This window comes from Neophocaena asiaeorientalis, unplaced genomic scaffold (assembly GCF_003031525.2).
Source record: "Neophocaena asiaeorientalis asiaeorientalis breed wild unplaced genomic scaffold, Neophocaena_asiaeorientalis_V1.1 scaffold46, whole genome shotgun sequence".
Classification (NCBI taxonomy): domain Eukaryota; kingdom Metazoa; phylum Chordata; class Mammalia; order Artiodactyla; family Phocoenidae; genus Neophocaena; species Neophocaena asiaeorientalis.
Window position 1 is genome coordinate 7,323,946 of NW_020175393.1, and position 67,916 is coordinate 7,391,861.

A 67,916-nucleotide genomic window follows, 5' to 3' on the forward strand; every position below is an offset into this window, starting at 1 on the left:
GCATATTTTTCTCTGTGGACAGGACAGGGGGCGGATTCTTCCTCCTCGTTTCCATAAAGGGGACTCTCACTTTATTCTCCAAGATGACTGAATGTTGGAATGACTACAGTTGGCCTTTCTTCCCTTCTTCCTGTTTAGTCCCCGCCCCCATGTAGAGGAGCAGCCAATCTGATTGGTGAGCACCAGACGTCCTTTGACCAGAGTCCCAGTGCTGGGTGAGGTCACTGCTCATATGGGGCACATTCTCTTACCCTCTCAGACAAACACACTCTTAAGACTAAAGATACCCTTCTCCTCCTCTTCATGTTCCCGTTTGGTGTCAGCTACCAAAAGGGAGTTTCCAGGTATAACTTTGTGAGGAAGGTTACGAGATTCAGCCCCCTCATCCAACATAACAGTCACTGGAGAGGGAGGGAGGGAGGGAGGGATGGAGAGAGAGAGGGAGAGATAAAGAGGGAGAGAAAAAGTGTGTGTGTGTGTGAATGGACATTTGTTTAGCAGTTAATAAATATAAAAGGTAACCAACAAAATTAAAAAGCGTTCCGTTTTGTCTAGGTTTCAAAACAGCAAACATTGGCTTATTTATTTTTTTTAAAAAATCTCTTCTGCTACAGCAGGAAGAGAACAGTGAGCTGTTCATCTTAACCTTTTGGAGTTTCCATTGAGCTGTTTTTAGTGCTGAAAATAATGCAACTTCAGAAAGAAGCTTAGGAAGCATGACTGCTGCTTTATTTATATCAAGTGATAGATTTTTTAAATTGTGAAATGGATCTTCATACAGAAGAGTATAAAAACATTGTTACTATAATACTATAAACCAACTATACTTCAATAACAAAATAAAATGTCTAAAGAGTATAGTTAAAAAACCACAGTTACAGTTTAAAGAATCATTATGAGGTTATTTAATGTTAAGAAATGGGGACTTCCCCGGTGGCACAGTGCGTAAGAATCTGCCTGCTAATGAAGGGGACATGGGTTCGAGCCCTGGTTCTGGGAAGATCCCACATGCCGCGGAGCAACTAAGCCCGTGCACCACAACTCCTGAGCCTGCGCTCTAGAGACCAAGAGCCACAGCTACTGAAGCCCACTTGCCTAGAGCCTGTGCACCGAAACAAAGAGAAGCCACTGCAATGAGAAGCCCGCGCACTGCAATGAAGAGTAGCCCCCTCTCGCCGCAACTAGAGAAAGCCCGTGTGCAGCAAGGAAGACTCAACGCAGCCAAAGATAAATAAATAAATTTATATATAAAAAAAAAGAAATGCCAATACCTTAGAAGCCCCTGTGAGTTACTCCCCAATTGCATAATCCCTCACCCGCAGAGGTAACCGTTATACTGTTTTGTTTTAATCATTCTTTGTTTTTACTTTTCACCACTCATGCATCTATCCCTAAACTAGTGTCAGGCACAAACCTAGCTATATAAGGACAGGGCAATGTGGCTCCTGTTAGATGAAAGCTCCCAAGGGAAACCAAGCTGAACTGAGTCTTTCCATCAGAGTCTGGGAGCAGTTAACTGGGCACACAGTTAACACAAGCCTAGAGCAGAGGAGAAGCTGGGCCAAACTTGCCGGAAAAATCTCATCTGTAGATTAAAAAAAATAAGGTAGGCAGCTGGGATCCTTACGCATGTCTTCAACATATCATGAGTCACACGTATCTGGAACAAACGCCCCCTACGTCTGTCGTGCAGCTGTCATCACAGGACCTTCATCTATTATATTTGCCTCTGTGATGGGTCCCCTCTTGTATTTCATATCTTCCTCTTTCTGGATCTATTCTCTCATTTTTAGTGAAGCACACCCCAAAGCACATTGTTGAGAAAGGGTGCAAGGGAAGTACATTTTTTGATACTCTATTTGAAAATATCTTATTCTGCCCTTACTCTTGGGTGATAGTTTGGCTGGGTATAGAATTCCACATTGAAGATAATTTCCCTTCCGCATCTTTAAGACCCTGCTTCACTGCCTTTTAGCTTCCAGCTGCTGTTGAGAAGTCAAAAGCCATTGTGATTCCTGAAACTTTATAAGTGATTTGCATTTTCTATGGAAGCTCTTGGAATCTTCTCTTTGCCCCTAGTGTTCTGAAATTTCACAATGATATATTTCACCCTGAGTCTATTTTGAACTATTATGCTAGGCATCTGGTTATTTTTTTTTTTTTCCAATCTGGAAACACAAATCCTTTACCTGATAATTTTGAACTATCAACTGAGAATAAAAATGAAGCTTCTACATACCTAGAAAAAGGCTGACTTTATAAAACCAGTTTAAATCTGTTTGATTAATCAGTGACAAACGGCCTCAGTCTTGTATCAATGATAACTTGCTTCATTGAGCACACCTCTAAAAACCAACCAACCCGTGATAGCCACTGAAGGTTAGTCAATCAGTAGCCAACTTACTGTAGTGAAGTGTTGCCTTAGTAAGCACACTTCCAAGGCTAACATAGCCTAACCCTACCTCTAAAACCATGACAATCCCCACACTATCCCTGACTCCAAAACTTTACATAAATACTGCCGTCTGCTTTGCTTTTTGGTGAGATTGCTCCTAACTAGCATGTCTTTATGTTACTTAAGCTAATAATGAAGCTAAGCCCCTGTGTATAACTCCCTAATCATATATTCGCTCACCCCCATATGTCACTATTACTTTTTGTTTTAATCTTTTTTTTAAACTGTTTACCATCTATGTGTGTACCCCTAAACCGAGTATCTGGCACCAACCTAGCTGTGTAAGGAAAAACTAACACAGCGTCTGTTATATGAAGACTCCCAGAAGTTGAGCTGGGTGGAGTCTCTTGGCCTTAGCTTTCTGTCTCAAATGTTAAGTGGCAGCCTTTTTCTTTTACATAACTATGGGTTTGAAAAACAATGACCAAGTGCTCACTCACACTTAAGATCACTCCACTCTCGCATCAGAAACTGACACGGGCGTGGACGTGTTACTGTTTACAACTTAACGTTGGACATTTCAGGTCCCATTTGTGGTTCTACTCCTCCAGAGTCTCTAGATTGCTTGCCCCAGTCTTGGTTCTCCTCAGCTTAAAACTCCCCTCCAGCACCATGCCAAATCTAATAACGCCTTCTGGAAGACTTCCACCTCTTCATGGGACGAGAACAATCAGTTATCCAAAGAGAAAGAGCGCTGAATGGGTAATCAGGACACTTGGGTTCAAGTCCCAGTTCAGCAAATAATCAGTGAAGTGACCTTAAGCACGTGTCCTCATGTTCCTAACTGTGCTTCCGTTTTCCTGTGAAATAAAGCTTGAACCAAATAGATAGCTCTCCACCTTGGCCTGGGCTTCAGTATTTAAATCTCCCACATGATTCTAATGTACATCCAGGGTTGAGAGCTTCGACCAGATGACTTCTGAGGGACCATTCAGGGCTTATACTTGGAATTCTAGGAAGTACTGTGATACATAACTGAATAGGTCAGAAATTATGTTGGTAGGACTCTGTTTGTTGGGTTTCTAAGAGAATAAGAAGCACGTAAAAGGCACAACACAAGAACATCTATGATGCAGTTTGTCTATCTGACACATATTGATGAGCAGTATGCATAATGGAAGCTTGTAGAAATCAATGAACACAAAGTGCAGACTGTAATCTTTTTTCAACCATGCCTGTAACTGGTGACTGTAGTTGTGATAAACACGGTGGGTAATATCCATTAATCACCCTCTAGCTTACTGAGGCTCTATGTGTTGGGAGAAGGGGTAGCTCCAGCTTGTCAGAACCTCAGTCTAAGCAGCTGAAAGGCACGGTGACCACATCTCCAGGGGCCGGGGTCCCTTCTGAAGCAAAGGCTGCACCCAGACTTGGACATCATTAAAGACATCATCCTTGTAGTCGACACTAATTGAGGTGGCTTCCGAATGCTCCCCAATGTCTGGCTCTGACACCCAAGAGGGGGCAGGCCTCTAGGGGCCATGTCTGAACTCTGTGATTTTGCCCTCCAGGAATCTTTTTTTGCAAAAGTGGTTTCTTGGGAGAAAGTCCACTCCTCCTGTTTCTGAGATCCTTGAAGCGGTTCTGTTATATGCCCATCTTGCACCCAGGTTGTTTGGCTATTCCTTTGATTTTTGTAAGCCATCCCAGTATCCTTCAGACAAAGTTCCTTTTTCATTTAACTTAGTTTCTATTGCTTTCAACCAAAAGAATCTTAACTATCACAGGTCCCATCCTCAAATACTTCCACTTATTGAATATCTGGTATTCACCAGGTACTTAAATATATTATTGCTAATTCTAAAAACAACCATATGTCCCAGGGTTGCCCAAATAAGAAAATTGAGTTTTGAGTAATTTGCTCAAAAACATAAAGCTAGTAAGAAGCAGAGCCAGGATTTGAATTTACTTCTAACTGAAAATGTTATTTTTTCCCGCTATTCCATGCTAAAAAAATTTTTTATTATCTAATGACTAGTCTTTCTACTACCAACTTCTACCCATATCCAAACTCACTCATACTAGTCTCTGAGTAAACCTCACAGAGAGGATGGGGAAGGGCGTGGGAGATTAATCTGTGCCCCACATGCACCTGTCCTTTCTCCTGATGACAGGAGCTTGCTGGGGTCAGAGCCAGGCTCTCAGCACTGAGGGCTTGTGGATGCTTAGCCAATACTAATTAATGGAGATGATAGGAACAAAATTCATGTCCCAAACTTCAGCAAATGAAGAGTTAGCATCAGGAAACTTACAACTTGCATGGACATCCCAGAATAGATGTAGATGAGGATCCTGTGATCGATGAAGAATATTGCTGGAAAGGACCACAGGAGTTGTTTCCTTTTAACTCCTGTTTTTGTTTTTTTTTTTTCCAGTTGGGAGAACTGAGGCCCAGGAAGAGGAGGACTGAGAAGGAAAGGGTAGCCAGGTTGTCCTCAACGTTGTGGCTAAAGCAGCCAAACCTCTACATCTATGGATTTTTCCCACTGGCTTATCCCCCATCGTCTGTCACCTTAATAGCCCTATTTCTGATGGCAGTGCTGCTTTTGAAAGGGAGTCAGATTTAGAAATTGGCCTATCTTTATCCCTCATGACCTGACTGTGTACATTTCTACCAGGTTTTGTCCTCAAGGCACCCTGGCTCTGAGAAGGAAGTCCTCATCTTCTCACATAGAGATCCTGTAATCATCTCTTTCTCTCTGGGGATCCTTATTTTCTTATTAGATTTCTGAAATGCAGGTGTTCAGAAGTGAGAGAAAACTGATGTAGTGGCATCTGAGAGACAAGAAACCCAGAAGGATTTGGATTTCAGATGGATACCCTCAGTGTCACAGATGATGTTCCCCTGATGACTACATGCTGGCAACGCTGCTCGGGGAACCCAGCCCATCAGTCTCTCTGCCTCAGATGTTGGCAGACATGGAAGCTCCATGAGACCTGAGGATGTACAAACTTCTCACTGGTGAAACCACTCACTGCTTCCTTCAAAGGGTCACTGCAGATCGAAGGGGGTCCCCAGACTCGGGAAGATGTGACACACGCCCGCTCACCGTGCCTCACATCACTGATTTCAGCATGTCTGTGGCAGACAGAGTCCTGCCTCAGGGTACAGAGGAAGCCTCTGCTTTTCTGCCTCCGGGCTTTCTCCAGGGCTGCAGGACTTAGTCCACACCTAGGCGCAGCCAGGAAATGCTGGGGAGTTAATAACCGAAAGGGCAACTCCCAACTACTGGGGGACAGAAGCCAGTGGACAAATATGCCAGGCTTCCATCCTTCAAAGGGACAATTCTGAGGTATATTCTATATGGTTCCCTAGGGTGGTCCTTGCATGACTGAATCCCAGTTTCCCACTGTGGTCCCCAGCTCACTCAATAATGCACTTAAAAAAAAATTACAGCAAATTATATATACACACATATATACGTATATATACGTAAAAAGGGTTAAAATGGCATACTCTGTTTATACATGTACATTTATATTATATATTTTAATATTTTATATTGTTAATATATTTCAATGTATGATAAAGTATGCCATTTTAAGTGTACAATTCAGTAGTATTAATTTCATTCACAACGTTGCACCACCATCACCACCACTGATTTCCAAACCGTTTCCATAATAACCCTGTACACCTTAAGCAAGATATCCCTCATCCCCTTCTACCCCCAGCCCCTGGTAACCTCTCATCTACTTTCTGTCACTACGACTTTGCCTTTTTAAGAGATTTCATATAAGTGGATTCACATAATATTTGTCTTTTTGTGTCTGGCTTATTTCACTTAGCATAAGGTTTTCAAGATTCATCCATGTTGTAGCATGGATCAGAACTTCATTCTTTTTATAGCTGAATAATATTCCATTTGTATGTGCAGACCACATTTTGTTTAGCATCTGTTGATAGACACGGTTGTTTCCGCCTTTTCGCTATAGTGAATAATGCTGCTTGAGTCTCTCTTCTTCACTCTTTTAGGTATATATCCAGGAGTGAAATTCCTGGGTCATACAGTAACTCTGTATTTAACTTTCTGAGGAACTGCCAAACTATTTTCCATAGCAGTGAACCATTTTGTATTTCCACCAACAATGTATGAGTTCCAATTTTCCACATTTTTGTATTGTTATTACTGTCATCCTAGTAGGTGAGAAGTGGTATATCATTGCGGTTTTTATTTGTATTTCCCTAATAACTAATGATGTTGAGCATCTCCTCGTTTGCTTATTGGCCATTTGTATATCATCTTTAGAAAAATGTCTAAGTCTTTTGCTCATTTTTGATTGGGTTGTCTTTTTTTGTTGTGTTTAGGAGTTATTTATATATTTTGGATATTAAACATTTATCCAATATATGATTTGCAAATATTTTTTTCTCATTCTGTAAGCTGTGTTTTCACTTTGATAATGTCCTTTGCACAAGTTTTGATGAAGTCCAATTTACATACTTTTTTCCTTTGTTGCTCATGCTTTTGGTATATCTGAGAATCAATTATGAAATCCAGGGTCATGAAGATTCACCCCTTTCTCTAAGAGTTTTATGGTTTTAACTCTTATATTTAGGTTACTGATCCATTTTGAGTTAATTTTTATATAGTGTGAGGTACGAGTCAAACTTCACACTTTGGCATTTGGAAATCCAATTTTCCCAGCACCATTTGTTGAACTGACTATTCTTTCCCCTTGAATGGACTTGGTACCCTTGTTGAAAATCAACTGACTATAGATTTATGGGTTTATTTCTGGACTGACTCTCTATTTCATTGGGAAGTGTGTCTTCCAACTTTGTTCTTTTTTTAAGATTGTTTTGGCTACTCAGGGTCCCTTGCAATTCTATATAAATTTGAGGATCAGCTTTTCTATTTCTGCCGAAAAAGACTTGGAATTCTGATAGTGATTGTGTTGAATCTTTACACTACCGTCTTAACAATACTAAATCTTCCAAGCCCTGAACAAGGATGTCATTCCATTCATTTAGGTCTTAATTTTTTTCAGCAACTTTTTATAGTTTTCAGCATACAAGACTTTCATCTCCTCGGTTAAATTATTCCTTGGTATTTTATTCTTTTAGATACTATTGTAAATGAAATTGCTTTCTTTTCAGATTGTTCATTGCTGGAATATAGAAACACAACTGATTTTGGTGCGTTGATTTTATTTCCTATAAACTTACTGAATTTTTTTATTGCTTCTAATAGCTTTCTTATTGTTTCTTTGGGGTTTTCTAGATATAAGATATGTCATCTGTGAATAGGGATAATTTTACTTCTTCCTTACCAGTTTTGATGCTTTATATTTCTTTTTCTTGTCTAATTACTCCGGCTAGAATTTCCAGTACAATGTTAAATAGCAGTGGTGAAAGCAGGCATTCTTTTCTTCTTCCTGATCTTAGAAAACTTTCAGTCCTTTTACCATTGAGTATGCTGTTAGCTGTGGGTTTTTCATAAATGCTGTTTATCATGTTGAGGAAGCTCCTTTTCATTTCTAGTTTTCTGAATTTTTATCATGAAAGGATATTGGATTTTGTTAAATGTATTTTCTGCATCAATTCAGGTGATCTGGGGTTTCTTCCCCTTCATTCTATTAACATGGTTTATTACCTTGATTATCTTATGTTACACCACCCTTGCATTCCTGGAATAAATCACACTTGCTCATAGTGTATCATCTTTTTAATATGCTGTTGGATTTGGATTGCTAACATTTTGTCGAGGATTCCTGCATCTATAGGCACAGAAGATATTGATCTATAATTTTTGTGTGTGTGATGAATCTTTATGTGGCTCTGTTATCATGGTAGTGCTAGCCTCAAAAATGAATTAGGAAGTGTTCCCTCTTTTTGTATACTTTGGGAGATTTTGAGAAGGATTGGTGTTAATTCTTCTCTAAATGTTTGGTAGAATGCACCACTGTAGCCATCAGGTCCTAGACTAATAAATAGTATATTCTTCTTTACTTTTCCCTTATTCCAGTTTTTCTCTCCCTGTTCCCTCACTTCTTCATCCAGGGATCACCTTCCAAACAAACTCACTGCACCCAAATCTTGCTTCAGCCTCTGCTTTCAGGGGAATCCAAACTAAAAAAATATATAATATAAATGAGAGATTTTATCAATATACGAAAAGGTAAATGTTGTGTGAAAGAACATAACTCATTGGACAATCCAGGGAGATGGAGAGAAGGGGAGAGGGCTTTTCTACCCAACACTGGTGAACTGGGTATCATTATGATGGGCTGGAGATTGGAGATTCAAGAGAGAATGCTGAGACTTCCAGGAAAACTGAATGCAACAAGAAGAGAAATAGCTGGATGTGCTACTTAAGAGTGAAAGGGCTGGAGAAGGGGTCAGAGCCCATTAAAAAGATAAAAAGTAGACCACACAAGAGGAAGAAATTTCGGGGAAATGAAGAACACACTGGTCAAGATGGAAGACTTAGTCTCCAGCCACTGAACAAGGCAAAGGGTAAAGGCTAGTGGAGGAATTTCTATGGAAAGAGAACAGGGTGAGCTGGTAGATATGGTGGGGGGCCGTGACAGCCCTGAGAATATGCCCTGCAGACCTCCAACTGCAGGGAACTTCGTCGTCCAAGGGCCCCCACCGCTGTGCTCTGAAATCCAATACCATGTTTGCACCAGGGCAATGCTGCATGTTTCAACAGGCTGCTCCCAATCCATGACTGAGCAGCAGGGATACTAAGGTAAGCAAGTCCCGAGAGATGCAGACACCTCTGACAGGGGACTTTGGCTTGAGAACAACAGCCTTGCCAAACCCTTTTAGAGTGCGTGGAGGCCTAGGGTGTTTCCAGCCAACCTTCCTTCTCTCTCTCCTTCATTCAGGGCCAGTCTTACTTTGCAGCCTGATAGCTCTTCTGGCCTCTCCTAGCTTCCCTCCTCATCTTCTCCTTTAGTAGGTGCCCCCCCATACTAAAACCCTTGCACATTTAATTCTATCCTAGCATCTGCTTTTTGAAGGACCTGAACTAGACATTGTCTGAGACATGTCCCTTTTGACCCAAAGTTAAGGAGGTGGACCTGGTGTCTAGGCAGAAAGAGGCCTTGGTTCATTAGACATCATGGGGAGCAAGGAGACTCTGCTGGCCTGGGACAAGAGAGGGGTGATCCAGCAAGAGAGGGCAGTGGGAGGACAGTCGCAAGGACAGAGAGACAGAAAGAGCCAGTGACTGGGAGGACTCTGGAAACAGCACAGCTGAGACAAGCCCACTGAATGCATGAACTGGTGCTAAGTCACTTGGGTGAGGTGCTTCATACTCCTTATCTCTGTTTTGCATGGTTGGTGCCCTGAGGTCACCCACACTGTATTAAAAATAGCTGTGTATACTCCAGCGACCGACAACACTCCTGTCCATCTTTCCTTTTCAGGTGGTGGCCACGGGCATTTACAAAGCGCAGAAATGCCAGGCACCCAGCCTAAGGGACACCTCCAAACCCCACCCATCTGCCTCAGGGATGCTTCAGGAACATCTCAGACTTCTTCCCACCTCTTCCCTGAAGCATTTTAGATCAGCCCTGTCTCTCTGTGCCTCTTTCTTTAGGTTGGCGGGAGATCACCCTCCATGGAAGAGTAATTTTTAGATCTCCAAGAAACACAAAGTCGGTGGAAGGATTTTCAAGTGCCCTTGAAGCCATTCCTTTCAACGTCTGAGGGTCAGGCTAGGCTGAGCATCCTTTGGAAAGATGTCTCCACGGGGGAATTGGGCTCCTAACCAGGCAGGGAGGGCTTGGCTTCTGAGGGCTCAGATGGGAGAGCTGGCACCCTGCCGTTTTCCAGGGTTAGAAAGCAGGACGTGGGACTTCCCCTGGGAACTTCCTGCCTCCTCAGAAAGCCTTCTGGATCTCAATATACCCAGAAGGAAAAGGGTTACCTGATTAAGCATCTGAGGCTTTCTCAAGACTGACAAAACCATCCAATATGTCCACGAGACAGAACATTTTTATTTGTGAACAGGTGCAGATAACTTCTTAGAAATCACTGAGCCAAAGTGATAAGTTGAGCAGGTGAGTCTCCAAGACTCAGCCCTGTTGGTGGAGTGAGCATCCTTGTTTGAAACGGAGAGTCCTCAATGGACATGTGTAGAAGGGGGTTGGTGGCTCAGGGGCAGAGGTTGGCGAAGGAACGTGTATCAGCCAGGTTCTGTGCAAGAGATGGAAAGGGATCGAACACGTGGGATTAGGTGCTCAAACATCTCAGGAAGGGCTGGAACCATACGGGCTTCAGTCTGGGTGCAGGACCCTGGAGCTGACCTACCAGTGGAACTGTCCCGAGGCCACCACTGTCGGTCCCAGCTGAGTTCAAGATCACACCCACAGCTGTGATGCAGGGTCCGGGAATCCAGATTAGGGAAGCCAGCCCTGCAGCTGTGCCCGTGTCATGAACCACTGTCGATGCTGGTAATCAGGTCTGAGATGTGCTTTTTCAGCCACTGTGTCCACCACAGCTGCTTCTCAACACCCAAGAACATGAAGAATGGGCATTTGAGTGCTGCCGTAGGGGGAAAAGTCACATATCCACAGCCTCCTTTTCCAGCAGGGAAACAGCTAAAAGCAGCAGCAAGACAGCCTCCACATCACCTTTGTCCTCCAGGTCTTGGGCAAGTACAAGGAATTAGAGAATTTAATTCACATGCAGAATAATAGCTACAGAGAAATCTAAGGAATGCAATTTTTAGCTTTCCAGCCTTTGCAGTGCAGGGAGACACCCTAAGAGTAGGGCTGAATGGAGGGTGGACCAGCTGCTCCACAGCGCCCCCCGACAGGAGGCCTCCTACATTAGGAGGAGCCTGTGGGCATGTGTAAAGCCCCCTTGGGGGCTGCCCATTCTCTCACACCTTCTCCATTCTCCTCTCAGAAGGGCTCATGGAGACCCAATATGGCTGGATCCAGTATGCCTCATGTCATATCAAAACCCACTGGACAATAAATTGTATACAGATTTGATTTAGTAATTTTATGGGGTGTGTGTGTGTGTGAAAGAGAGAGAAGGAGAGAGAAGAGACGCAGACACTGGCATTTTTGTTCTCTGGAGTAATGTTGATATTCAACTGTTTGAATAATTTCATGTCCCCAAGATAACAGAGGTTTTGGATACACACAGACCTGGGTTTAAATCCCAGCTCTGCCACTATGTGACTAGTCGCTTGTCTTTTCTGAGCTCAGTTTTTTCATCTGTAAAGTGGGACTAGTGATATTGCCCTCACAGGGTTATAGCGAGGAATAAAGAGGAAAAACCCTGGAAAGTTCCTGGTGCAGTGCCCGGCACACGTACACAGGGGCTCTAATGGCTATTCTGTTGTCCCAGTTAATACATTTGGCAGGAATTGCCAATGCCTATGCCAGGAAACCGACTGTCCGTCTGATAAATATCAATTGTCTCATGGTGTTTGAGAAGGAGACGTGATGAGATTTCTTCCCTCGTGCTTCAGGGAGCCCTCCACAGACCCGCATCACCTGGTGTTCTAGGTGGCACACCTTTCCAGAGATCACCTCTTCCAAACAGAAGGGGTCACATGTGCAGCACAGTGAGGAGGCAGGGCAGTAAGAGGTTCTCATACAATCATCAGGAGCAGTGTTTGTTTAAACTGCAGGTCAAGACCCGTTAGTGAGGCGCGTTGGTGGTTCAGTGGTAGAATTCTCACCTCTCATTAGTGAGAAGCAAAACCAGTTCAGTGGGTTGTGACCAGTATTTTTCCAAATGGAGGAGGATGGAAGGAAAATAAAAAGAGAAAAGAGGAGGGCTTCCCTGGTGGCGCAGTGGTTGAGAGTCCGCCTGCCGATGCAGGGGACGCGGGTTCAAAGAGGAGATAAGAAAAGAGAATGTGGACGTGCTCGAGCGCCAGGTCACAATGTGAAATATACATTATTTGGATCTGAAGCATGGCTAACAAGGTTGTGAAATAGGAGTCAAGGGAGCCAGCCCCTTACTTTGGAGTGGGGACAACATCGATAACCAACCTGCTATACAACTTGTCACGAAAAGGGATTTGATTGAAAATAACTTTATCGCCCGGGAGATAAGCGTATACCTAGAAGTCTCTCAACAGCCGCACTGCTCACCTCCCAGCTCCTGTGGTCACTGTCCGGTGGCCGCAGGTGACCCAGTGTCAGGTTGCGGATGTGTCTCGTTCAGAGCCGCCACGGTGGCCGCATACCCGCCCCCTGTGCCGCCCCCTCCCTTGCTGCCCTCCTGTCCCAGGTGCTCTGTATCCCGCTCTCCTCCCTGGCTGCTTCCTTCTGCAGCTCCACTCCTGCTGTCTCACCTGCTGTTTCCACTGCTAAACGACTTTCTGCTCTCAGCCAGCAGACAATTCCCCTCGCTCCACAGTCTGCATACAGCCACCACTGCCGATACCGGGCTGGGCCATCTCAGGCTCTCGGGCTCTCTCCTGGCCCCCATGATGGGACATGGGCGGCACCAGGGAGGCCTGCCACTCGGACCTTGACCTCTCTGAGCCGCTGTTTCCCCATCTGCACAATGGGCATGATAGTCACACGTGCCCAGGCTGCTCATCAACACGATGCAAGCGCCACCCAAGACGATAAAGCGACTCTCAAACCAGTGAGGTCCTTCCCAGGAGCTGTGCAGGTTTAAGGTGTTTTGTGCTCGTCATGAACCTCCCTGTCTGACTCCTCTTTGCCCCCCTCCCCCCTCTTCCTTGTGCTGCTTAGAGCAGCCCATCTAAAAACTGTTGATTCCTATGTGCCGTGGTCCTGCATTTAGGAAACTTTTGTCTTAGAAGGAAAGGACCAGCAGGGGACAACCCTCGACCCCTGGACGCCCAACACCACCTCATTTTTCATGCTGTCTGTTATCCTTACTTTGAATCCCCCTGAGTCAAAGGGACCCTCCACTCCCACTTATACTTGGTTGATTGTAAGACAAATGGAAGTGCTTTAAAAATGTAATGGTATGCATATTGGAATATATATGGTTTGACTCCCGGATGGGTAAACAGGATCATTGCTCCCCCCCATCCGGTTTTGGACAATGGCGTGCCACATACTAAGCCTCACCACAGGCAAGGCTCTGAGCTAGGTATTGCAGGTGAACGTTGAGCCTGAAGGACCAGGGAATCTCCTGGGAATCAGACCAGGAATCAGATGCTTAAGACACAGGAAACACCTTAGAACGGCGCTGTCCAACAGAACGTTCTGTGATGATGGGCATGCTCTATTCATGCTGATACAATAGCCACTAGTCACGCGTGGCCACTGAACACGAACATGAGTGCTAGTATGACCAAGGAACTGAATTTTTAATTTTGTTAGATTTTAATTAATTTTCATGTAAGTGTAAATAGCCATGGGTGGCTAGTGGCTATCATACTGCACAGCATAGCCTGACGATCTCCTTCTAGTTCCTCCTCCCTGGCTTCCCCCTGGGAATCTGGCCCGAGTCACTGCTTTCCACGCAGGACACTGAGTCTAAGAAAGGGGAACAGGAAGGTCTCCTTGATCCCCTGGGCCCAGCCTCCTGCAGCCCTCCATCCCCACGACCTCCCCTCCTCCAGCATTCAACAGCCTCTGAATCCAAGATGCAGCTATAATGACAGCAAAGACAACAGCCCAGAGAAGGGGAAAGACAGGAGGGTAAATACACATTAAGGAAACCAACATGAAGATCAAATGATTGAGGGAACAGGGCTCCTGCTGAGACAATCCTGCCTAACGGAGCATCACAGACGTCAATCTTTGGACCACGACACTCTATGCCAGGGCCCAGTTCCCTCCCAGCCAAAGAGCTGCCACTTCTTCACTAGCTACGGGTCACCTGCAGCCAGGGACCCCTTCCCTCCCAATAATCCATCTTCCAAGGTGAGCTGGGAAGGTGCCAACTCATTTTTCCGTGAGCCTTTTCAAAATCAACAGAGGGAATCCAGGCTGCATACAGCCACCCTCAGGGGCACCCAGCCCGAAAGCAAAGTGCCGGCCTGGGAGACAGCGGGAGCCCAGGACAAACCAAGGGGCCCTGGAAGTCAGACCCACCTCTGCTGTGAAATCTCTCCCCCAGGTAAGTCACTCACTAGGATCTAGCTTTCCCATTTGTTATGTGGAAATGATGATTAAACTAACACAGGACAAAGGTCTATCCCTAGCGCTCCACACAATGACTGACACATAGTAGGCACCCAACGCGTGCCCCATACTCATGGCTTCATTGATTAACTCAGCTGTGCAGCTAGTAATTATCAGAAATGGTCAGCACTCCGACCAGACGCTGTATATGGCCCTACAGGGTCCATGCAATAGAGGACCTGTTTCAGGAACTGAAAGGGATGAATTTTCATTTAGGAGTAGAAGGAATCTCATTTTTCCTGCTACCCACTGCAGGGAAGACTGATCTCTCTCGCCTTCCTGCTGGCACACCCTCAAATATTCTGATTTATAGGCACAGTTTCGCTCCCAGCACGCTTGGTAACTTCAGGCCTCAGTTCCTCCCTCTGTAAAATGGCGGTGGATTCCTCTCCAGCTCTGCAGCTCAGAGATCCCACAGCTTCCCTGCAGAGGGAGACATGCGCATGCTTGGGGACTCTGTTTGACAAAGATTTTCCATGTTGTCACATTTCCTCTTCCCTGTCTCTCTATGAAGATTCTGATTAGACTCCAGGGGGACCTCCTCCTCCCTTATTGTTCCTTCCCCCACTCACATCCTCTCTTCCCTGCTGTTTCCAACTAGCCTCTTTCGTTCCTCAGCTCTGAGGGTGAATTTGCATATTAATTTGAAAATGAGATCAGTTATTAGCCATAACCTGTCATGTATCATCCGATGCATCTGGACCTGGATTAGATTTAATATTGCCACAGAATAAAGACGGGGGGGGGCAGGGAAGAAAACTAAATAATTTAAACTCATTAATTTACTAATCCTCCCGCTTGGCTGGGCTCAGGAGGTAATTGAAAACACGGAGATTCGCTGAGAAGGCATTTGAGATGAACAATGCCAAGGCAAGCCGTAGAACTCATGGGACTTCATGGTTTTTCCCTCTCATTTACCCACAGGGAAGGAAAGAGCATGGTGGGGTGAGGTGGGGAGAGACCCCAAGAACACCGGGGAAGAAAGATGGAGTTTGAGGGCATAGGGCCCAATGCCAACGGGGTCAGCGACTTAGTTTCCAGTACAGTGCAGGGGAGTCTCTGCTCCCCCTACAAGGTTCCAGGAAAAGGGAAGAGGGAGGACGCTGTGAGCCCCCCTCCTGCAGACCCTTACCCACCCTGCTCCTTCTGTGCTCTTTCCAGCCTTACACCTAAGAAAGTGCTAAAGTGAGAGTCTGCAAAGGGGCAGCTCGGACTTGTGTTTTGTTTGATCTGATTGGAGTGTCTTTTGTAAAAGATGAGTTTAACGCCAACACCGTCATATCAGGAAATTTCCCGTAGAAATTCAGTTTTCTGCTTCCCTTGACAATGCAAAGCTGGGTCCAGTTTCTTGAAACCGTTGTGGGCGGGAGCTGGTCAAGTTGCCCACTAACTTAAGTGGAGCCTGGGGTCCCTGGAGAACCACCCGGCGGGCTTCGTTCCTTTGTTACGCGCCTCAACCCCGCCCCACACATACGTCTGTGTTTGCAATCCCGCGTTTCAGGGGATAAAGGCCCTTCCCTTGCAGCTCTCAGGAAATGGATCAGTTGCAATGTGGATAATCAGAATCCCAGACTCACCTTCATCCAGGTATCGTAAGGGTCAACCATATAAGGGCAGGGGCAGGGAACTGATGTTTCTAGAGCACATACTCGGCCAGGTGCTGGCCAGGTTAACGAGATGAGACATGGTCCTTAGTGTGGGGAGTCTTGGAGGGGAGATGGGCTGTGTCTGTATAAAGAAAACAAACCAAGAAAGAACTTTCTGACAGGTGTTCTGAGAAAGACTGAGCTGGGATTCCCTGCCCTGGTGGAGCTCCCTAGAGACAGTAGTTCATGCGGCAGAGAGGACCAGACACAGCCCGCTGGGGACAGATGGTGCCCTGACCCGGGTATTCTAGGAGCAGAACCTCTGCAGGGCTGGGGAGAGAGCCCCCGGGGTGGGCAGAAATCACAGTGGTCTGGGCTCCAGGGCGGGCTCTGCCAGCAATTTACTTAGAAGATTGCCCTGGGGCAAACTGCCCAACCGCTCTGAATGCCAACTTCCTCAACCATAAATGGAACTGCTGGTGCTTCTGACCCTCCCTCTTTCCAGGAGCAGAGAGTAAGATGCGGGAGAGCAATTGCCTCCACTGCAGGGAACTTAGAGGGATGGCAGGGCTGCTCTACGGGAGACTGGAGTCCCATCCATTCCACGTGCAACCTCTTTTAAGCTACCCAGCCCCTCCCCTCCAGAGAGTGGGACACCTGGCACCAGCCACAAGGGACCCCATCTCCTGTCACAAACCAAATGCTTGGATGTTAGCTCTGTTTATCACTGCTGTAGGGATTAGCTGCTGCTTAATTAATTCCTTAACGAAGAAAACGTTCCTGCACAGCCAGACACATGGAGCAGACACTGCCCTCCGCCCCCACCCCCGCCCACTCCCTCGGGCCGGCACTATTATTATAAGTTCTCTTTTAAGGCTGCACCATGAACAAGTCAATTGTCCTCTCTGGGCCTCAGTTTGTTCATCTGTACAATAGGGAGTTAGAACATCATTCGCAAGCATATTATTTTCTGTTTCTTGTCCGTGCATCATTCCCCCGCCCCCAACAACTCCATCATCCCCTGAATCTCAAAACAAAAAAGAGAGTGGGCAATAAAAACAACATACTCTGGTTTTTCATCAGTTAAGCCCTCTAATCATTCGAGAATCATTTCATTAATCGTTTCCACCCAACCTAGCCTCAGCTCTGTGAAGGGGGGTAGAGAGTCCCTTGATGGCTCCCTAAGTAACTCAAGGAAATGAAGCCAAGTAAATCCCCAGCTCATATCTCACCACTGCGACTCTGGCAGGCTTGTTAGTGAACTTGGAAAATGACCTGTGGTTGACAAGGTCTCTCTTGGGTTGAGAATGAATCTTACATTTGGGTTCGGTCCCCACACATCACATCCCATGAATCACTGCTGGCTCAGCCCCCAAGGTCCTTTGTACAGCCCTTATCACCAGCATCAGGCTTCTTTGTTTACCAGACTGTCTCCTGGGGTGGAGGGGGAGGGAGCGGCATCCTATTGGTCCCTCCAATGTCTGCCCCAGAGCAGGCCCTCTGAGAATGATTGTGAATAAATAAATGGATGATGTGTAGTATCCTAGAACCATGAATTCACTGAGGATTAGGGCTGGAAGGCTCTGTCCAGTTTATCTTCAGTGTGTTCTGGCTGGGCTGTCCCCCAGGGGCTTCTGCAACACCTGGGGTCCTGGGCCTTCAGGTTAAGCCTTGGTTGCTCCCTTTGCCATGCTCCTCACGCCTAGGCCTGCTGTTCTGCATCGTAAAACGTTGGTGATTAGGGCCAGGATTACAGTGAGGTAAGTGAGACACTTGCTAGGGTGTGAAATTTCAGAGGGACACCAAAAAAAGACCTAGTAACCAAGGATTTTAACACACTATTTCTAAAAAATCAAAACGAATGCAAAAACTATCCACGATGAACAAAACATCAACATTTTAAAGAAAGACAGGATCCAGTCCTACACTTGCAAGACCCTGCCTCATTCACCTCCCCCTGAAAGAGTCTTTCAGGAGATAATGCCTCAAAAATAGCTCAGACTGGGAATCTGGCAGTAACATTTCCATCTATCGGCTATGACATCGGTCTCTTGGTTTCCTGAGAAAGTGTGGCCCAGGGTACTGGTTTTCAAATTGGGGGTGGGGGGTGGGGCGGGATCCCAGTGTGTGACATTAGTGTCACCTCCCCCACCAGCCCAGTTAGAATTTGAACTCCCCAGACTAGACGGCCACTGAAGCCCCTGCCAGCTAGTCCGGAAGACAAGCGTTTTAAAGAAAGCCAATCAGGGCCAGGCTGGCCTTGCAGTGACCCACAGTGCATGTGAGGAGGTAGCCATGTACTACTCCATCGCTTGGAGCCAGGCCCTGCCATAATTCTGCTGCCCTAAAGGCCGTGGGGTGGTGTTTGCTCCATTTGACGGGATATGGGTGCTGAGTAGGCCCTTATGGATCTTCCGAGCTTCGCAGTACAGGTAGAGCCCCTGCCTCCCACCCCCAGGGGCATTTGGCAATGTCTGGAGATAATTTTCATTGTCACAATTGGGGAAGAGGACGCTGTTATCATCTAGAAGATAGAGGCCAGGGATGCTGCTAAACATCCTATAAGACAGCCCCTCAAACAAGGAATTATTCAGTCCCAAATGTGAATGGTGCCAAGGTTAGAAACCCTGAGGTAGAGAAACTAGGAAAAATGGGTTCAAAACCACATGGCGGGTGAGTGCGGGACAATCCCTGCTTCTCTGACTCCTCACTGAAAGGCAGCCACCTCTCAATCTGTCCCCCCGAGTCCTGAAAGCTTTGCGGTCAGTTCCGCTGCCCACACATAAGACCAACCCCAACTCAGGGATTTATGAGAGAGGATTTCATAATTTCCTTAGGTCCTTATAGCTTTCCTTGGCTTTCAGAAAGTCCTTCCTGAGGTCTAGCCTTAATCTCTCCTGCTGCCGTTCAAGAATGTTTGACTTCTCAGTAAGGGTAACCTCAGATGTCTCTCTCCTGCTCCAACCCCTTTTGATCATTTGAAATAACCTACCATAATAGTGCTGATTGAGGTTCCCCAGTCAAAGAAGGGAAAAACAGCTCAGGGATCATGAGAAAACAGCAGCTTCCTTAACACCTTCTACATACTGAGATAAGCGGGCACCATGGCACCTTTCACTTCACCTAGGCAGCCTGTACCGGGTTAATTATGACCCCCGGGGCTCTCAAGCAGCTTGAAGAGAAATCCCTCTTTGGCTCAAAGTGACAAATCCTCAATGCACAGATGCGATCTGAGAAGGAACCCAGGGAGAACCTGTGTCTATAGATTGGATGAAGAGCATCTGCCTGCAGGAGTCATTCCTTCCCTCAGTGAGCACTTCCTGTGTGCCCAGGCAGTGACACTTAACCCTGATACGCCTTAGAATCCTCTGGAGTGCTGGGTCACACACAGATTCCCGGGCTCGCCCCCCTCCCCCGCCAGTGTTGCACTCAGTGGATCAGGGTGGAGCCCAAGAGTCTGCATTTCTAACAAGCTCCCAGGTGATGGTGATGTTGCCGCTGAGACCACACTTGGAGAACCCCGGTGCTCAGCTCTTCTGGAAACCAGGGATAGAGCAGGGAATACTCTACGCAATAAGCCCAATACACAAGTAAACGATGTGGCACGTTAGAGGTGATAAATGCTCCGAAAGAAAAGAAATATAAGAGCAGAATGAGTGGGAATCAGGGATGTGGGGGAAGGAACCGGGAGGGGTTGAAATTTTAAATGGAAGAGGCAGGTCTCATTGAAAGAGGGTGACCAGACATGCCAATCTGCCTGGGTCAGTCCTGGTTTTAGAACGGAAAGTCCCACATTCTGGGGAGACTCTGAGTCCCAGGCAACCCAGGACAGCTGGTCACCCTACCTTGAGATGATACTGGAGGAAGGGAGGGAAAGATTGAAGCAGTCGTCTGTGCAGACGTATGGAGGATGAGCCCGCACAAACCCTGCAGCGAGACTTGCCTGTGTGTTCCTGGATCGGCAGAGAGGCTGGAGTGGCTGGAAGGGGGTAGATAAGAGGGAAAGTGGTCGGGCATGAGGTCAGAGAGTAGTGGGGGGTCAGATCATGCAAGGCCTCCTAGGAGAGGAGCAGCTTTCCCAGTGTGGGTAACTGGCCCTGACTACCGCAAGCGTGCAGGGAGGAGCATGGCTAGACTCCGGGCTTGGAGCAGAAGACTTGTGATCTAACTCATGTAAGGATCAATGGCCCTGGCTTCTCTACGGAGGACAGTGTGTGGAGGGAGTGTCTTAGATTCTGCCTTGTCGGGGGAGAAAAGCATCTAAGACAAAAGCTTGCCCGCAGGAGGTTTATTTGACCTGTGATTCCATGGAGAAGAGTGAAGGACAGAAGAGTGGGAATGGGAAAGGAGGAGAAGCAGGAAGGAGGATACATCAACGAGTTGGCCACCAGCCCAGGGCCGGCGGGGTTTGGTTTTGGCAGGGTCCTGGGAGAAAGACGTCTCAGGACTCTCCTCTCGGAGAGTGCCAGAGGCCGGCACCACCCCACTGCCTTCCTTGCTCTCTTGGTCAAGTGTGGCCTCGCAGCCCTAACTACCACACACTGCTGGGTCGCCCGTGTGTGCCGCCGAGTGGGCTCCTGCCAGCATCCGTGTGCCTCAGGGCCTGAGAAGTCCCAGCACAGGAAGCAAGAGGTCTAGAGCATGATGTACATTATGTAAGGGCCGTTAAATCGCAACCTGCATGAAGCTGGCTGTAGCCTGCACAGGACCGACTGCCACGGCAGTGGCTGGAGTGAGAAGTGGGGATGAGAGGGTGTGAAGTGTCTGGTACAATCCAGCCCTTGAACCACTCAGGCCTTCTTGGGCCTTCTGCTATGTCCAACCCATCATAGGGTTTCCTTCATGGTGGTGGCTGCCTACAATCTCTGCCAAAACTCAACACAGGAAGGTAAGTGGAATTCGCTACAGTCCCTGTGGTTGCAGCTGGTCCTGAGACCAAAACTGATACTCATCACCTCCCTCCTCCAACACACATCCTCAGCTTCCCTCTCCCTTGGCCAGCTGGTCTGGGCTGCTTGCCTGTGAGATACTGCTGCACCTTATCTCAAGGGGTCTGAGCTCTCAGCTGCTTTGCCCTTGTCAGGCTGCGATTGCTGCAGTGGTCTTTACCGTGACCAGGCACAGAAGCCCAAGAGACAGCTCAGTGAATTCTTGAGCTCTAGACAAGCTCTTCCCTGCCCTCAGTGGGTAACAGCAACCCTAGCTCCCCGTGGGGGTCAGGGCCGATTACTTCCACGTACAGAGTCACTCCTTTCTCTGCTTGCTGGTCCACTGGCAGGAGGAGCCCAGAGTGACCATGCTGTGGTCATAGCTTAAGTGCAGCATCCCCTGGTGGAAGCGTGTTCCCTCCCTGGGAATCTGACAGAGCTCAAGGTTATGAGAACAGGGAGCAAAAGTTCCCTAAGTGGTTCATTAAGAGTGGTGGTGAGAGGAGCGCCATTTGTCGGCCATTGCTTCAGTTTGTATCCTAGTGGATGGCACCCCAGATCTGGAGGGTATGTCAACTTAGCTTTTCCTTCCCGTTTACCTCTACACATGCTCATGCGTGTGTACACAGGCCCAGATACATGTTCACATGTACACACACAGACACACATAAGACCACGGACAGAGGCCTTTCCCAACTCTGACATTCCATTCCATTCCATTTCCATGTCCCCACTTACGCCCCAGTTCTTTCCATCCTCTGGTCCTCTCTCAGAGCTACTCTCCTCCAGCCTGTGGGCAAACTCCTAAGAGCACACAGCTGTTCTTGGTGGCACAACTACTACTGCCCTTGCCCCTCCCTGAGGATAACGTTCCACCCAACCCAAGACTAGGACTCATCTTCCAACCCAAGGCTCTCTCTGCTTCATCGGCCAGTCCTGACTCCTTGTATTTTCTCAGACACACTCACACACACACAAAGATACGATAGCCTTCTAGGACACACCTAATGGACACAGAAGCTAGGCCTCCGATAAAGCATGTTCATTTAAACCGTATGTTATATAATAAAGAATTTGGCAGGTCTTCGTTCCTGGGTCCTTGGAATTTCCCATGCTATTCATAGTGGGCCCTTAGACAACACCTGAGTTCATGCTCACAAGATGAATCAGGATGGGGGCTGGTCACTCCAGAAAGATGAAATATGTAATTAGATGGGTGGGGCTTTGAGCCACATTTCAGCCCAACCTCCTAGAAGGGGCGGAGTACTAGAGATTGAGTTCAATCACATGGCCACTGTTTTAATCGTGCCCAGGTAATGAAATCCCAATAAAATCCTCGACACTATGGTTCAGGTGGTCTTCTCGGGTTCGTAACACTCAACATGGGCTGCAAGAGTGTTGCACCTTGAGGACACAGAAGCTTCACATTTGGGACCCTCCCAGACTTCTTGTGTCTCTTTTTTCGGCTGGTCCTGGTCTGTATCCTTTGTAATAAAACTGTAGTTATAAGTAGAGTGCTTTTCTTAGTTCTGAGTCATTCCAGTGAACTATCAAACTTGAGGAGGTAGTGGTACCCCTGAGTTTGTGGCCAGTTGGTCAGAAATATCAGTGGCTCTGAGGACCCTTCAAAACTGGGGCTAGTGTCTGACGTGAGGGCGGCCTTGTTGGGCGACTCTGCCCTTGACTTATAGAGTTTGACCTAACTCTGAATGGTTAACATCAAAATTGCATTGGACCAAAGCTGGGTGAACTGGGGTGGAGATGAAAAACAGGTTATGGACAGTCTAAGAAGAATTAGGTGAGAGGGAAAGAACAGAAATGAATGACCCAGAAAAGGCAGATTAGAACCCACTCTCTCCCCAGCTGTTCAGAGCACGTAGAAGCAGACTTGATGGTCAGTCCTCTGCACTGTTGAGATATTAAAATGCTTTCATCCCCACCAGCACCCCGCCCTGACTCTCTTCCAGGATACCCCCAACACCGACTACCCTAAGATCCAGAAACTAAAGAGTTAACATTGCTGGGGAGGGGGAGGGGGGAGGAGGCGGGGAGCAGGCCACACCCCCTCTGGCTGGTCAGTGCCCGAGCCCTCCATCGCCTTAAATATTTTAAATTTCAGTCCCAAATTCCAGGGGCCTCAGTAGGGGACCTATGAGAACAAACCATATTTTCTGGTCTTAAGCTCTGCAAGGACTTTTTCAAGAAAGACTGGTCTATATCAGGGATTTTAGGCCAGAAAAGACAAAAGCAGTGACTGGAAAGTGAAAATTTCAGTCAGTTTGGTTATTTGGCAGCTTGTACATTTAGAAGCAATCCGCTGGTCGGATTGAATTCAATGTTATTGTGGGTTTTTTCTTTTCCCCTTTCCCTACGTTCAGCCAGAATAAGAGTCAGCAAGTCAGACAGCATCTCAAAGAAGGAACTCTAATTGCTCTGTTCCCTCACGCGGATATTTTGGGCAATTTCAAGACGCATAGGAGAGTGAGATTTATTAATTTAAATGAGTTGATTTGGAGGTCTCTGGGGAAAGCCGCCCGCATTATTCACTTGCTAGTCCCAGGGTATAATTTACAGCGAGTTTTCCCTTTATGTTTTGGACCCCGTTGAAGCTAGGGCATAAATTTCCTCAAGTTATTGTTATTATAATCTATTATTCATTGAATGTTGACTCAGTGTAACATAAGCAGTGGCAGAAAGACAGGATCCTCCCAAAGGGCAGGAAAGCCCTGTCCCCGACAATTCCAGAGGGACGTGTAAAGAGCTTCTGGGATCAGAGGAGGGTCCCTTCTCCCCAGGACTGGGACGCCACCTGGAGCTTTTTGCTGTCCACTAAAGTCTCCCCAGGAGAAAAAGGCTTCCGGCAGGGAGAGTGCACACGCAGGCTCTGTGAGGAATCGGCCACAAATTGGGCTAATTGTTGACCTTAATTCAGACAGAGTCCAATAGGATGGGAAAGGGCCACTGCACAGGACTGGGACAGAAGCGAGACCCTGGGGTGGGGTGAGGCAGGAGACGTTCCCACTTGGGGGCCATTCACTCACTTTTACCTCCTGGTGCTGGGTTAAGAAGCTAAGCGGTTGGGCAGGTGGAAAGCAGCTAGGTGCAGGCATCATCCCCCCACCCCTCCCCCACCCTAGTTCACATCTGCCCCTCCTCCCTCTCCCACCCAGGTTCTCCCGTGGGGAGCAGAAGTAGCTCTCTTCGCTCCTCAATCACTTCAAACAATTGTGCAGCTTGGAGGCGCAGGCCCGGGTGACAGAACGTTTTAGACCTAGCAACAGAAAGCAATTACGTGCTGTTTGGCACGGCCTTTAAGTACAATTGGAATTAGAGGGGAGACAAAAATGATTTCAGAATGCCAAGACTGGGTGACTGGTGACAATGCAATGACAAGCCTCGCTCCCTCCCTCCTTCCCTCATTTCTCGAGCTTCAGTTGTGCGCCAGATTCTGTGCTGTATCTAAGAGGCGTTCGCTATTAGGTGTGGGGTGGAGGCGGGGGAAGGACACACAAATCAGTGTGTTCTGCCAGGAAGAGCTCTGGGGGTGCAGGGAAGTTATTTAACCTCGCTAAGCCTTAGCTGCCCCGTCTGTAAAAGTGGAGGGCCACCCCACCTCACAGGACAGCTGCGAGGGAAACGTGTAGTGGACAGAGCACACGGTCAGCGACGACTAGCTCTCTATTTCTGTCATTACCAGTAAGTGTTACTCTGTTGGTGGGAATGTAAACTGGTGCAGCCACTATGGAAAACAGTACGGAGGGTCCTCAAAAAATTAAAAGCAGAGCTACCATGTGATCCAGCAATACCACTCCCGGGCATATATCCAGACAAAACTATAATTTGAAAAGACGCATGCACCCCTATGTTCATAGCAACACTATTTACAATAGCCAGGACATGGAAGCCCCCTAAATGTCCATCGACAGGTGAATGGATAAAGAAGGTGTGATTATATATACATATATATGTGTGTATGTGTGTGTGTGTGTGTGTGTGTGTGTGTGTGTGTGTGTGTAATGGAATACTGTTCAACCATAAAAAAGAATGAAATACTGCCATTTGGAGCAACATGGATGGACCTGGAGATTATCACACTAAATAAGTCAGACAGAGAAAGACAAACACCAGATAATATCACTTTTATGTGGAATCTAAAATACGACACAAATGAACTTATCTACAAAACAGAAACAGACTCACAGACGTAGAGAACAGACTTTTGGTTGCCAAGGGGGAGTGGGTGGGGGAGAGAAGGATTGGGAGTTTGGAATTAGCAGATGCAAACTATTATGGGATAAACGACAATGTCCTACTGTATAGCACAGGAAAATATATTTAATATCCTGTGATAAACCATAATGGAAAAGAATATGAAAAAGTATATATATGTATAACTGAGTCACTTTGCTGTACAGCAGAAATTAACACAACACCGTAAATCAACTATACGTCAATAAAACTAAAAAAAAGACAAAAAACAAAAACAATAAAGTGTTACTTATAGATGCAGTGTACTGAAAAGCTATGCTTCCACCAAGCAACCGCTTTTATTTGAAATTGTCAGTGAAACATACGTACAAACACACACACATCATAAATGCACAGCTTCATGAATTCTCACAATTCCACACCCAAATCGAGAAATAGGACATTACCAGGGTCCCCAGGACCCTCCCCCTACTATCTTCCTATTCACTGCCCCACTCCCAAAGGTAACAATTATCTTGACTTGGAACTGCATGGATTCGTTTTGCCTGTTTTTGTACTTATTATATAAATGGAATTTCATAGCATGTACTCTCTGTCCTCTGAATTCTTTTCTTAAACCTTCTGTTTGTGCGGGAGGGGGGTCATCCATTCTGCGACTGACTTCCCTTTGTCAGTGAATTTTGCAGCTGATCCTATTTTTATGGAGCTGAAAGCCACAATAACGGCCCACTTCCAGAAACGCTACAGGATCCCCCCCGCCCCGAGTCATTCTGTACACTCATCTTGCCCTCGCTTCCCCACCTTTCCCCATGAACTTTATTCTGTCTCTTTTGGTAAAGTGTAAGAATGTTTATGACTTATCTCACATCCCATTTGGAATAATATATTTGGAAAAATAATAATAATAATAATTGAATGAATCTTAGTTCTTCCTTCCCTAGTCCAAGCTTCCTCTCACTGTACAACTGTCTTAGGAAGATTGATGATGATTGATGTTGATGACAGTGACGATGGAAGAGGCAGAGTATGTGCTCGGCCTTACTGTAGCCTCCTGACCTGTACTGACTCATGAAATCATCACGACACACTTCCATCCCCATTTTCAATGAAAGAAACCAAGGCACAGAAAGGCTAAAGTATCTTGCCCGAGGCCATCCAGCCGGAAGGTGGTAAAGCTTGGATTAGAGCCCAGCCTGAGCGGTCTGGTTTTGGAACCCTGCTCTCAGCCAGCACCCAGGACGGTCATCGAAGGACAAGGATGTCCTCTGAGCCATTCGTAGTGTCATCCCTTTAGAGTCAGTGCTCCTGGTTTGCTCCCCTGATCCTCTGCATCTGTTACCAAAGCACCAATGACAAGCCTCAGTTGCAGTCTTGCACAAGTATATGTGTGTGTGTGCACGCCCACACACACGCAGGCCCACGATGCTTCTGATCTTAATGCAAATGAGCACATACCACACAGCAGAGCAGTCTCCCACCACACTTCCCCCCAATCCCACACCAGGTGTAATTATCACTGCCTTTCAGCAGAGCCGTAGGCAGCCTCCAGTGGCATCAGCAAAGGGAGAATCTCTGCAAATCAAGCTGACCTGCTTACAGAGGAAGAGCCACGGCTGCCTGCGGAGGCTGATCAGAGCTGTTATCCTTGGGAGAATTTACCCAGAGGCCCCACCAGAATCTCCATTCACTGACTCGATCCAGGCTCTTTAGGTACTTATTTCTACACTTCACAGCCATCCCATAAAGCAGGAGTTACCATTTTCACTCTCCAGTTGAGGAAACTGAGGCTCCGATAAGATGTAGTCAATTAATGGAAGACTGAGCAGTCTGCTTTGATTTGCCCTGAAAAAGGAATCCCGGTGCTTGTTAAGGAGAGAAACACACTGATTCTGGGGGTTTTTTTCCCCAACAAAATCAAAGGGACTGGGCCCCCAGAGCAGGAGCAAGGGAGGCCTTAGGTTCAACCCAAGTCACAGTGCAGGTGCAAAGGAAACTCCCTGGCTGTCTTTCCTCTGAGCAGAGCAGGCTCCTCGCCTCCAGGAGCTGCCACTGCAAGTGGGAATAACGGTGAAAATACACGTTGACCTCAGGCTCCCCAGGAAAGCTACTCCCGTTCCGGGTCCTTCCTTGGGCTTTAATCCTTCTTACCACTTAATGTCTCAGTAAATTTTGTTGATAAGTGGTCTGTGCTTTCTCCAAGGGCAGTAAACACCTTGTAATTTATAAATCATTTCATCAACAATTGCTTGCAGAAGAAATGAAGCAACCAAAGGCTGGGCGGCGAGGATGGAGAGGAAAGAAGGACCATCCAGTACAAGGGTGCTGCTTAAAGAAACAGAGACAGGCACCCGGGTGCTTAGAAAGGGCTGTGACTAATTCCTGTTGTCACGCTTAGAGCAAAGGAGTGATGCTGAACGTCCCAGGTGCCTGGCATTTCTCAGTTATTATTTCTAACCCATGTGGCCAACCTGCACAGCCAGCATCATGGTCCCAGCTCTCACACGTATGGTGGCTAAGGCTCACCTTGGGTGAGTAGTCTGTCCAAGGTCAGGCAGCCTGCAGGTGGCAGAGCCAGGATCCAAGCCTAATTCTGGCTGCCTTCAAACCCATGCAGGCTCCCAAGGCCACCTTGGTCTCCAATGGACGATGGTTTTTAAGAGCACTTGACTGCAATCCATGGGAAGATATAGATGTGACATCTCCCTGGGCTGGAAATTGTCCCTTTGCCCCTTGGGATCCCTCTGCCCCAGGAGCTGTAGGGCACTGCGCCCGTGGCTTTCTTGCCCTCTGGCCTCTGGGAGGCTCTGCGAGTGGGTAGCTCCAGCAGGACATGGAAGGATGGAGAGTGAAGCTAGGGGTATTTTCCCTCCTGGCTTCCTTCCTGCTGGGTTGCAGCAGCCTGGCTGTCCCTCCATAAAAGGCTGTGGCTCCTCTCAAAGTGGCCTTTTCTATAGGACTCCCCTGTTGGGTTCTGGAAAGCACTCCCTCCCTACGTTCCTTCTGCCTCAGGGGTGGTAGCAGCCCTACTGCTGCCAGCCCCTGGTCCTGCATCCATGCTTTCCCTATTCTCCACCTTTGTAAACAGTCCGTGAAGCCCGGTGCCAATTATTCTCATTGAAGTGTGTCTTCTGTTTCCTCTTGGGACATGGACTGGCACAGCGACCCAGTACGCATGCGTACACACGTACACACGTACACACACACACACACACACACCTGAAACAAAAGTTTCAAGGAAACTTCCTATTCTGCCATGCCCTACCCTGCCTCACCAAATAATTAAAATTTTTTCACGGCCCGCATTTTGGAAAAGTCCATTTTAGACTACACCCATGGTAGCATCCATAGTGATCATCTAGCCCAATCCTGCTTTTTTGAAAACTGAGGTTAGGAAAAAGAAGTAACTGGTTTACAAGGATGTATTGTACAACACGGGGAACATAGCCAATATTTTATAATAACTATAAATGGAGTATAACCTTTAAAAATTGTAAATCGCTATATTGTACACCTGTAGCATATAATATTGTACAGCAACTATACTTCAAAAAAAAAAAAAAGTAATTGATCAAGGAAACTTGCTCCAGGCAAAGTCCGGACTAGAATTCGGATGAAGTGACTGCCGATCCTGCTTGCAGCACCTAGACCAAGTCCTGCTGCCTTTGCTGTGGGGACCCTTGACCCTCCCATGCCTTTCTCTCCCAAAGAACTGGTTGGAACATGGTTATCTCCTTACTAACCAGCTTTCCCTTTTCGTTCCTAGTCTTTTCCAAGGCCGCCACTTACTCTCCCACTCACGAATGGCGCCACCACGGTCGATGGGAGCCTCGCTCGTCGGGGCTGGAAGGAGACCAAGCAATCACTCAGCCCACCCCTCTCACCTCACAGGTGAGGAAGCATGTCACCCGAAACAGGACTCGCCACTAAATCAGCACAGGCCTGATTCACAGCACAGTGGCCGGAATCCAACGTTAGAGAGAGAAAGGAGAACGGCCCGCAGCACGGGAAGTCAGGGAGCACCTCGGGAGTCAGGGGGTGCCCCACCATGGCTCGCCACAGCTCCCCACACCCTCCAAAGGCAGCAGAATCACGAGGAATTCACAGTGGAGGGAAGGGGAGCCTGAGGTTTCACCCTGATCATAAGCGTCTGGGTTTCCTCCTGAGAAAACCTCCTCATTTTCCTCCCATAAGGGGGAGATGGCTCATGATCTTGAAACTGAGCATGACCCTGTGGGGCTCCTGGGCCTGGAAACCTTTCAAACAGTTGCTAACCAGGGAAGGGGGAGGATGCAGAGACAAGGGAGGAGCAGGCAAGAAACAACAGGGCAGCCTTGAAGCAGGGTCCTAGTGCCGCCTCGAGAGATACACATAAAAATATCTTGAGCTCTTTACAGATCTAAAACCCCCAACAAACGGAAGACGTCAGCATTCATTCCAGAGACGATCACAGTTTGATAACCTTGAAAAGCTCATCAGGAGACCACCTGAGACCAGATTAAAGGACTGCAGCAACGCCCCCTCCCACTCTGACCCTTATCAGCAACTCCGCCCTTGAACCCTTGCCATAAAACTCCTCACCAAATTCTCCCGGGTTGGGATGCACAGTTTTTCAGGGCATGAGTCCGCTGTGTCCCTCTTTGCCTGGCAAAGCAATAAAGCTATTCTTTGCTACTTCACCCAGAACTCCGTCTCTGAGGTTCAGTTCGGCACTTGCGCACAGAGGCTGAGTTTTCGGCATCATTCTCAGTGGTTAAATCTCCTCTCCCAGTCCCTGTGGCCATGGTCTCCAAAGTGGGGAGCACAGAGGGTTAGAAAGCAGAATTGAGGGGGGCAGGGAGGAAATGGTACAATTCCTATTTGTATTTACTTTTACCTTTAAAAAATGTTTTCCTTCTATTACTTCATGTCGTAGCTTTCAGTATTACATGTATAAAACTTACAAATTAATACCCTTATTTTGGGGGTGAGAGGTAAAATGTGTTCATTCTTGGGATACAAATCTGCAAAGGCTCTGCTCTGGGGAACCGGGGACTCTCAGAGTATGGGCGGCATCAGAATCACCCGGGGAGCTCGGTTCAGGGCCCAGGCCAAACCCGCTGCGGCAGGTTCCCTGGGTGCAGGGCCAGCAATCTGCCTGTTAAGCAAGCTCCCCAGGGAAATCCATGGCCACTAGCCTTTGCAGATGGTCACTCCGGACTTTGCCTCTGTAGCAGTTGGGAAGAACCCACTTAGTCCACAGCCATCCCTCTGTCCCCATCCCCAGAGCTGCGTCTCACAGAGAAATAGGTCCTGGCAGCCCTGTCTTCCACGTGCTGCATACAGGGTGCTTGGCCAAGGGGTAGCACGGGGCTGAAGCCCTTGGGATGTGCATCCTGACACGGGAGCTACCTCTACCTCGAAGAAGGGGCACCTCTTTTCTAGTTTACCCAGAGCTGCCCTGAGGGCTGGCGGTGGCTCTGGGCTGCTCTCCATCTGCCTGTTGGGGGAGCCTGACCTTTCACTAGGACCAGACTGGGATCACCACAGCAAGGACAGTCCCTGTGTGGGCAGGAGGGGAAATGTGACTCAGACACACCAAGACCGGCCTAGGGTTAGGGAAACACCCCCAAGTCTGGCCCAGGGTTTAGAAAGAACTTCCTGATGTGAGCGTGTTAAAATGGAAAGTCACGGAAGACCCACCTCAGGAAAAGGAGAGAGAAAAAGATGGGATAGAGAAAAAGCAGATGAGAGAGAATAAGACAGGCAGAGACTGAAAGAGGAGAATAAACAGACAATTACCCTTGAGGGGTGGGCACAGTGAGGGGTGGGCAGTAGTCACCGTAGCACATCTGCCCAACAGGCAGAGCTGGGGAGAGGGTAGGTGGTGGGTTATAGCTCGTTTTAGGAAAAAAATTATGCCCCCTGCTAAGGCAGGAGATAGACGGGCTCCAGGCTAGATATTTACAACTGGCTTCCTGTTCACACTTTCTGGGGTGAGAAGAAGTTGGGCTTCAGGCCAGACATTCATTACCAGCCCCCTGTTTACATTTCTGAAACAAGAGACAAACGGCTCCAGGACTACATATTTATGACCTGACTCCTGTCTATATCTCCAGATCTGCACCTCGATACAAAACCTAGCAACAGAAATAAGGTAAATAACCAGACGTTGGACATTTTTATGGCAGGGAAGGAGTAGGACTAAACCCTGTTAAAAGATCAAGAGGTCATACATTTCCCATCCTTGGGGCAAGGGAAGTATAGCACATGAGCAGAAAGGCTCCTTGGGGGTCAAAAAGGAGGTGGAACCACCCCATAATAATGTGATGCTAAGGCCATCCCATAGGCCTCTGGGCTGAAATCCATCTTGGAAAAAAGTTGCACACATATGTGGGGGAGGCTCCTAAGGCAGGTCAGGTGTGGAAAAAGAAACCAGATAATTGGCCAAAGGTACACAAAGACCCGGAAGAACCGCCCTGCATAAATGATTTGACCGCCTCTTTACTGCACTCCTCCTCCTTAGGGAGAACGCCCACACCCTTTCTCTCGGAGTGAGAATCTCTGCCTCGCTTCTATCTTAACAAACGGTTTCTCTGTGTGCTCTCCCACGTGTTGTTGTGCTATGTCTCTAAAAATAAACTTTGTACCTGTTTTTACAGTTTTGCCTCCACGAGAAGTGCATTTTTTTACTGGGGGCAAGAGCCAAGGGGTGTGGTGGCTAGGATTTCCGGTTTTCATCCAGGTTACATAGGCTTAATTCCTGGGCAGGGAATTAAGATCTCGCTTCACACCACCACTCACTGCTGCGTCTCCCAGATCACCGCAACCCTCCAGTCTGTATATTTTCCTTCACAGTGGCCCAAAGTGGCTGGAGTAGGAGAGGAAGACCAGGGATGCTCAGCGTTTCTGGGACTTTCCCTGGTGAAGGTGAGGAAAAGCATTTCGCGCTGTGTTTTTCCATTGGCCACTGGAACCTGTTTACATTCGTGTTTTAGCATCTGAGCCGCAGCAAATTACCTGTTGGGCTGTTTTAACCAGGATGCCCGCTGATGATGACATTTCCACTGCTGATATGCACAGGTGGGATTCTACAGGGTGACTGCTATTATCACGTCATCAGGAGTTTATCTTGGGAGCGTTTGGGTTTTGCTGGGCAGGTGCTGGGGCTTGGCCATTTCTGCCCGGAGCCGGACTCGTCTAATGGGCAGTCTGCTGGGGAGCTCCCCATTGGGCGGCCTGAGATGCTGCCGTTGTGTGTGACCTGGTGAATGGTGGTCTGAGGCGTTCCTGCCGCTTTCCCTCCCCCAGCTTGCAGGTCTGCATTACGGTCTGAAGGTTCTCTCTGCCCAAGGACCATAGTTTGCTATGTAATAAATACGATGACACTGCCCAGGGATAACTGATTCCATCACCTGGGCCACAGTGATTGCTGGGGGAGGGAAGTAGAGGGAATACATAACCCAGTTTGGGCCAATGAGTTATGAGATGTATGGGGGGGGCGTGCTTCTCCAAAGCTCCTTCTTTTATCAGAACCTCTCAGAGAGAAGCTGTTTATCTCCAGATGGTTCTGTAGCCACCAATGTGGTGGGATTGAGGGGAGGGTGGTCAGAAGAGAAAACTGACCCAGGAGTAGAGTGGAGCCCAGGGAATCACAACAAAATGGGGCCAGAGTCCTGCTAACAAGGAGAACCCCTGGATCAAACCATGCCTGAAGCCAGAGACTTTTCAATAATCTGAGCTTTTCAATAATTCATTCAATTATATCACCTGAGACCAAGCCAAGTGTTCTAACTTTCATTTACAATGAAAATAATCCTGATTCAATTAGGGAACAAGAAAAGAAAAGAGGGATCACCCACCCACCACCCCAGGCCAGGTCACAAAGAAATGAATCTCTGATGGTAAAATTTCAAGCACATGAATGGCAAGGAAATCTCAGGAAGAGGTTTGGGGACAGAGGACTCAGCAGATGTCCCCCAACCCAGATTTCATAGGCAGTGGATCCACCTGTGGCCTGAGAGCTGGATAGACAGAGGCCAGGGTTATAGTGGTTGTATTCCCACCAAGTGGGAAACAAACCAACTCCCTGGGGCAAGAAGAGAGGAGAGCCAGTCCATCTGCCCACACAAACACACACATCCAAAATGAGAGGAGCGGGCTTCCCTGGTGGCGCAGTGGTTGAGAGTCCACCTGCCGATGCAGGGGACGTGGGTTCGTGCCCCGGTCCGGGAAGATCCCACAGCCAGGGCTGGGTGAGGGGGTCCCTCCTCAGGCTGGGAAAGGGGATCACAGGCCACACCCGGTGGCTTTTGAGGGACACACCAGCCCAGTGCTGCCGGCTGGCCTGACCCTGAACGTGGTTCAAATTCTGGCGTGGGCTCTGCGCCGTGAAGTGATGGTCGAGGTGAGGATGTGTCTGTGGTCCTAGCTCTGCCCTGATGCACCAGGTGAGCCTGGACTAGTCACCTTACCTGGGACTCAATCCTTCTTCTGTTAATTAGGGGTAGTTCTGGAATCAGTGTTTCTCAAAACAGGGGTCTGTTGGCACTTGGGGTGGTCAGTTCTTCCTGTGTAGGACTAGTCCACACATTGCCCCAGGGGGCACATTCACGAGGAATCCCCACTGCCCCCCAACCCCGCAAGATGGCCCCAGCCACTGTGACAACCCAAAACCACACACTCGTATCTCCACACATCCCCTAGGGAGACAGTGCCAGCCCTGGCTGTGGACCACTCTCCGGTAGCTTTCCTGAACAGCTGGGTGGCCTCCCTGTACCTCAGTGTCTGCATTTCAGAAATGGGGATGATAACGTGCGTGCCTCATTGGGCTATGAAGCTTAAATGAGATACTGCTTATAAAAATGAAGAATGGCGCCTGGCATGCAAACGATAAGCATTACCCACAGTAATCAATAATTAATCAAGCGTTACCCTCCCAAGTATCTATTATCCAATTTCAATCCTACCTCGTACGTGCCATTATTCCCATTTTACATCTGGGGAAACGGAGGACCTGAGAGGTGAAATCACTCGACAGATTTCAACAATGGCTCAGTGTGACTTCCCAGCCTGGCCTCTTAACGGCCCATTTGCGGGGGACATGACAAGGCCAGGCACTTACTGGCCTCTGTTATGGGATGTCTGTACTGGGGGGCTGGAGAAAGTCGGGACGACTGGAGGTGAGGGCCTTCCTGAATCTGCCCAGCTACATGTTTCTCTGGCACCCTGTCTGTAAATCCAAAATTCAGGTCAAGGAGGTTTTCTCCTTGCTTGCTTAAGATGGCTCTAAGGAACAGGACACGAGGGGCTGAGCTCAGGGGAGCAGGTCTGCAATAGCAAGGAGGCTGGGGGCAGGGAGTCCAGAGTGTGGCTGGAGAGGCGGGCGGCCGGGGGCGGCTGCAGGAAGGGCATCGCGCTGGCAGGACACTTCCTCCGTGATATCCTGGGGCAGCAGAGGAAGGCGGGCAGGGGACACAGCCCAGAGCCCATACCACGGAGAAGCCACAGAAAGCTCCGGGAGACCCCACGGGATGGCAGTCAGGCCTCGCTATGCCCAGACATCCTGACCTTTCTTTTCCTCCCACCTCAGGGCCTTTGCCCTGTGGTTGGTTCTGCCTGGAATGCTTTTCACCCAGACTTTCCCACGCCTGTCTCCTCCTTATTGCTGGATCTCGCAGCTCAGAAAGGCCTTCCCAAAACACCCCGGGTGAACCAGTCACACAACCCTGCTTCTTAGCGCTTAGCAATAGCAAGAATTGTTTGCTGTTTATCAGTATAATGTTCTGAGAGCCTAGAACAGCGTCTGGCACTAAATAGGTCCTCGGTCAATATCAAATGAATGAATGAAGGACGGAGACACACTTTCCGATGGCAGGGAAACTTCGGTCTGAGGGGAGACACGGCCCCGCCCTCGGGGAGCCCAGGTCTGAGGGGAGACGCAGTTGTTTTCCTTGCGGCAATAGTTATCAGCAGGTACTAACCAAATACAAAATCCTTGCAGGCAGTGTGGCTGAGGAGCCTCACGCTTACAGGACTGTCAGGGAAGACTTCCCGTAGGAAGCTGCCTCTGAAAACTGGAGGCCCCACATCTTAGACCCGTCAAAGAGGTCTCTCCCTAGCGAGCCAACACTGTGCTTTTAAACCAGAGCCAATCAAAGCGGTCACGCTCATATGTGGCTGCTGAGTGTGATCAGTGACAAACCCCAGAGATGTCTCGCCACAGGTCCAGACACACCTACGTGACCACTCCTTTGTGCAGTATAAATACTTGTCTGGCTCTCGATTGGAGAAAAATGTGGTCACAGGCCACCCTCTGCTTGGAACTTCTCCCCTCTTCTCTGATCTCATGTCCTATCTATATCCCCATTTATAGACTCCAGGACCGTGGAATGGGATGCAGACTCACACTGCAGTCTGCCAGTGGCACCTACCTGGAGTTGTGCAGGTAGTACAGCTGTGCTTAGCAGCACTGATAAACTCCCAGAGTCTCAGGACTGAAAGGGACATCAGAAAGCCTAAAGCACAGTCTCTCAACCTTAAAATGAAGAGCCTGAGGCTGCTGGTGGAGACAAGGCTTTTCCAAGGCCATGCAGTGATGCCTCAGTGAAATGGCTGGGCTGTGGACCCACAGCTCTTGGCTCTCAGAATGGCACCATGAGGTGTCCTCTGCCGTCCTCCCTCCCCTCCTCTAGGGCTCTCAAAACGCCCCCTTCCCTCCCCTTCAGCACACCCTGTGCGCCCACCCTGGTTCCGTGCTCTCATTCAGAGTCAGTACATGCCATGCTTTGGGGTCTTCCTAGGTAAATCACATCACCAAGCTGTGGCACCCACCACTGGTCCGCTCAGAGTGGGGGGCCCCCGCCAGAGTGGGTCCGCATCTGTACAAGGGTTAGTAATGGGGTGAAGGGAATGACAAGGAGGTGGGGGAGGACCCCCATGTTTCCTGGCAGAGTAAAAGCACAGAGTCAGACACACTTGGGTAGGAGTTGCTCGGCCCCCACTCTACCCTGCCAGGGGTGTGACCTTGGATGGTCCGGTCCACTCAGCCCTTCTGGGCTCCAGATGTCTCAACTATAAAGGGCAGTAAAAATAACCCTCATTTCTCCCCCCACCCCTCACCGCAGCCTAGTAAGGATTCCATAAGGTAATTGATGTGAGGGACCGAGCTTGGCTCAAGCCACAGCTGCACCTGCCCCTCGGAAACAAGCCCTCCTCCTGGAAGCCTTTCTCAGCCTCTGTTCTGCATGTGTGTTATGGCTCTTCCCCGTGGAAGCCGTTTAAAGGCAGGAACTGCTACTGGGAAGAGAGAAAATCTTTGGCACAGCCCAGCCATTACCAGAGATGTCTAACCAGCCCGCATTCAAGACAGAAGGACGTGCATGAAAGCGTTTTATCTTTCCTCCCACAAAGGGAGAGCAGAGCCCTGTACCAAGCTGAAATGAAGGCTTGATTTTTTAAAATAGACATTTAGGATTCACTGATGCTTTGCTAACCCCCAGTCAAATCACGACATCAAGGAAAGAAAAACTCCATTTTCTGCTAAGATGTTGAAATGGCCCTTTCCAATTAAGCGGTGGGCTCTGGGAGGGGGAGCCCAGGCAGGCGGCCCAGAGCCGTGTCTGCTCATCCGTGTGTTTCTGGGTCTGTGAGCACCTCGGAGCTGAGCCCACGCGTCCTGGGTGAGGGGGCTGGCCTCCAAGCCATCCTGCCCTCTGGGTCTCCCACCAGGCTGGGTCCCTGGTTGTCCCTGGGAGGGATGTGAGACCTGTTCGTTAGCAGTCACTTACATGTTTTGCATATATCAGTAGGTCTGATCATCTACTTTGAATTAGCAAAGACCAGGACTCTCACAAGATTGCCCACGAAACACGACTACGTGCTAGTAACACCATCCGTCTGAAACCCACCATTCCCCAGCTCCCCATGGCTGTCTGTCAAGAGAGCACAGACTCATCTATTAAGACTCAGCCCAGGGGCGGTAATTAAAGCAACAACGACAAACACTTGTATGTCCCTTTTGCTGTCAGTCACCGCTCTAGCTGCTTTCCGCATATTAACTCATTTCATCTTCGGGTAACTGCGATGCTTCAAGAATGGCCACAAATCCTTTCCACTCTTCCCACTGGAGAGTTTGAGTCTAAGTCTTCTCACTTTGCACCTGGGCAGGCCCTGGGTCCACTTGATGAGTACATTGTGGTGGAAGTGATACTGTGCCAGTTTCTAGACCAGACCTGAAGACACCAGCAGCTTCCACCTCCATCTCTTGGTGCACTCTCTTTGGCAGCCCTGGGCCTCCATGGAAGGAGTCTGACTAGTCCAAGACTGCCATGCCGGAGGGACCACATTCACGTGCTTTGGTGGACAGTCCCAGCTGGACCCAGCCTTTCAGCCATCCTGGCCGAGGTGCCAGACACGTGAGTGAAGCCATCTGGGACCTTCCAGCTGAAGTACCCTTGAGTGACCTCAGCTGATGCCACGTGGGGCAAAAGCACCGAGCAGCCAAGCCCTGCCTGAGTAACTGACCACAAAATCATGAGGTATAATAAAATGGCACGAGTACTTTGTTAGGCAGCGGGAGATAACCAGGACAACCTTCTGAGGCAGGTCCAATGGAATACCATTTGACAGCTAAGAAAACTGAGACACAGAGACGTTAAGTAATTTGCCCATGGTCACACAGCTAATAAGTGATGAAGCCAGGATTCCAAACCCAGACAGCCTGGTCCCAAAGTCCATGCTCCCTCTTCTCTGAACCCTAAATTGACTACTATTCCACTGTCCTAACATCTCTTGAACTTACCCATTGGTAAATCTTCTCCCTTACTGGATGCAAAGGCTACTGAAAGGCAGATCCCAATTCTTAGTCAATGCATAGCCCTGTCCTGGGACAGAGGAAGAGTGCTCAGTGTTTGCTGAGAGTGGAGGGGGGTGGGGGGGCGGATAGATCGATGGACTGATGGATGAACAAATGAATGGGCTTGGATAGGAGACAGCCTGGAGAACGTGGAGGGCCTAGAACTGTTTGGGGTGCGGGCTTATTAGAGGTGCCACGTGAGGATTAGCATGAGGGAAGCAGAGGAACACCACACACCAGGCAGAGGGGTGCAAAGACTCCCTTGACTGACTGTGTGGTTCCCCACCCTCTCCTCTCCAGGGCCTCACGAAGAGTCACTCTTTGAGGCTAAAGATTAATTCTGAAAAAACACTTCTATTTTAGTGTTATATGTTGCCTCCATCCTTTTTTCTCCCCCAGCACAATTTTAACAAGGACCCAAAGCTTCCACTAATAGATATGTCACGTACCTGAAATGTCTAGTCACCAGCTGAACACTAATTTTCCCTGTGAATGTCCTGGTAGCCCAGGCAAAAAGGAAAATACATTGTAGTTAAGAGCTCTCATTTGGGGGAGATTTGCTGACCTCTTAGATCCAGAACCAATAACTACCTTGCAGAAGGCTCACCTCTGACCCTCAGGCAGGGAGTCCCTCCACACTCAGCCTCTGGGCGCACGCACCCCATGTGTTCACCACCAGTCCACCCTGAACGCAGTGGTGCTTATTCCTAACGCCTCCTCTGCTGTGCTCAAAAGGGCGCGGGCTTGAGTTCATTCATCTCTCAACCATGAATCCTCAGTTCTGCAGATGCCGTGCTTATTGCCAGAACAGTCAGTGACCTCAAGGTCTTCCAAACCTCTGGAAACTCCTGGAGAAACAAGAGTTCCTGGGCTCCTCCCACCAGCACTCTTCTCTTTAAGATTCCAGGCAAACAAGGATTCCTCTTACCTTGTCCAAGAGTATTTTTCCGGGAAGAATGGTTATGCTGAGCCTCAATGGAAATTTCCACTGGGGCTTCTCTGTTTTCTGGAACTCATTACACAGAGCAGCGTTAAATTTACAGGATGCAATCCCTTAGATGTGGACGCTTAGGTTATATAGGTCACAGGAGCAGATAAAAAGAGGCCAACAGACTCATCTGGAGAGATGAAATTTCTCCTGCAAAGAGGGTGGTCTCTGCTCGGAGTTCAGAAAGAGACGTCTGTCCTTCCAGGAGGGATTGATTGCATAGATGGCTCTTACAAAGGATGCTGGATAACATAACAGTTGACCCAGAGATGTTCATTGTCTCGTTAACCTCCTGAGAGTGACCAGGACAGCAGATTCTGAGCTACTTAGAGAGCACGTCGAGAACAACCAGGCACACCCCTCCTGCCCTGCCCTCACCAGCCTCTACCACTTGGCTTTGCTCACGGCAGGTAATGAACAGACTTGAGGAAAATGCTTAATCCCAAGCCAGATGCCACATTCACTCTACCAGGTCTCCTTCCTGCCACCTCCCACCCCAGCATGCACACGCACACACGTATGCACGCACACACACACACACACACACACACACGTGGGCACGCACAATTTCCCCAGTCTCTGTGTTATGGAACTAATCTACTTTACTACCACCTTGAGGAACATGTGAATCACTGAGCAAAGACAGAGAGAAAGCTGAAGGTAAGTTATTTTTGGAAGGTTGTCATTTTGAAGCCCCAAAGGCAGGCTTCTCCAGGGTGGGCGAGGCCGTAGAAGTGACAGGCAGCTGGGGCCATTCCCTCTTCCTTGAACAGCCCTTTCTCCCCCACACTCTGGACCTTTGCACTGTCGGTTGCCTCCACCTGGGATGCCCTCTTCTGATCGCCATCTTTTCCTGGCAAAATGCCATCTGTCTCTCTGGAGGCCCAGATATTCCTGATCTCCCCACCCCAGCATAAGCTCCCCGAGCTTAGGGCCCTTACCTCTCATGTCCTAGAGTTGCTTCGTGGCAAACAGTGTAGACTCTGGAGCCAGTGGCCTGGGCTCAACTTAAGACTGCTACTTACTAGTTGTGTAATAGGGAAGAACAAATCTGACTCCATATTGGATCTGTTTCTTTTTTTTTAGGTTCCGGACGCGCAGGCCCAGCGGCCACGGCTCACGGGCCCAGCCGCTCCGCGGCATGCGGGATCCTCCCGGACCGGGGCACGAACCCGCGCCCCCTGCATCGGCAGGCGGCCTCCCAACCACTGCGCCACCAGGGAAGCCCGGATCTGTTTCTTTTACTTTCACCTTTGCATTCCATTGCTTTTGCTACAAGAATGTTGCCTGTAGCTTGAAATATACAGGATAGCCCATTCTCAAGGCTCTGACCTTTAAAGGTATAACACTGTTCCATTCATATAGAGATACAAAGTTGCAGAACAGACAATAACATTTGTTTTGTTAGAGGTTTATAGGAACATCGTGACTGGACCTACAGGGACAGCTGCAAGGACAAAGGATTCTGACACCAAGAGGTCTGCAGCGATCAATCACACCCCCTCCTCTTTTACTATAAGAGAAGCCCGAATTCTAACGAGGGTAAGGTGGTTCTCTGCGAAGCTAGTCCACCATCTTCTCCATTTGCTGGATTTCTGAATAAAATCACTATTCCCTGTCCCAACAACTCGTTTCTCAGTTTATTGCCCTGTCATGCGGCGAGCAGTACAAGTTTGGACTTGGTAACAGCTGTGCAACTTTGCACAAGTTACTGAATCTCTCCGTGCTTTAGATGCCCCTTCCATGAGATGAGGAAGATAACCATGTCTACCTGATTAGGGTTGTTGAGAGAATTTTAAAAGCAATGACTGTAAATTGCTGTCATTATCATTATCCCTGGGGACTGCGTGCTCAAGGCTGGGCACTCAAAGGAGCTTGGAATGCCTCCTGAACTGCAGTGTGGGAATAAGGAATTGGCTGCAGTCCGCTAGGGAAGAGGGGATTGAGAGACAATAATGCAGTCGGGGCAGCTCCAGGAGTAATATGGGGGCCCAGGGACGGGGTGGGGCTGGAGGTCCTGCCCAGCACACCCTGACTGCCTCTACCACACCCTGAGATCCTCCTCAGCACCAGCCCCCATCTCCTCCTCCAGACTCGGGGACCATCTGAGAGCAGACTGGAAAGGGAGCTCCTGCCTCAGATCTGCCCTGCAGGGAGCTGCAGCCTTGGTAGGTTGGAAAATGTTCGCAATCCGCTCTTGGGAGGAGGACAGGCGCAACTGTGATTCACAGTGTCTGCCAACTGCCAAGGTGTAAATACTCCCAGCATGGCGGGTTTCAAGCTCCTGACACGACGTCACTGAATGCAGAGTTAAGAATGGATGGGCAGTTCCCTCTATTACATGGCAATATCACTATATGCCTACAATAGATGTAAATAACCTGAAGCGCATGGATCCGAGTAAAATACACAGAATTAGAATGTAGCTAAATAGTTACAAAGTAATAGGATGCAAACATATATTACATTTCTTTTTGATATAATAATTTAATATAATTTTAAATCATGGTTGTGGTGAAAAAGTAGCTGTCAGGATGCCTGAAACGGTTGGTTGTTTGGCCTGAGGTGACCCAGCACTGGAGCCTACCCAGCTCTCTGGTGGGGCTAATGGCAGACCCTGGGAGGGCTCAAGCCAAGGAGTACTTCCCAGAACTTCTGCCGCCAGTGTCCTTGTCCCCACGGTGAGCCACAGCCACCCCCCGCCTCTGCAGGAGACCCTCCAACACTACCAGGTAGAGCAAATGAATCTAGAAAATTATATGGAGTCCAGTTCCACCCTGAAGTTGGTCTTACAGAAAATGGGAAAGTAATACTGAAGAATTTCCTCTTCGACACATGTGGGTGCAGTGGGACCTTCACTGTGCAGAACGGAGAACTTGAGTGCACTCAAGAGGTCAAAGAGAGAGTCGGCACATCAAAAGTTTTGCTTTTGCTCAGTGGTGGAGTGGACTCAACAGTTTGTACAGCTTTGTTGAATCGTGCTTTAAACCAAGGTCAAGTCATTGCTGTGCACATTGATGATGGCTTTATGAGAAAACGAGAATGTCAGTCTGTTGAAGAGGCCCTCAAAAAGCTTGGAATTCAAGTCAAAGTGATAAATGCCGCTCATTCTTTCTACAATGGAACAACAGCTCTACCAATATCAGATGAAGACAGATCTCCACGAAAGACAATTAGCAAAACCTTAAAATGACTACGAGTCCTGAGGAGAAAAGAAAAATCATTGGGATTACTTTTGTCAAGATTGCCAATGAAGTAGTTGGAGAAATGAACCTGAAACCAGAGGAGGTTTTCCTTGCCCAAGGTACTTTACGGCCTGATCTAATTGAAAGTGCATCCCTTGTTGCAAGTGGCAAAGCTGAACTCATCAAAACCCATTATATACACTACCAAACCTAAGGTAGATAGCTAGTGGGAAGCAGCCGCATAGCACAGGGAGATCAGCTCAGTGCTTTGTGACCACCTAGAGGGGTGGGATAGGGAGGGTGGGAGGGAGACGCAAGACGGAGGAGATATGGGGATATATGTATATGTATAACTGATTCACTTTGTTATAAAGCAGAAACTAACACACCATTGTAAAGCAATTATACCCCAATAAAGATGTTTAAAACATAAAAAAATAAAATGTTTTAAGTCACACAAAAAAAAATTAAAATAAACACTATAACGACACAGAGCTTATCAGAAAGTTGAGAGAGGAGGGAAAAGTCATAGCACCTTTGAAAGATTTTCATCAAGACGAAGTAAGGATCTTAGGCAGAGAATTTGGACTTCCGGAAGGGTTCGTTTCCAGGCATCCATTCCCAGGTCCGAGCCTGGCAATCAGAGTAATATGTGCTGAGGAACCTTACATTTGTAAGGATTTTCCTGAAACCAACAATATTTTGAAAATCGTAGCTGATTTTTCTGCAAGCGTTATAAAGCCACATACACTATTACAGAGAGTCAAAGCCTGCACAACTGAAGAGGCTCAGGAGAAGTTGGTGCAAATTACAAGTCTGCGTTCACTGAATGCCTTCCTGCTACCAGTTAAAACTGTGGGCGTGCAGGGTGACTGTCGTTCTTATAGTTATGTGTGTGGAATCTCCAGTAAGGGTGAGCCTGACTGGGAATCTCTTATTTTCCTGGCTAGACTTATACCTCGCCTATGTCACAGCATTAACAGAGTTGTCTATATATTTGGCCCACCAGTTAAAGAACCTCCTACAGAAGTTACGCCCACTTTCTTGACAACAGGGGTGCTCAGTACTTTACGCCAAGCTGATTTTGAGGCCCATAACGTTCTCAGGGAGTCTGGGTATGCTGGGAAAGTCAGCCAGATGCCGGTGATTTTGACACCTTTACATTTTGATCGGGACCCACTTCAGAAGCATCCTTCATGCCAGAGAGCCATGGTTATTCGAACCTTTATCACTAGTGATTTCATGACTGGTATACCTGCAGCCCTTGGCATTGAGATCCCTGTAGAGGTGGTGTTAAAGACGGTCACTGAGATTAAGAAGATTCCTGGTATTTCTCAAATTATGTATGACTTAACATCAAAGCTCCCAGCAACTACTGAGTGAGAGTAATAAACGTCTTGTTCTGCTTTAAAAAAAAAAAAAAAGATGCCTGAAACTTCAGCAATTGGTTCTCCCCTCATTAGTAACCCTGATACTCTTTGTAGCACATACCTACCTCAGGACCTTTGCACCTACAGTCTCCCCCACATGGTATGCTCTTTCCCCAGATAACCCTGTGATTCCTTCCCCACTTCCTTTAGCTTCAGCTCAAGCACCACTTTGTCACTTATTAAAAGACCTTCTCTGGCCATTCTATATAAATAGCAGCACGCTTTCCCTCAGTCCTTCCTAACCCCCAGCTCTGCTGTATTTTCCTCCAGAGCTCTTGACACCATGGACACTCTATTTGTTCATTCATCATCCATCCTCCCCCACTGAAATCCCCACAAGGACAGGGATTTCTGTCCACTGTGTTAACTGACCCCCAGTTAAATTATGTCTGATAGCAGGTACTAAATATAGATCCATAGAATAAGTATCTACAGCTGTCCAGAGTCTACAAGGTGCAGCCACAATTATCTCATCTGCTCTTAGCAGCAGGGTAGTTATGACAACTCCCATTTTACAGAGAACTCCTTCCCCTACCACAGAAGGTATGAGGTTTGGGGTTAAATTGACTTCCCCAAGATCACAGCTAACCAGACAACCGGCCAGACCAGTATTCCATTCTTGTGACCACAAACCCGGGTTCTGCTCTCAAAACTGCAATGCCTCTCAGAAAAGCAGGAGATCTCCCCTGGGTGATGCACCCCCGAAGACCCAGGATTCGCAGTCACACTATGTATTACCTCTCTTGAGGCCCCAGTGAAGTTCCTGGGACACATTAACTGCTCAATAAACAGGTTTCTAAGTTGAAGTCAGACAAGTTCTTTTCCCAATGCCCTCCCTCACCCTCGCCCTGCACGCTCCCAAAGTCCCATCCCTCCACCTACAACATCTCCTCCACCGTTGGGAAGCTCTAATGAAGCTCTAGGGTGGAGCTTTGTCTGCTAAGGTTTAAGGCATTTTTTCAGGTCAGATGTAATCGCAAGCATCCTCATCCCCTAGCATGCTACCTGGCACAAGGACATGCTCAATAAATAAATGTGATTGAATAAAGCGTGTGTGTGTGTGTGTGTGTGTGTGTGTGTGTGTGTGTGTGTGTGTGTGTGTGTGGAGGTGAGAGGATGCAAAGACTGCTACACTGACGGTGGGGTTTCAGGTACCCTATGAGGCAGGGAAAGGACAGAGGGTCCTCTGGAACCACAGTTCTGGGAGCACAAGGCCGAGAGGCCAGGAACCTCCCTTCCCTGTCAGTCCTGAGACAATGAGTCTGCCCCAGAATTTAAAAATGGGTTGAAAGGGGAGCAAAGGGGGCGGCTCCTTTTTCTGATGACTGGTGAGCCCAGCGTCTCCTCAGGTCTCCTTGTTATTCTTAGCGGGGATGCTCTTCCCCGGCAGGGAGGAAGGAGGGGCGGGGGAGCTGGGCTCCGCAGGTTGGCTTCCAGAAAATGAGATGTCAGCTGGCAGGAATGAATTAATAAAAGGAAGTGACCCCTGCTGACCCAGACTCATTCTTGGTAAATTTTGGATTCTGGAAGTTTCTCCATGGCCTCCACTTCTTCCCAGGGGAGCCATGGAGGCCGGGTGTGGAGGAGTGGAGGAGTGTGAAGGTTGAGGTGGGGTTTTTAATTATCTGCTCCCCAGCTCTTCTGAAAATTACCTGCTTGTAAAGGGGAAATACTGTTTCCTGGACACCTTTTTTTCTGGAGAGGACCAGAGGCAAGCTGGGGAGAATCCAGGCCTTCGGGGAACCTTGGGCAACAGGAGCAGGTTGTGTCCTCAGTGATTGCAAGGCTTCCCAACCTTGTCCAGTGCTACCAATCACCTGCTGTAATCGTTAAGCAACTCAAATTCTAGGCTATGGCTGTCACGTTAGCAGACATCAGACTCACCTGGAGAGCCTGTTCAAACAAATGGGGGGCCTGGGCCCTGGCCCTCGAGATTCCGATTCAGCAGCCCTAGTGCGGGACCTGACTGCGCAAGTGTAACAAATCCCCAGGCGTGCCGGGTGCCTGTGCTCCTGGGACCACACTTTGAGATTCACTGCCCTAGGCCGGCTCGCTGGACCACAATCTCCAGGGGAGGGATCGGTGTTTTTCACAACTTCCCAGGTGATTCTCAGCACCAAGACAGTTCGGGAAGCTGCTAAAATGTGAGGGCCACCTGCAGCCGAAGCCCCTGGGACCCTTGTTATGAGATAGATTCCCAGGCTCTGCCTCAGCTCTGAGGACTCAGAACCTCTGGGCAGTGAGGCCCAGGAATCAGAATTTAACCACTACAGTTTGAGAGTCCTGACCCTATATACAGAGGAGTAATCACTTAGTTATCAAAGTGAACGCCAAACCAGGCTGTTTTCCAATACAAGAACAATCCAAGGTTCGGGCAAGCTCGAGTTGCCCTGGGAGTCTCAACCTCCACCCCCAACCTTCCAACCCCGGAGGAGTTTGGCCAGAGTCCTCTGGACCCTGGAGCTCTCTCCCTCTTTAGGCGCAAAAGCCACGAGGCACAATTCCCCAAGCACGCCGCCCTCCCTCGCGTTGCCGTACCTCTGTGGCTTAGCACAACCTAAGGTGTCAACCAGGATGCCCTCTCCGCCTCCTGGCATCTTTCACGTCTCAGCGCTCACTCATCCCTCCGTGAAGCTCAGGGACCTCCAGCCCGCAGGCACACTTTCCCCGGACTTGCACTGACCTTGCACGATTGTCCACTACCGCTCTTGCTGCAGAGACGGGGCCAACGTATTGAAGGATCACAGCTGTCGCCACCTTCCAGGGTGTTGGTCCTGCTTGGTGATGCCTCTGTTGTACTGGCCGCGGGTAACAGGCAGGGAGGAACATTGGCACGGTGCTACTGAAACCGTGGTTAAACCCACTTCACTTGCTTTCACTAATCCAAGTCGTTTTAAGACTCGCCCGTCCTCCAAGCGGCATGTAGCCTAAACGGTAAGATGTTTGCCCCAATCGTTTCCCAGGAACTTGGGGTCAGTTGCCTAGTTCAAGCTGAGCAGCTTAAGACCGGAAGGGATCCCCGACCCTTCAACTGGGCATGCGCGAGCGTCCTTGGTGAACTTGCGCACGTGTGGAGGCATAGAGTTTAGTTACGCCTGCACGGAACTAAGATTATCACACCTTTTTCCAATCACCTTTCCCCCACGCTCTCCACGCCTGAGACTGCCCTGCTTCTTTATTCTTTATCCCGTAAATACCCCCGAGGCCCTTGCCTTCAGGTGGGCACATTTTGAGATTTCTCCTCCTGTCTCCTTGATTGGCTGCCTTGCAAATAAACCCTCTCTCTGCTGCAAACCCTGTGTCTCAGTGTTTTGGCTTCCTGTGCATTGGGCAAAACAAACCTAGTTCGGTAACACTACCAATGGAGGCATTGTGGAAGCATGACACAGGTGGGCTGGAGTTCTGAAAAAAGCATACCCATCTAGAGAGCATTTTCTAGAAGGAAGTGGAGGTTAAAGAAGATTTTTAAGGAGTTTGGGTCTCTGCTGTGAGATGTAATTCCCACCTCACTCCTACCCCTTCCAGAGAATCTTCAGCAAAACTGCTCATTATTTGCAAAACCTTTCGGATGCAGGTTTTTCTGTATCATCACTGTGATGCTGTGCTGATGTGTTCCTTAGATGGAGTCAAGAAGGCGCATTTTCAATGGGTCCTGACACTCTGTACTGTCCTGTATTAGTTATTGCTGCTTGACAAGTCACGTTAAGACTTAATGGTTTAAAACAGCAATAAATATCTATGGTTTCTGGGTCAGAAATCTGGATGCAGCTTAGCTGGGTGGTGCTGGCTCGAGATTTCTCATCAGGTCGTAGTTAAGATGTTGGTCAGGGCTACTTTCATCTGAAGGCCTTGGCTGGGGCTGGAGGAGCCCGGGAGGAGAAGCAGCGGCTTCCCACGGATCCCTCACAGGGCTGCAGAGCTGATGCTGGCTTGGCAGGAGGCGCTGTGTGCCTCAGGGTGGCCTCTCCCTGGTGGCACGAGTGCCTTGAAGCTGGCTGCCTTTCCCCAGAGTGAGCAATTCAAGAGAAAGAGAGGCAGACAGAACAATGTCTTTTATGACCTAGCTTTGGGAGTCACACATCGTCACTTCCACTACATTCTATTGACTAGGAAAGACATCACTAAGGACATCCCACATTCAACGGAATTAGGCTCCTTCTTTTGAAGGGAGGAGTACCAAAGATTCCGTGGGCAGATTTAAAAATACCCCAGTTGTCATGTATGGGAGACTGGGTACCTACTTCTGGTACATAGGAGATGCTTACTGAATGTCTGGTGAACTGGACAGACAGCCCATCTTTCCCTAATGCCACTCTGAAGCTGAGATGGAACAGGAAGCAGCAGTGGCCGGCCTGCGGCAGCACTGTCTGTGGGCATCTCTAGCTCTCCGATGCTGTTCTTGGCTGCCGGCCTATCTGGGACATAACAGAGCAGCCTTTCGTGGCCTGGGTCTCTGACCAACAGTATCCTTCCTGCCCTGTGCACCCCTCTGGCTCCCAGTCTCCTGTGCGTGCCTCTTACATGACTCCTGTTGACTCCAAAAGGCCTGGACAGGCAGCCACTTCCACATGGGGTTTGCTTCCAGGCCTGGATTCCTTCTAGAGGGAGCCTATTATTCCACTGTGACATGGTAGGGACAGATCAAGGGGGTGGGAACGACCTTCTTCCAAGGCTACTACAATATGGATATTAATCAGACCAGCTCCTTTCCTCATAGCCTTTATATGTACATTTCAGCCTCTAAGACTTTGCTTGTGCAGTTCCCCCACCCAGAATGCCCTTCCTTGTCCTCTCTGCCCTGCTAGATCCTGCTCCCTGGGAGGCAGTGTGGCACAGTGGAGAGAACACAGGCCTTAGAATCGAAAGGCACGAAGGAACCCAAGGCTCCGCTTCACCATACAGTACTTGAGCACCTTGGACAAGTCAGCCCATGACCTTTCTGAGCCTCGATTTTTCCCGTTTGTAAAATGGGGCCATTATACCACCTTAGGGTGTAATAAGTCATTTCTAGGCTTAAATGAGAAAACAGAAGGAAGAGAAAACAGCATAAAACACTATCAGTAAAGAATCTTTATTTTTCCTTTTCATCCTCTTGAACCCACCTCAGTTCTAACTCTCCCAGGAGAACCTCTTCACATTTATGAATCTTGCTAGCAATCACGTTTCAACCACACAGACCTGCATTTGATCTGACACCCTCAAATTTTTCTCTTCATTTGTGTTAGGCCAGTTTCTGACATGGAGAGTTGAGTCCAACAGGACTTGCCTGTGTCTCGACCACACATACAGCAGAGTGCTGGGTCCACGTGGGAGCCTGGAGCATCCGCGCCCACAGACCACACAGGGGCACGCTGATCTGGGGGGCTCCGTTTTCTCTTCTGCTGTCTGCCATCCTCTTGATCCCCGTTTAGTGGAGATTCTGTGCAGCCGGTCTCCAGCTTCCATTTAGTTTCTAATGGCCCACGCCTGTTATTCTTATCAAAGAACTGCCTTTGGGAACTGCTTGGTCCACACTTGCAGTGGACCAAGTGCCTGGGAGTTTACACCCTCTCTGGCTCCCAGCAGTCCTTAGTCAATGACTGACCTGTGCAGAAGAAGTCTGAAAGCCCAGCTGCCTTGCCTTAGAAACGCAGAGGTATAATTTATGCTCCAGAGCTCCCGCTGGGATGTGGCCTGAAGTTGCACCTTGCCTCTCCTTCCTCGTCCTGCCTCCCCGACTCCTTTCCAGCTTCCTAAAAACATCCTTTGCGCACGAATCCTCAGCTCCGGATTTACTTCTAAGGAGCCTGCCTAAGAGATCCCCACCCAGGCTCCCAAAAGAATGAGCAAGGTGGCACTGATGGGCCACGTGGGCCGAGATCTGCAGAAAGGAAAGGGAGGGAAGAAAACCACGTCTCTTTTCCTCCTTTGGTTGCTTCCTGATCACCACCAACGCCACAACTGGGGAGAAAAAAGAAGTGATTCATTTTCAGTTTACATTTTCTTTAACATAACAAACTCCCGCCTTTGGAGGCTTAATTGGATCTATTCTTGGATGTGACAAAAAGTTAGTGGGAGATGAAAGGGGCACATCAAGGAAGAAAAAACATTCCAAGTGAATAATTTAAGATCACATCCATAATTAATGGCATTTGGCATGTTTCCCCTGGAAGACTAATCATAGCGTGGAATGTGCTAATTAGAGCAGTTTGGTGCAAATCAGTCATTGCAGGTGTGGAAAAGCTGCCTCTGTTCTTTTCAGCACTGGTGGCGGCTGTGACACTGGATCCTCAGGTGGGGCGGGGCTTGAGTAAATGATGGAGCTCCGTTTTGAAACGTCTAATGGTGTGAAATGAGTTTCTCTTCTTGTTGAGGAGGGGGACGTGTATGTGGTATGTGGTGTTTGATGGTGGGACACGGCAAGTTGGAGCTGGAGAGACATTTGAGGTTAGTTCTTTCCCTCTCTTATCTTTGGGGAAGACAAGAGAATGAAACAGGGTCAGAGTTGGAAGGAGGGAAGTGAGGAGAGGAAGTAACTCCCCCAGCCCCTGCACCTACCCAACACCCAGTGGGATAGGGGAGATGACCTGTTGCACGGCCAGGTGCACCTCGGAAAAGGTAAGGCACCAGGGCATCTTTGGTTTACTCTTTCGTGTCCACGCTCCACCCCAGGAGGCTGAAACCATGCACTCAGCCCTGCTTGATGTCTGACTTCTGGTCAGATTTAGCACATGGGAGCCCCTATTAGAGATTGGAGGGAAGGAGGGAAGAGATAGAGAGTTCAGGTGACTTACTTCCCATCTCCTGCCTCCTCCTTGCTGGGATCTGCCTGCCCCCTAGAGCTGAGATTCCACTTGCTGTAGGTCAGCCTTCTACTCACAGCCTTCTCGTCATCACAGCGTCTCGCTGACCTGGGCTTCAGGGCCTGGGGCATCACATCCCCACCCTTCCCAGCCTGGTCTACAAGTGCTCTCCCTGTGGTCCCCGCTCTACCTGCACCTTTGTAAACACCCCTTTAATAAATTCTCCTCAAATGATCCTTAATTTGAGGGTGACATTTCTTAACAGCTGTGTCAAGACCCTGAAAAAGAACTAGTTCACAAGAGTGACATTATTTTTAAATGGAGCTCTTTCCCTTAGAAACCAGTGTTTTGGCCAATATTCTTCGGCAGTTTTTATAAAATGCATCCGTTATTTCCCTGCCGTCTGAAAGAGAAGTAACTACACATGATTGAAAAGCTACCCTTGCTAGTTCTTTATGAACATCAACTGTTGTCCCACGGTGGGCACTGCAGACTTTGGTGACTGTTATGGTCTGAATAGTGGCCCCCCAGATTCATATGTTGAAGCCCTAACCCCCTAATACGACTGTATTTGGATATAGAAACTTTAAGGGGGTAATTAAGATTAATGATGTCATAAGAGTGGGGACTGGTTTTCTAAAAAGCATAGGAAAAGACACCAGAGCTTTCTCTCTCCTCCTGTGCCCACAGAGAAAAGGCCACGTGAAGACACAGTGTGGAGACAGCAGTCCGCAAGCCAAGAAGAGAACCCTCACCAGAAACCAACCATGCTGGCTCCCTGATCTTGGACTTCTAGCTTCCAAAATTATAAGAAAATAAATGTCTGTTTAAGCCACACAGTCAGTCTATGGTATTTTGTTTTGGCAGTCTTGAGGCAGGAGATAGATGGGCCCCAGGTTAGACATTTACAACTGGCCTCCCATTTACATTTCATGGGGTAGGAAAAAAGTGGGCTTTGGGCTGGGCACTAGCTTCCTGCTTGCATTTCCTGAGACAGGAGATAGATGGGCTTCAGGTTAGACATTTAAAATCAGCCTCCTGGGACTTCCCTGGTGGTGCAGTGGTTAAGAATCCGCCTGCCGATGCAGGAGACACGGGCTCGAGCCCTGATCCGGGAAGATCCCACATGCCAGAGAGCCACTAAGCCCATGTGCCACAACTACTGAGTCTGCACTCTAGAGCCCAAGAGCCACAACTACTGAGCCCACATGCCACAACTACTGAAGCCCACGCCCCTGGAGCCTGTGCTCTGCAACAAGAGAAGCCACTGCGATGAGAAGCCCGTGCACTGCAATGAAGAGTAGCCCCTGCTTGCTACAACTAGAGAAAGCTCGCACACAGCAACGAACACCCAACTCAGCCAAAACTAAATTAATTAATTAATTAATTAAAAATAAAATAAAATCAGCCTCCTGTTTACTCTGGAAGTAATGGAAGAAACTACAGAGACAGAGTAAACAGCCAGGCTTTGTCTCTTGTGGATGCCTTAAGATAACAGTCATGGCAAGAACAAAGAGGGGCAAAACCTTGTTTAAATAAAGGATCAAGGGATCTCTGCTTCCCCCTCCTTGGGGCAAGGAAGACACCACACATGGGCAGAAAGTCTCCTTGGGGGTCAAAAGTCAGAGGACAATGCTAGGTCATAGTGAGCCTTGCTTCTCCCAGATGCTTTCACGTCAAGTTCCACCTTGGCTGAGAGGCGCTTGTGCACCTAAAGGGAGGGTCCTGAGACAAATTAGCCAGGGGGACAAAACAAGATGATTGGCCAGAAGGAAGACAAAAAAGACCTGGAACACTGTCCCTCTATAAAGGATTTTAACTTCCCAAAGGCACGACTCTTTCTCTCTGAGTTCGCCCATGCGTCTCTCCACATGTACTCTGCTTTTCCAATAAACTTTTTACATTTCTATTTACCTTCTACCTCCTTTCCTGAATTCTTTCCTGACAAGGTGGGCAAGAACTGGGGGTTTAGGGTGTAGCCTCTGGCCTCTGTGGTCTAGCAGTTAGGACTCCCGGTCCGGGGACTAAGATCTTGCTTCCAGCTACTGCTTGTTGCAAGCTGCTGCGTGCGTCCGAAATCAGTCTGATCACAGACTAATACAGAGACTCCAGAATATAGGACAGTTTGCCCTTGCCCTAAGTGGTTCCAAATTTCATGCTCACCCCACTCTGGTTTTATAGTTCCTTTGCCTTATCTCTGAGCTATTACCTCTTGTGGCCAATAACATCACTACCTTTAGCATAGCCATCCCTTACTGACTTAAATCTTACCTGTTTCCTAGTACTAAACTGTCATGTGAGACCAGAAAAATAAAGCTCATTAGAATTATGTATAAAGCAAGAGTTAATAGGTTCTGAGGGTCTGGATTGCTCTTCCTTGAGTAGCGCATGTATTTTAATGCAGAGACTTTATCATGAGGGCTTTTTGAGTGCCCGGAAGCCATTTTTTTCTTACTCTGGAATCCTTGTTATATTCTTGTACGGCTGAGGTTGCCAAATCAGTGGCCTAAGGAAAAACGTGGTCTCACAGTAACTTCTCTCTTTTCTTTTCTGAACTGGTTAGAACACAATGAAACTTCAAATCTTGTACAATCAGGTCTTACCTCACACCTCCTTCGTAATGCTCATTGGCAGAGACAGCTAATCGATTGTTGCTCCTTGCCAGCCCCCCAGATATCGACTCAGGTCTTGGGAAGACTTTATAAAGAGTCATCGGGGGGAACCTTCCAGTTCAAATTGAACTGTGGGCCGTTAAATCTCTTTAGTAAAAGACTGTGCCTCATATCATATGCCAGTGCACCTTCTGAATTTTTAACCTGCTCAAGAGAACCACCGCCTTTCCTACAGCCATCTCAGCAGGTCCCGGGTTGTTTTTTTTCCCTCCAGCGGATCTGGTTAATTGTTATGGATTTTCCAGCAGGTAAAAGAATTTGGAGTTTGGAAAGAGCAGGCTTTGTTTTCTCTTCTAAAGAAAACCAGTTCAGGTGGCTCTGCCTAGAGACACAGGAAGGAGGGAAGAAAGAAGGAAAAGGAGAGAGGATGGGACCTGGGGTGACTGCCATCCGGGGGAGTCTCAGACAAAACTGGCTATTGACCAGATGCCACACGTGTGCACCCCACACATGCAGCTCAACACACACAAGCAGACCCACACGCGCACGCACGCACACACGTCCACACCAAAGGCACAGATATGTACACAGATACACACGTAACACACCCGTGCGTGTGCAGATGCCCAGACATACCCACATGAATGTACACACACCAGCTTCATCATTGTTAACAGGTGACGTTAGGTGAGTTACGTAACTTCTCCCAACCTTGATGTTCTCATCTACAAACCCAGGGGTAATCTGGGTCACCGTGCAGGATAAATTAGTCCACAGGTGAGAACCCTCAGGCATGTAATAGGTATTAAATGTCTGGCCCTGCTGCCTGCAATCCTTGGTGAGCTCTGCCATGGAAGCAGAGATGGGAGGAACTTTTAAAACTCTCATTTTATCCAGGAGGACACAGAGGCCCCCATAGAAGACATACTTTGTCCAAGGTTACCCAGCAAGTTAGTAACAGGTGGGACTAAACTCCTGGTCTGCTTCTTTCTAGTACTGTTTTCTATTACGCTGCCTCCATCAAGGAGAAGGAAGAGGCCTGGCCAGCCACAAGCTCAACCCCAACAAGATCACTTGTTTTCATTAACAACTCCCATTTGTGTAGCATTTTACTCTTTTCAAAGGGCCGAAGCTAATTAGAAATTGCAGTCCTCAGAGAGGCTGCCCTGGGCTTCCTGCGGGCGCCCTTGCCCAGGGTGAAGGAAAGCGAGGCGAGAGAATAGGTGTCATTTAATATGAAGACGTCACTCCCAGGTCTGCCCTCCCGGGCCTGTGTGTGTGCCTTGAGAGCGCAGGGTCACCTGGGAACGGCCTCAGGCTCCCCTGCCCAGCAACACCATTGACGTCAGCAAGGGCAGCAGTGCATTATGGATGCAGGTGCAGGCCAGGCTGGGAACCAGAGCCCAGACTCACAACACAACATGTAGTCAGGAGTGGAGGGGAAGCCGAAGTCAGGAACACCGGGGTCGGAGTTAGGACAAGAATTTCATTTAGTAAATGTTGCCAAGCACTCTGCCCTGTCTGGGAATGGTTAATAACATACACAAGGTGTGTGAGGCTGGAAACACCCCTGGCCTTGCGGGGCTCACGGTTTAGTAACATTTGAGCACTCACCACATGCCAGGTACTACAGTCAGGCTCTCCGTGTAATCACTCATCCAATGTTCAGAACAGCTCTATGAGGTAGGGTCTGTCATTGGGCCCATTTTACACATGAGGAAATGGAGGCAAAGAGAGCTTAAGTCTCTGACCCAAGGTCTAAGTAATAGAAATAGGATCTGAATCCACACCCCAATGGTGCCACTGGTCATTTGGGCTCCCCTACAGAGGCTTGAGTAAGGACTTGAGTGCAAGGAGCTCATGCAGGAGCTGATCCTGGAAAACTCAGGAAGAGGAGAAGGGAAGTGGGGCAGGCAAGGGAAGGAAGCCAGTACAGTGTGCATTGATGATCAGATCACCAGCTGATCCTGCTTCATCTTGCTAGGAGCTCTAGAAGCCAGTGCAGAACCTGCACCTTGGACTTCTGTGCCCAAGGAGGTGAGGGAGCTGGGGCATTTATACACCTGCTCCCATCAATCACGGGCTGAGCTACTCCCGGGTTGTTTATTCCACAGCTCTTCTAGCCCTCCATGAAGGGGCACAAAAGGCTTCCAAGGCCAAGGAACGCTCTCAGCCAAAACTTAAAAGCATCTGGAAGTGGGCTGTCGTGTACCAGAGGGGATATGGGGGGGGGCACTGACAGTTCAGTGTGGTCACCCCAACATTCTAGATGGCAGAAGAGGATAGGGATCCTCGCGTCCAGCTCAGATATTGAAGCAGGTAGACCCAGAGGGGTGAGCGATTAAAGATCTGAAATACCTGGTACATTGGGTGATGTCCCCACCTCCCCTCATCCCAGCTTACAGATCAGCCCCTGTAGCCTCATTCCATGAACTTCCCCAAGTTCTAGCACAGAACCTTCCTGTCAGGCCTGAACATGGGGAACTTAAGTTCAAGGATAAGACAAAGACCTCACCTGATCCAACAGCTTCACCTGTCCTACTCCTGCCCCCACCCTTGACCTTGAGAGGCACAACACCTGGGTCATGTACATGTCCCTAATTCTCCCACCCTGGCAGGGGAGCTCCCGCAAGGCAAGGCATGTAGGCAGGAGAAGGAAGGAACTGGATGTCCCACTGCAAAGGGCCACTTGCCCCCAACGTTGTGAGCCCTGAGGCACCGGAAGCAGCAGCCCGGCTCGGGAGAGGAGAGCCGGCAGCGATGAACATATACACCCTTGTCCGCTGTGAATTGCTGTAACTGGGCTGTTCTGTTGGCTGAGTATTGGACAATGCCAGTGGAATGTGGAGAAAAGTCAATAGACGTATGTAAAAAGAAATCACTGCATTTAAAATGATTTCCCCCTGCAGGCCTTGGGAAACTGTTGCTATCAAGGAAAGAAGTGGGCCTCTGCTGAGCTGGGAAATGCTCGTGGGCTTGGGCGGCTGTGCGATCCTGCAGACCAGACTGTCCTTCCTCATCTGCTCAGCAGTGATTTGTCAGGTACCATCCAGGGTGATCTTGGTACTGGGATGTGGACGAGGAGCCAGCATGTTCACAGTAACCCCCTGCCCAGGGAAGGCTCAGAGTTATTCTTGACCTGCTGGCGTTTACATATGTATTTTTTTATTCCAAGCACTCCCGGAAGCACTGACACCCAAAAGTCTGTGTCCTCACGGAGATAACAGTGTCCTTACCTGTAGGTTGGGGATAATAATGACCCCCGGAATTGTTATAAGGAATAAAGTCTATGAAGTATCTAAAATACAGCACATGCCTAGCGCTGGGTGTTACTGTAACCATCACTGAGCTGCTCGTTGTCTGTCTCCCACCTGGAAAGTGGGCTCCATGAGGGAAGAGAGGAGCTGTTGACTTCCTGTCCATCCGGGCCGTAGGGCTTGGCAAATTGTGGTTTTCGGTAAGCAGTGAATGAATGAGTGAGTGGAGCTGTGACAACTCCTGATACATAGTAACCTCGAGCTTTATTGTGTAAGATTTTAACCCCAGGTTAGGTACATTCCCCTGTACTTTTCTCTCAAACACCCATCCCAATCCTATTTACTAATATTTTCTATCATCATTTGCTTACTATCTGTCTCTTCTATTAGAATCAAAGTCCATGAAGGTGGGGTTGTGTCTTCCTCTTCGCTGTGTATCCCTAGGGCTGAGCATTCTTCCAAAACTGGTGCTCAATGATTGATGGAAGGGAGGAGTGGAAGAGGGAGGGATGGATGAAGGGGGGAAGGGAGGGAGAGAGGGAGACAATGAATCTGAAAAGTGGAAGAGTGACTTGGAAAGCTGTAGGTGCCGAGCACCAGAGGCTTTCGCTGCCCTTGTGATGGGAAGGCGGGGTCCTCAGCTGGGACCAGGGGTGGGGGTAGAACTGCAGGAGGGAGCCTGTGATCAGGAATGAGGCTGCCCTGCTTGGACTCTGTGAAGCTCCCCCTTGCTCCAGCCCCCAGCTTGGCATGCTGTTCCCTCAGCAGCCTCTGTGTTTTCCCAGGGAAGAGAGTTGTGATTCGGTGCCTGTTAATGCCTGTTAATGATGCCTGTTAATGAACCTGGCCCGTGGAGGGATTTCATTTCCTCCCTGCAAAGGTCACTCTCTTCCCCCCACCAGGTGGAGGGGTGCACAAAACAGAGGGGGGATCAGGCAGCTTCTCGGGGGAGCTCCACTGCCCAGCTCCCTAGGACCTGTGCCAGCTTTGCACATCCCTGGCTATGCTTGGAAAAGGCACTGAATGTCCCCTTTTGTCTCTTGGTAAAAAGCTGTGTTTTCCACTTTGTAATTAGTATGGCTCTGCTTGTAACACCATGTTCCTTTAATCACCAAAGGGTAAGCTTGCAGTTAGCATAATGCAACACGTTCCTCCTCAAACACACAGGCAGGAGGAGGACAGAGAGAGAGAAGGGATGAGCAGTGGACCCACAGGCAGCATTCTTGCCTGGGAGAGAACAGCCATCCTCTGGAGCAGAAAGCAGACTGGAGCATTGCCGGGGGCGGGGTGGGGACAGATGCCGAGGAGCCAGGGGAGGGGATAGGGAAGCTCCCGGCCCTGCCCTCAGGAGTCGCAGTCTGAGGGGGAGACAGGTCCCTTGACCTCAGGGGATCCCCAGACTAACGGCAGAAGGAAGGGAAGTAAACTCCATTAAGCTCCTACTATGCACGGCTAGATGCACCCACCGCCTCACTTTACCCCGTGGTGTAAGCAGAGCTACGTGTCACACACCAAGGGGCATCACTTGTGTGGAACACACGGAGGGTCGTGCCCTGAAGGTGTCTCTGGGTATAAGCATGCCTCCCACCAACTTACAGACAAGAAGATGGGAGACAGAGGCTAAGCCCAGGGGCTCACAGCTGAAAGCTCAGAACCAGGATTTGAACTCGGTCTCTGAATTCAGGTCAAGTGCCGCTTGGGCAGTTCCCGGTGTGTGAAGGAAAGTGGGACAGAGAGAGAGCAAGGCCTCCCTGCACATCCCGTGACTCGGCTGACTTGCCCTGAGACAAAGGCTCACAGGCCTGTGGGCAGTTTCCTGGGAAGTGGTCCCTGCAAGTGGGATGGAGTGAGAAGGGGAGATGGCACCGAGAAGGGTCAAAGCAAAGGCAAGTTTGTATTGTCAGATTGGCCACCTGTGTAGGCAGCTGGTTCTGGACCCCACGGGTCATCTTACGAGTCTTGGGGCACGTGTCTCAGAGCTGTACACCAGGAGATGAGTGGGAGGAAAAAAAATTCTCAGTGGCCGCCACCCACTCTTGACCAAGGGTGGCCAGTGCTTCCTGGTTGCAGTTACCTAAGCACCAAGCAGGTACTCCAAGCAAGTACTCCCGTGATGGATCTGCTTCTTTCACTTTCACCTTTGCATTCCATTGCTTTTGCTACAAGTTAAGAAGGTTGCCTATGGCCTGAAATATACAGGATAGACCATTCTCAAGACTCTGACTTCTAAGGGTATAACACTTCTCCATTCATACAGAGATAAAAAGTTGCAGAACAGAGAATAACATTTGTCTTGTTAGAGGTTTATAGGAACATCACCACGGGACCTACAGGGACAGCTGCAAGAACAAAGGATTCTGACACCAAGAAGTTTGCGGCAAACAATCACACCCCCTCCCCTTTTAGTCTAAAAGAAGTCTGGGGTAAGATGGTTCTTTGGGACACGAGTCCACCATCTTCCTGGTCTGCTAGCTTTCTTGGTCTGCTAGAACAATGAAGTCACTGTTCCTTGCCCCAACACCTTGTCTCTCAATTTATTGGCCTGTCATGCAGCAAGCAGTATGAACTTGGACTCGGTAACACCGGAAGAGCCATGCTGGGGCCTCAGAGAAGCCCTGGGCAGGAAGCAGGAGATGCAGGTCACCGGCAGAGATGAGGGCTGCAGGGCTGCACCTGCAAGAAGCTGGTCCAAGCCTATCTGAGACCGTGAGCAGTGGCCAGAGAAAGGGGCCTTGCCAAGCAGCTGAAAGTGATGAACAAACAGTGTCTGGGAAGCAGAGACTGAGAAGGAGTTAGGAAGAAAAAGTCTCATTGGGAAGTACCACTTGACAAGGAAAAGAGAGAAAGCAGACTAGACAGGGGAGTCTGCTTTGGGATCTAGAGCTTACAAGGACCCAGTCTTCTAGTCCCTAACAACAATCTGAAATTCTGTGATGGGGACATATATCACAGTCCTCTTGGCCCCAAACACATGCAGTGGTAGAAGTTCCTAGCTCAGAATTCTGCCATCCTTGGCCAGGAAGGATTCTGATTTGTGGTGGAGGCTGCTAGATGTCCTCAATCTTTCTTCCATCTTCCTTAGTGATAACATCCCTAATTTTTTGCTGGGCACATAGACTCCTGGAATAAAGTTTATATTCCCATCTGTCTTACAAGTAGTTGTGGCCATTTGACTGAATTCTAGCCAATAGGACATAAGCTAAATCAGCACAGACAGCTCTTTGGAAGTGTTCTTAAAGGGATAAGTGCCCTTCTCTTCCTCATTTCCTTTACTTTGCTGGCTGGAATGTGGCTGAGATGGCTGGAGCTCCAGCAGCCATAATGGATCACACAATGAAAGGTGTGTGTGGAGGGTGAAGGGACAAGAGGATGGGTCTTAGATGCATATAGAGCTGCCGTACCAGCCCTGGGCTACCTACTTCTCTAATTGATTAATGTTAGACAGAAATGAATGTCTGTCTTGCTTAAGTGACTGTTTGGGGTTTTCTGTAATTATTTGTATATGTATCTATCTCCCTAGTGTGGGGACTCAGGGAAAGCAGCGATCTGACAAAACCGATTTCTCTTTGTGGCTCTTGCCCCTAGCATGGAGGCTGTCATAGTGTTTGTTGAATGACACACTTTCATTCCCACCTGCCTCCTGGAAAGGTGACCTAACAGCCTCCCTCTAGTCTCATATCGAGAGGGCAGAATGGAATCTTAAGCTGGAGGCCCAGGGTCCAAGCACCCAGTTTGGGTCACACCCTGCACCACTCAGTTCTACTATTCAAGAGGCCTAGGGGCAAGAGACAGAAACCATGACCCTAGGTGGGGAGCCCCTCCAGAGGCACATGGCCCAGTGAGCCTGCAACAGGCTGAGGGAGAGGTGTCCGGAAGGGCTGGTAGCTCTTGAAACTGCCCCGCTCTCTCCTGCCTCGTGGACTTCGCACCTGTAGGTCCCTCTGCCGGGCATGCCTTTTCCTTCCCCCAGCGTCCCCCATTTTGCTTGCCTGGATAACTTCTCCCAGATTTCAACAAAACTACTCCTTCCTGGAGACTTTTCTTGGAGCCTCATCCCCGGTGAGCGCTCCCTCGGCTGTGCTCACCCCATCTTAGAAGTACTTTCCGTACTGGATTGTGCCCTCCGTGAGGTCAGGGACTGCATCCCCTTTCTTGTGGAACCTGGTGCAGGCGGGCCCTCAGGGAGGGCTCTTTGCGCTGCCTCTGAGCCTCCCACAGGAGAAGAGCTTAGAAGTCAGGTGGCTTGGAAAGGATCGGACAGCTCAGTGCCGGCCACGAGTCCCAGCCCTTCCGCCAGCCCTTCAGCCATCTTCTTCCCTCCCTCCCCTCTCCCCCACCCGCCTCTGCAATGCCCTGGCAGGACTGAGTGTTTTCTGCTCTTGGTAACCTGTGACCAAAGCCACTTGCAGCTAATTAGCACTGGCTGTGTGTTTGACCCCTGCCCCTGGCTGGCGCACACCACCCCAGCTCATTCCCATTTAATGGGCTCGGCACCCGCCTGGCAACACCCCGTCTCTTCCCCTTCACATGACTGAGCTTCTAGCCTGAGGATTTTTTCTTTTTTCTTTCTGGTTTGCTTCACTTCATAATTAACACTTTCTTCTGGCTGTTCTCTTCCCTCCTCCACTCACTGTGTATGTGTAATGCTGGCTTGGGTCCCCTAAAGACAGGCTGAGGCAGTCGTGGGCCCTGCCCCTGGGGAAACTTTAGTTGGGGCTGACGCGATGATGTGGAGGGACAAGGATGGGGCACAGGGATGCACAGAGGGAGGGACCCCAGAGAACGTGTGGTCCAAGGTCTACCCACTGTGCAGAGGGGAAGACTGAGGCCCAGAGAGGGTGCGCAAGCAGACCAAGCTGACTCAGTGATCTAAAATGTCTTGGCCCGGGTCCCCCTAACCCCCAAAGCGTGAAGCAAGGTCTACGGATATGGGGAGAAACAGAAGTAGGGAGCTGGGAAGAATGCAATAGGAAGGAGAATAAGCCAATTTGAGTGCTTTACCATCACACTGGGGGCCTCTAAGTGCTTCTAAAATATCTCCTCAAGGTGGGGGTGGGGTGGGGTGGGGTGGGATGGCACTATTTATCCTTCAGCTTCGGGCCAGCACTGGGCAACGGCTGCCTCGTGCCACGGCGGTGTCGACATCCGTGCACTTTTTAAGGGTGTTCGTATGTCTGTCTGCGTGCTGGGCAGGTTCTAGGCAGCTATTGCCAAGGTGTGGGGAGGGGTGCTGTGAATAGCTGATTCCCACAACAACGGCTATGATGAAAAGTTGGGCTGAACACGTTGGAGCTGACATATGGTGGAGCTGTGCAAGGACAAGAGAGCACGGCCAACTGCCTCAGTCAGGAATGTGCTGGGCAGCAATGATCAGAAAACCCAACTTCAGTGTCCAAAAGAAGAGAAAACTTCATTTTTCTCCCATAATAAGAATAGGTAGGTAGCTACCGGTACAAGTTCAAGGACGTCAGCCCTGAAGTCTGAGATTTTCTTAGTCTTTCTGTTCTAAGCCCAGGATGGCTGCTGAAGTTCCAGCAATCACATTTGCATTTTCAGCAGGAGAAAGTGGAAGTATGGTGGAGGGGAGAGAGGCAGTATCTGTATTAGGTCAGCAAGAGCTGTCCCCATGATCCCTCCAGCACATGTTGATTGGCTAGAAGCGTTGACACTTAGTACCTTCATGTGGAAGGGAAGGGGGTTGGAATGAGGGCTGGGGCAGCCAACCAGCCATCTGCCATCCAGACATGGCCCCAATTTCTTTTTCTTTGTGCAGCTGCTGTCCCGTTCCCCTGTCCCCACTACACACTTCATTTGTCGCTTCTAACTCATGGCTGGCCCTGGTCTTTGGGACAATTTAGGCATATGTTGGATTCTTTTCACTGAGACCAGACAGATGAGAACGGATGGAAAATAACCATGAGTTGCTCCATTTTGTCTTCCTCCACTTTTATCTCCCTTTGAAAGAAGGAGAAGCCCCTGGGGGAGACGAAGCGAGCGTCATCTGATTCCATCACTGACTGAGCACTGGCCACCATGAGAAGGGTGCAGCTGGATGTGGCTGTTCCCCTCTCCTGGCCAGTGGGTGATTTCACCCAGTGGTGAGCCTAGAGGAGGGTGCTGAGGGGAGAAATGAGATCTGGGCCCCCGCAGCTGTCCCTGTGTGTGCTCGGGACACGGAGATGCTGGGCAGTGTGGGGTCCCTGCTGTCTGCACACCTGACCCAAGCACCATCCATCCGAGGGCTTTGGTTAAGTTCAAAGTCCTGAGCAGTTATTCAGGCTCCTCCGAACTCTTGATGGGCAGCGGCACTCATGTCCCAGCCTCTCTAGACAGCTTAGCAGGAAAACCTTTGTCTGAACTCCGCAAAAAGCCAACCCTGAGATAAGAATTCAAGTGAAAATAAGGGAGCCGAGAGTAAGACAAGGAACGGAAGGAGCCCATGGACAACGATATCATCCTAGGTCCCACTGTGGGCAACAGAGTCCTCTGGAGACCCTGTGGAGTGGAGCTCAGAGTTACCTACCCGAGGGATAGGGAGCTGGGGTATGTATACACCAACTCCCTCAGTTACTGGTGAGCGCTGCTCCCAGGGCCTGTTAACTCCTAGCATTCTGGCTGTTAATGTGAGCTGCCGGAGAAAGCCCTCTGGTGAAGAAACGCAGGTGGTGCCAACTGGGAGCTAATCTGGGAGTGGCTAAAATGGTCAAGGCCGGGGCCAGCAGCTGGAGCACCAACAGTGGCTCCTGCATACAGGCGGATGTCCCAGCTGGGCACGTCTCAGCGGGTGGAACAATCACTCCTTGTAGGATGCTGGCATCCCTGGCCCATCACACTTCCTCGTCACTGTGACAACCAAAAAGGGCCCCCCTCCCACATTTCTAAATACTCTCCCTCAGTTAAGAACCGTTAAGAATGGCTAAGAACCGTGGATCCAGTCCAACCCCTTGGTTTTCCAGATCAAGGCGAGTGACTTGCCCAGCAACACACAGCTAGTTCTGAGAGGCGGAGTCAGACCTGGAGGGCAGGTTTCCTGAGTCATTAACTTGCTTGTTCCCCAAAATATTGGGACGGGTCAGCACACTCACTCATTCATGCATTAATCAAAAAGTAAAAAAAAAAAAAAAAAAAAAGTAATGAAATGTTCTCTCTGCGCTCTGGGCCCAGTGTCCCCTCACTAGCCTGGCACCCTCCTGCTGGGACCCATACCCCTCCTGCTTATTCCAGCCTCCCTGGAGGGGGCCGTGTGCCCTGTGGCTGACGGGCTCTGTGTGAGGGGAGGGCCGGTGGCTACAAGATGGACTGACGTGGGCTGTCGCTGGATGGGAACTTCACTCTTGAACAAGGCTTCCCCGATGCCCTTTCCTGCTGCTGACAAGGGCCCCACAGCTGCAGTGATGGTCACAAGGCCCTTAAGTAGGGAACAGAATGCTTTGGGGATGCTGCCCGGCAGCCCTCTCGTCCCTGTCTCCAAACCATCCATCTGCTGTCTGCCCGCGGCACCTGCAGCCAGGCTCCTGGCCACTCTCCCCACTCCAGGCCCCTGGCTCCTCTGTGATTGGTGGCCCTGCTCAGCCTGGCACAGACTCCTGGCACCAGGTGCCCTGTGAGAGCAGCGACAGCCTTGGAAATGATGGCGCATCCCTGGCTCCTGCACCGAGGGGCCTGGTTACCCTCCCTCCCTGTCTCCAGCCAGGATCCGCCTGGCCTGGCTCCCTCTGCTCTGTTAATGGCCGGGACCAGATGGCGAATTATCAGGGCTGATTTACACCCACAGCTAAGCCGGCTGAGGATGAGGTGTAGATGCCAATGGGCCATGCCCTGACAGAGGGGCCTGCCGGGTAGCGATGGGGGACAGAGTGGGGAGAGACAGGACGTGCCCCAAGGAGAGAAAGGGGGACAAAGAGTGAAGGAGAAGCACGGGGCCATGAGAGGAGAGAGAGGAGTGGGAGAACAGAGTCTGGGAGACGCGAGGGAGGAAGCAGCACAGCCGATGTTTATGGGGTACTTACCATATGCCAGGCCTGCATTTTCTCGTGGGCTTTGGTTTAGAGCCGGGCTGTCCAATCTGGTAGCCACTAGCCCCAGGTGGCATTTTAAGTTAAAATTGAAATTAATTAGAATTAACTATAATTGAAAATTCAGTCCCTTAGTCACACGAGCCACGTGTCAAATGCTCCATAGTCGCACGTGACTGGTGCCTGCCGCATCGCACAGTGTGGATGCGGAACGTTTCCACGTGACTGGTGCCTGCCGCATCGCACAGTGTGGATGCGGAACGTTTCCACCGTGGCAGAAAGTTCTGTTGCACAGGCTGGCACAGGGAAGGCCGATATCAAACAATAGGTGATACTTTCATGTTGCTGACACACACCTATATCTCCATCCATCCATCTACCCACCTATCTATCTGTCTACCTACCTATCTACATACCTATCTAACATCTATAGCTAATCTATACCTATATAGACATCAGGCACTCTTCTAAGAACTCTACATGTAATAATTCATTTCTATCAACCCTAGATGGTAGGTATTTATCTCAAAGGTCAGCAAATATTTTCTGTAAAGAACCAGATAGTAAATCTTTTAGGCTTTAATATTTTAGGCTTCGTGGGCCCTGCAGTCTGTCACACATGGCTCCATTCCACTATAGTAATATGGAAGCAGCAGTACGGGGGTGGCTGTGTTCCAATAAAACTTTATTTATGGTCACTGAAATTTCATATAATTTTCACGAGTCACAAAATATTCTTCTTTTGACTTTTTCAACCATTTAAAAATGTAAAAGCCTTCTTAACTTGTGGGTCAGCCAAAAACAGGCAGTGGGTTGGACTTGGCTCGTGGGTCTGATTAGATCACCCCCATTTCACAGATGTGGGAACGGAGGCACAGAGACACCATCTGGGTTGTCTGAGGTCACACAGATAGAAATGGCAGAGCTGAGATTTGCACCCAGGTAGTCGGGCTCCAGAACCTAGGCTCTTAACTTCTAGACACATTCATGAACAATGTCATTTCAAGTAGTGATGATTGCTGGGGAAAACTATAAGTGTGACATGGTAGCAACCGGGCGTGGGTGTGTGGGTGGGGTGGTCACCTGGATGTGATGCACAAGGAAGACTTTGAGAAGATGCCTTTTGACTCAAGACAGGGATGACCGGAAGGATCCAGCCACAGGATGAGCCAGGAGAGCATCCTAGGCGTGGAAGGGACAAATGTTATGCCCTACAGCAGGACCACAGGCCAGTGTGGCTGAAGCACAGAGGCACAAAGGCATAGAGAATGAGAGCAGAGATGGACGTGACCACAAGTTTCATGAACTATGATAAGGAGGCAGTATCGTAAATGTGATGGGTCTTTCGGCATTTTAGCGGAAGAATGATTGACACAATTCACATATAAAACCAAAGAGAACCCTGGGTGCATAAAAGAGGTGGGCATCTAGTTAGGAGGCTACTGCAGCCACACACACAAGCAATGAGTGGCTTGGAGTGAGGCAGGAACTGTGGAGACATAGGTACAAGGATAGTTATGGGTTATGTTTTGTATTGGAACCAATAGAACTTACTGTTCACATAGATATGAGAGGAGAGGGAAAAGCCTGGAATTGCCTCCTACTCTGGGGGTTTTGAGCGATGGGTGGAAGGTATTGCCATGTAGAGATTGGAAGGACAGGACAGGAACAGGTCTGGGGTGGGGAAATCAGGACTTCTGCTTTGGGACATGCTAGGTTAGAGATGCCATTGGACATCCAAGCAGTGATGTCAAATAGGTGGTTCTGTATTGGAGTCCAGAGCCCAGTGGAGAAGCCAGGGTGGGGGATATAAATCTGGGACCAAGGAAGATACGGGCAACAAAGAACAGTGGGTCCCAGGACTGCACACAGCTTCTGAGGGGGGTGTCGAGATGGAGGCTCCAGCAAGGGACAGAGAAAAGGAGCAGGAAGCAGAGGGAGAACCACGAGTGTGAGGTCACCGAAGCCAGGAGAAGAAAGAGTTTAAAAGATCTAAGAGAACTTAAGAATATGTCAAAAGATGCAGGATGGTCCAGCAAGATGGGGATAGGTGACTAACCAATGGGATTCAGCCACATAGAGGACAACGGTGACCTTGAAAAGAGCAGCTTCCATAGGTGGTAGAACTAGAAGTTTCCAAAGCATTACCTCATGGTTAAATGGGGTGCCAGAGCAGGACAGGGGTGAAGAAGGCAGCAGCATGGGAGAGTCCCGTGGCCGGCTGAGGGCAGCGGGAGTTAGGTACAGGCCAATCTTGTGATGCTATGACTCCTCAGGGGAGTGGCATTCTGGGAGCTCCAGGAATGAGCTCCAAGTTCCCCGAGTTGCCTGAGATGCACCTTCCTGGAACCTCTATTGCCCCATGGCACGCTCCCTCCACACCCAGCCCTGCCCAAGGTCCTGTGGCTGGGCCATCAGGTACCAGGGCGTGGCTGGTACATGCTGTTCTACAACAGACCTGCTTTGTTTTCCCCACTCACCGGCGCCACCTCCAGGTAAACTTTCTCGCCTCCTAAAGGGTGGGGAGTGGGGTCCCGTCTTCTTCTGTCTGCCTGGTGCCCCAGGCTGAGGGCTGCCCTCCAGCCATGGGGTGCACTCCGTGCCCAGAGGCCAGGTCACAGTGGAGCCTGTGCAAGGCTGAAGACCACTGCAACCACCAGGGGGAGGGTGCAAGAGTCAAGCCTTCTGTTTCCTGCAGGAGCCACTGACCACCTCACAAGGTCTAGGGCAGGAGGTCACCAACGACTTCCCCTCCTTCCGAATACTTGAAAGCAGAATGCCTAGAGCAGGGATGGGCAAACTTGGTCTGCGAAGGGCCACACAGTAAATATCATAGGTCTTGGGGATCCTATGATCTCTGTCACAACTACTGGACTCTTTCTTTTTGGCTTGAAAGCAGCCACAGACATGATATAAAACTTTATTTACCGAATCAGGCAGTGGGCTGCAGTTCTGCTGACCGGTTAAGGAACTGGGGCGGGAAGGAGTCTCAGGGGGAGAGGGGTGGGCGCTGGGCTCCAGCAGAGAGGATGAGAAGGCCTGGGAAGGACCTCAAACTGGGCAGTAGAGGTGAGGAAGGGCCGTCGGAGGGAGGTGACAGGATAGACAGTCTGTTGTCTACTCCTGACTTAACTACTTTCTGGCAGGAGGCAGAGGCTCTAACCGGCAGGTGTTGGAGAGACCAAGAGCAGGCAAGGTGGGCGTATGCACCTGTGTGGGGGGAGGGGGCCGGCAGGAAGGGCTAGCGGTCCAGGCTGGAGGTGGCTTGACGGGCTGCCCCATCAAGCCACCTCCCCCAGGAGCTGCAACAATTGTTTCCTGTGGTTCAAGTCACCGCAGGCTTCCAGCACAGGACAAGCGTAACCATTACCCCTTCCCACTGAAATGGCAGTAAAGACTGTCTAAAGGGAGTGTATCCCATCCCCTGCAAGACAGGAGGGAGACATCCATGGACCCTCTGAGGTCTGAGAGGAGAGCAGGGACTGATTGAGTCGGGTCAGGGGAGAACCCAGAGCAGAGAGGCAACCCGCCACTCTCACCAGGTCTTAGA

The 67,916-nt window shown here is 49.2% G+C and overlaps 1 pseudogene; it reads left to right on the forward strand.

The window, feature by feature from the left end:
* The first annotated feature begins 41,475 nt into the window (after positions 1-41,475).
* LOC112413884 (GMP synthase [glutamine-hydrolyzing] pseudogene) lies at positions 41,476-43,653 on the forward strand (annotated as a pseudogene).
* Positions 43,654-67,916: the final 24,263 nt, after the last annotated feature.